General features: G+C 49.2%; 2 protein-coding genes and 1 long non-coding RNA gene across 4 annotated transcripts in view; 2 read left to right on the forward strand and 1 right to left on the reverse strand.

Moving 5' to 3' along the window:
* The window catches only part of PLAC9 (placenta associated 9), an 11317-nt gene extending 6108 nt beyond the window's left edge, over positions 1-5209 (forward strand). Inside the window, exons 2-4 of the mRNA XM_079138004.1 lie at positions 3092-3183; positions 4500-4623; positions 5076-5209. Coding sequence (XP_078994130.1) covers positions 3092-3183; positions 4500-4623; positions 5076-5086 — 227 coding nt within the window. The 3' untranslated portion in view covers positions 5087-5209. The remainder of the gene's footprint in view (positions 1-3091; positions 3184-4499; positions 4624-5075) is intronic.
* Positions 5210-10921: 5712 nt separating this feature from the next.
* On the reverse strand, positions 10922-56855 carry ANXA11 (annexin A11). 2 transcript variants are annotated; one of them, XM_079136083.1, is made up of 16 exons: positions 56745-56855; positions 53000-53144; positions 28639-28704; positions 26762-26874; positions 24891-25283; positions 23288-23375; positions 22986-23080; positions 22159-22272; positions 20277-20367; positions 19838-19917; positions 19653-19709; positions 18025-18118; positions 14805-14900; positions 13496-13554; positions 13171-13293; positions 10922-11725 (listed from the first exon to the last, which is right to left on the reverse strand). In XM_079136083.1, the coding sequence occupies exons 3-16, from the start codon at positions 28694-28696 to the stop codon at positions 11666-11668; spliced, it is 1521 nt and encodes a 506-aa protein (XP_078992209.1). In that variant the 5' UTR covers positions 28697-28704; positions 53000-53144; positions 56745-56855; the 3' UTR covers positions 10922-11665. The 2 variants fall into 2 exon arrangements, with proteins under 2 accessions (XP_078992209.1, XP_078992208.1); XM_079136082.1 differs by lacking the exon at positions 53000-53144.
* A 1138-nt stretch (positions 56856-57993) lies between these two features.
* LOC306658802 overlaps positions 57994-71004 on the forward strand; it is a 13731-nt gene continuing 720 nt past the window's right edge. Inside the window, exons 1-3 of the long non-coding RNA XR_013763151.1 lie at positions 57994-58166; positions 65757-65840; positions 67358-68422. This is a non-coding gene — a long non-coding RNA (uncharacterized lncRNA). The remainder of the gene's footprint in view (positions 58167-65756; positions 65841-67357; positions 68423-71004) is intronic.

Raw genomic sequence — 71004 nt, forward strand, 5'->3', positions numbered from 1 at the left:
TCTCAGCATGCTTCTTAAAGGGTGGGAGGAGAGGAGGAAAGTAGGGTCTGAGGAGGCAGGCGACACCCAGGGAAAGGACTTCACAAAGGCCCCCGGGTGTGCCTGCTCACAGGCTCACACCAGGACAGACCCCCTCTTCCTGGGACAGCCCACCCTGTGGGCAAGAGCATCTTGCTCTGCAAAGTCTTTCCAGGCTGAGCATCCTAGTTTCAGCTAAGACAAATGAGACCAGGGTCACCTCCCGAGCTTCCCCTGCCTCTCAAAAGCTTTCTCATGATGGCAGCCCAGAATGGAGCGCAGCCCTTCAGGTGGGGTCTCCCAAACTATCCTCCCTCTGCATCCAGTGCAGGACAGCTTCTGCTTTTCACTAATAACTCCCTCAGGCAACTGGCTTCTATTATGAAAATTTCAAACCATATACTCAAATGTAGATGGAATGGGGGGGCACCTCCCAATGGCCAATCCTTGGCTGATCTTGTTTGCTAAGTGCCTATTCACGCCTCTCCACCATCCCCACACCAGGCCTAGAGTATTTTGAAGTAAATCCAACATATCATAGCATTTTAGCTGTACATATTTCAGTATGGGTTTCTAAAAGACTCATTTTTATATACCAGCCTCCTCCCTCCCCAAATTCAACAATACCACCATTGTCTTTTGAGGAGGGTTTTCTAAGTTCAGTAGACAGAAACAACAAAAAAAGAATTGAAAAAGCAAATTGTTCTCTGCAAGAGGCACTGTATTAGTCAGTTTGCCATCACCATAATGAACACCTCAGGTGACTGACTCACAAAGAGAAAAACTTTATTTTGGCTCAGCATTTTGGAGGTTCCAGACCATGCCTACCTGGCCCCTCTGGGTCTAAGGGGAGGCAACGCATCATGGTGGGGCCTGTGCCAAAGCAGACCATTCACCTCATCAGTCAGAAAGAAAAGAAAAAGAGGAGCAGAGTGGAATCCCACAAACCCCTTGAGGGCATACCCACAATGACCTGGGTGCTCCCCTGAGCCCCGCCCCCCCATGCCTGAAGGGCCACAGAGCCTCCCAATAGCAGCATCCTGGGGACCAAGCCTTTCGCACATGGGCCTTTGGGGACTCTCAGGACCCAAACTATAGCAATGGGTGCTTCCGGAGCTCCCCTTTGGTGACAACTCCTGCAGGGTCCTCCTGCACAGCCTCATCCTCCACGTCCCCTTGAACCTGCTCTTGATTCAAGTCCCCCAATCAGTGCTGCACTAAGGAACTGGTTCTCAGAGTTTAAAAAAGCAGTTGCTGGCTTCCAGGGTGTAACTGTTCTCGCCATGGCTACCATTTTAATGGCTGCTTCACAGCCCAATCACAGAATTCCTAAAAGGCAACAAGTCAATTAGCCCTTCTCCCACCTGAGATCCAGCAGTCGAGCCCCATCTCACTGTACAGAGTGTTGGAGGGCTTCAGGTGAGGACCGCCCCCCAACCCCCGCACACACTTTTGGGCCCTTTGAACAGTTCACCTTGACCCTTTTTTGCTGCAACCCTTTTGTCCTCCTTTGAGGGTCTCCCCTCTGGATCCCACGGCCTCCCATTTGCAGGAAATACATTCCTTTAGTTCTGTTTCCTTCCTGTCCCTCTGGCTACAAGCATGGCCATGTTTCTCCAGTGCTTAAGGAAACAGAAACGACAACAGGAAACACTTTCCTAGGCTTGGCGATCTGATCTCCCTTCCTTCACGCCCCAGCATCACGAGAAGCTTTCCAGGATCTGAGTTGCTGCCCCTGTCCTTTCATCCCATCCACATGCTGCCTGGGCACGAGTGCTGGGTGGCGCTAGGCGGGACTTCTGTTGCTGTCCTGCTTTGAGCCACGCGGTCCCCCACCACCACCCTCTGTAGAATCTGTAAAGCTCCTCACTCCTCTGACCTCCGGGACAGCATCCTGAGGGGCGGCATTCCTCCAGGTGCTAGACAACTCTGACGCCCCACAGGCAGCTCAGAGCCACCAACTCCAAAAGCTGAGCACAGAACCAGGGCTCTGAAACTTTTGGTGTGAGGGCTGGTGGTGCCAAGAGAACGTGGTGGGGGGTGGGGGGGGACGATGAGTCAAAGTTGAGTAGGTTAAATCTCAGGTCTTCTCTTACTAGCAGGGTGACCTTGGACATGGCACTTCAGCCCTCTTTGCATCAATTTGCCTATTTGTAAATTGGGGATAATAGCAGGCTGTTGGAGGGATGGTTGCTTGGCCCACAGCATGGTGTTTGGTAACACTCATCAAATGCCACCTATGACTGACTGGTACCAGTGTCAACGCTACTATTAAAACAGCAAAACAGCTCCACTCATTCTTCCTTCCTTTTTTTTTTTTTTTTTTTTTTTTTTTTTTTTTGGTACTGGGGATTGATCTCAGGGGTGTTTCATCACTGAGCCACATCCCTAAACTTTTCATTTTTCATTTTGAGACAGGATTTCACTAAATTTCTGAGGGTCTTACCGAATTGCTAAGGCTGGCCTCAAACTCACAACCCTCCCGCCTCAGCCTCCCAAGTGGCTGGGATTAGAGGCATGCACCACCACATCCAACTTTCCCCGTTCATTTTCCTTCCCTCTATTCCTTCTGCTACTCCCTGTTCATCACTCCTTACCCTGATTGCCACAGCAAGCTCCTGCCTCCAAAGACCTCCCCTTCCAAGTGATTCCCTGTATTTCAAATACTCATCTGTTAAAATAACGCTCCAAACATTGTGCTTATTTTTTAAGGCCTTGGGATAAAGATCTACCCTTTGGCTTTGTTTTCCAGATCCCTCTCCCTGTTCTCGGGTCACTCCAAATTCCCAGGAGGGTTTGTCCTTATTCATGCCTCTCCCTGGCTGAAACCTTTCCTTTCCTGACTTTTGCCAGTTCGGACATTGCCTCCTTGATGAAGCCCACTTGGGTCTGTAGGTGACTGCAGCTGCAGAGACAAGTGACGATAGGGTGGTGGCAACATGCACGTCGGGTGGCACCTGAGCATTTCTCTGCTACTCTTGAGGGGCTTTCAGGACCCACCTCACTTAAGTCCAGTTTTACAGGATCTCTGTGTTACAGGGAGACCACAGTGACAAGACTTGTTTTTCCACAGCCACTGAACCCCTCAGCCCCTCCCAAGGAGACCCCTCTTGGAGCACAGGCTGTGACATCGCTGTCCAAGGCCGTTTAGACCTGATGGAAGAGGTAATCAGGGTGCTGGGGCAGGGACATGAAGCATAAGGACCACCTCCCTCCCAGGACAGTGGAGGCAGACACAGCTTACCTTGGAATGTCAGGAAATCCAGTTCAATCTGTCCCTCAGTCACTGCATTAACCATCCTGCTGCCCTAACTGGGCTGTTCAGGTGACCAGCTCCATGCAGAATTAAAGAAGGTAGAAATCTGGTCCCTGTGTTTTGTGATAGAACCATGATTCATGACTTGGGGTTCATACACTTATGTGGGGGAGAATTTACAACCATATTGTTGCAGACCTTTAGTTGAAATTTTGTGTTCGTATTCACAGTAGAACAGTATGGTAACTTTGTCCTCAACAGAAAACACAAATAATTTCATGCCATTATAGTCACTGGGAATATCTCAACAGGGGCCAGGTGCAGTGGCACACATCTGTAATCCTAGTGAGGCTGAGGCAGGAGGATTACCAAGTTTGAGATCAGCCTGAGTAACTTAGCAAGACTCTGTCTCAAACTAAAAAGTAAAAAGGTCTGGGGATGTGTAGTTCAGCTCAATTGTAAAGCACCCCTGGGGTTCAACCCCAGTACAACAACAACAAAATAAGGAATATCTCAGCAAGCCATTTACACTCCTTATTATGTTAGAATGGTATTACTTGTTATACTTGATATTAGATCATTTTATTTAGTGAGTTAAATACATATATTTTATATCAAAATTTTTACTTAACGTTTGAATATTTTAATAAAGTTGATTTTATTGTTACTACTCCAGTATTTACTTTTTGCATTTAAATCATTATTCTGAAAAGTTCTGTAGGTTTCATCAGACTGCCAACAGGGCCCATGACCCAAAAAAGCGAAGAATCCAAAATAAAGAACATTTCAACAGAGAAACAACATGTATCCCATTTGTTTGTTTACAACAATAAAAAAAAAAAAAAAAAAAAAAAAAAAAGAACATTTCAAAATCCCAAACCTGTTATTTGGCATCTGAGCCACCAGGGGGCGCGAAAACAAAAGGAATATGAACTCTAGCTGCCAAGTCCCAACGCGAAAGGGGTCAGGAGCCCCCCTGCCAAGCCTCGGCCGAGACTGACGAGTGCCAGACCGGGAGGGGCCTTAGAGGGCAAGCTGCCTGGGACATTGTCACCTGCGGAAACAGAGGGAGATGGGGGCAGAGCCCGAATGAGGACCAGACCCCCAGCACCCAGTTCTTCCTCCGCTGCACCTCACAGAACCCAGTGGTCCTTGGAGCGAGGCCAACTGAGCAGAAGTGGGCCCCACTCTTTTCCCTAATTTCGTCCCCCTTCTCCCGCTCTAGACGGCGGAGAAGGCGGTGGAGCACCTGGAGGCAGAGGTGAAAGGCCTCCTGGACCTGCTGGAGGAGCTGGCCTGGAACCTGCCGCCCGGGCCCTTCAGCCCCGCCCCAGACCTCCTCGGAGACGGTGAGCGGATCGGGCGGCAGAGAGCTCAGTCCCTGGCCTCGGTGCTCTGGGCCCGGGCGAGCGCGCGAGATGGCTGCTCCGCCGCTTAAGTGCAGCCTGGACCCGCAGGGAGCCCCTCCGCCGCCCCGCACCGCGGCAGCCCGGCGCTGATTCCAGAAGTACTCACAGCCCGCACCGGGAGAGCTGCTCCCTCCGACTGCGGCCTTGGGCACGCCTCGGAGCCCCTCCGTCCTCCTCCTCCTCCTCCTCCTCCTTCGAGCACCCACTCCTGATCCACCCCAAATCCCCCTCAGGAAAGGCCCGCACCTCACCGATGGGGCCATGGTGGGATTGCCGCCTGCTTCCTTCTTGAGCCCTGTGTGTTCCAGGGGACTGGGGAGGGACTGACACCATGGAGATGAAGGGCCCCCTGTGCCCACTGCTTCTCACTCTGGGTCACCCCTTTCTTTCAGATCGCTTCTGAGCAGCAGAGGCTGAGGAGCCGAGCGGCTGGAGGTGGTACCTCGTGGAGGGCAACTCCGAACGCAGCCATGTCTTCCCGCCCTCCTTTTCCTACCTTTGTGTGAAATAAAAGCTACTCCTTTGATCGCCTGTGTGTATGCTGAAGGTGACCCCTATAGCCACAGTCCCTTCTCCCTCTTCTTCCATGCCCTGAGGCTCCCGTCCCCTTCTGGGCTCAGATCTGGGAGCACCCTGCCGTTTGTGCTTCAGCCCTCCTTATTTATAGGGACAGACTGGATAGGGGTGGTACCCAGAGGTGAGACTCTTGACGCCTAGAGTCATCACAGGGACACAGCAGAAAGGCCCTGTAAGCAGCCCTGCTACTCAAACTTAGGCCCTAGCAAAACAGCAACAGCACCACCCTGGAACTTCTCAGAAACACAGATTTTAGTAGAGCTCAGTGGCACACAGATGCTCAGGAAACTGGCAAGAAGATCACAAGTTCAAAGCCATCTTATGCAACTTAATGAGACTCTGTCTTAATAAAAAAATTAAAAAAAAAAAAAAAAAAAAAAAACTTTAAAAGGGCTGGGGGTGGTACAGTGCTTGCCTAGTATGTGGCCAAGCCCTGGGTATCTGTCCCCAGTACACACACAAACACAGAGAGAAAGAAACACAGGGTCTTGGACCCCATGCAGATCTCCTCAATCAGAATTGGCATCTTAATGAGATTCCTGGGGACATTTTCATGTTCATGAAGACCCCCACTCCCACTACCCTGGTGCTGGGGATGAAACCCACCACCACCAAGTTCTGGCTCTGCCACTGAGACTTACCTCTAGCCCCTTTAAAACTCTTTTTCCCATTAAAGTAAAATTTACATAAAATTCACCATTTTAACCAGTTTAAACTACAAATTCAGTGGCTTCCAGTGTATCCACCCTGAGGTACAATCATCACCATCTAATTCAGAACGTTTCCATCACACCCTGCAACTATTAGGCAGTCACTTCCCATTCTCTCTCGCATCCAGGCCCCTGAAAACCACTAACCTTTCTCTCTATGGACTTGCCTCTCTGGATATTTTATATAAAGGAATTATATGATATATGGCCCCTGGTATCTGGCTTCTTTCACTGAACATGTTTTAAGGTCTGTCCTTGTTGTTCATGTAGCAGTACCTTCCTTTTCATGGTTGACTGATGTTCCATTGAATGGATGTACCACATTTTATTCATCCAAGCATCAATTAATGGCCATTTGGGCTGTTTGCACTTACAGGTGAATATGCATAATGCTGTAATTTACTCACTTAATTATTCACAAATTTTTTGTGTAGATAGATGTTCTCATTTCCTTGAGTATGTGCCTAGGAATAAAACTGCTGAACCAAATAGTAACTGTTCAACTTTTTGAAGAACAGCCAAACAGTTTTACACAACAGCTGTGCATAGACTTTGCATAGATGCCTTCTATCAGATTGAGATGTTTCCCTTCTATGCTTAGTTTCTTGAGTGCTCTTTTCAATCACGAACGTGTTGGGTTTTTTCAAATGCTTTTTCTATAATGAATAAGAGGATCAAATAGGATCCTCTCATTTTGTTTTATTAATAACACATTAATTTTGGGTTTTGTATACTGCATGACCCTTACATTCCTGGGATAAATCCCACTTTGGCAAGATGCACAGTCATTTTAATATGTTGCTGGATTTGGCTGAGGATTTTTGTACCTGTAAGAGATATTGGTCTGTGATTTTCTTGTGATGTCTTTGGCTTTGGTATTGGAGTCATGCTAGTCTCATAGATGAATTAAGAAGTGTATTCCTTTTTTTCAGTTTGAAAAGGAGTTAATTTTTCTTTAAACATTTGATGGAATTCACCAGTGAAGTCATCTGAGCTTGGGCTTTTTTTGTTTTTTTTTTTTCTGTAAATTCTTTGATCACTGATTTAATCCCTTTGTTTTAGGTCTATCTACATTTTCTGGATGTTCTTGAATCAGTTTGATAATTTCTGTTTCTAGGAATTTATCCACTTCCTCTAGAATGGAAAGGAAAGGGAAAGATGATGTGGTAGCTCAGTGATTAAGTACCTCTGGGTTTAATCTCTGGCACCAAAATCAATCAATCAATCATATGAGGAAAAAAAGAAAAAAAGAGTTGTTACACACCAAAAAATACATTAATACTGACCTTTGCAATCACCTTTATTGGTTTTATTTCTTCATGTGGCTTTTAGTTACTGTCTAGTAGCCTTTATTTTGGCTTGAAAGACTTAGCAATACATGTATGATGTCTACTAGCAAAAAATTGTTATCTCCAATGTTTTATTATCTTTTTTGAATTGTCTGTTAGTCTTATTGAAGATAACTTGGACATGACAAATTGCTTCTCTTGCTGCTTTCCAGATTCTTCTTTCTTAGGTAGGTCAGTTTGGTCACAGTGTATCTCAGTGTGGATGTCTTTTATCCTGTTTAAAACTCGTTGAACTCCTTGGATGCCTTTCACCAAATGTGTAAGTTTTCAGCCACTTTTTTTCAAGTATTTTTGCTACTTTCTCTCTCCTCTCCTGTGATTTTCCTATGTGTATGTTGGTATATCTGCTGGGGTCTAGCGATTTCCTTAAGGTCTTTTAATTCTTCATTTTTTTTTTTTTTTCCTTTCTGCTCCTCAGACTGGTACCCCTAATTGACCTACCTTGAAATTTGCTGACTCTTCTGACTTCTCAAATCTTCTCTTGAACCCTTCTAGTGAATTCCTCACTTATTGTTATGCTTTTTAATTACAGAATTTCAATTTCATTCTTTTTATAATTTCCCTTTATTGGTATTTTCTATTTGGTTCTACTGGATTCCTTTAGTTCTTTGTTGATGGTTTCTTTGAGTTTTCGGGTTTTGTTTTGTTTTTTCCCAATTGATTTAACATCGTTGGTAAGTATGTCTGTTTTTTTTTTTTTTAAATATATATATATTTTTTTATTGTAAACAAATGGGATACATGTTGTTTCAGTTTGTACATGGAGTAATAGCATACCATTTGCATATTCATACACTTACAGAGTAATGATGTTTGATTCATTCCGTTATTTTTTCCTTCCCCCCACCCCTCCCACCTCTCTTTTCCCTCTATCCAGTCCCTCCTTCCTCCATTCTTGCCCCCCTCTCACCCCCCATTACGTGTCATCATCCACTTATCAGTGAGATCATTCGTCTTTTGGATTTTTTAGATTGGCTTATCTCACTTAGCATGATATTCTCCAATTTCATCCATTTGCCTGCAAATGCCATAATTTTATCATTTTTTATGGCTGAGTAATATTCCATTGTATATATATATATATATACACCACAGTTTCTTTATCCATTCATCAATTGAAGGGCATCTAGGTTGGTTCCATAGTCTGGCTATTGTGAATTGAGCAGCTATGAACATTGATGTGGCTGTATCTCTGTAGTATGCTGATTTTAAGTCCTTTGGGTATAGGCCGAGGAGTGGGATAGCTGGGTCAAATGGTAGGTCCATTCCAAGTTTTCTAAGGAATCTCCACACTGCTTTCCAGAGTGGCTGCACTAATTTGCAGCCCTAGCAGCAATGTAGGAGTCAACCTTTTTCCCCACATCCTCTCCAACACCTATTGTTGCTTGTATTCTTGATAATCGCCATTCTAATTGGGGTGAGATGGAATCTTAGTATAGTTTTGATTTGCATTTCTCTTATTACTAAAGATGGTGAACATTTTTTCATGTTTGTTGAGTGCTTCTTGTTTCTATAACAAGTCCTTCTGTCTTGTGTGGGAGCCATACTTTTTTGTTTTGAACAGTATAGTATGGTAACTTAGAAAATGAAATTCTCCCTTTGCACGGGTTTGTTATTGCTGTTCATTGTAGTTTGTTTATTTAGTGACTTTTATTTCCCCCCAGTCCTGGGACTGATACTTAATGACTTTCTTGATCTAATGCTTTAAAGTTGTACTCTTTGTCAAGTGTGGTCAGTCTGTTTGGCTAGCTTGGTCAGTCAGTGAGTCACAGGTTTCCCTAAACATCTGGAACAAACAGAAACCCCCAGTCTTTTGGATGTTCCATCTGAGCCACACCTGTCATTCAGGCAGTTTATAACTCTGCCTTAGCCTTCACTTCCTGCTCGTGCAGAGCATAAAGGTGAGCCGCAGATGTGAGCTTAGGACTTTCTCAAGTCTTTCTCAACACCCAGGACTGGGCCTGTGCGTGATCCTCTAGACTCGCAGGAGCATGTGTGAGCTCTTCAAACACTTTATTTCCTAAAGCACCTCACTCTCTAGCCTTTCCTCTCTAAAGTTCCTAATTCATCTCCTGTTTGCCCAACTATTATCCGTCTCCCTAGGTATCAGTGGCTAAAACATTGACTTTGAAATGACCCTCCCTTCCCCAGCTGACACCTTCACCCTGAGAAAGTTCCAAATTAGGCCAAACAAAAGTTAGAGTTAATCTTTCAGGGCATAACACGACAGCTTGATAATTATTATTGAGAACAGTATCTATTTAGCTGTTCGCTCCAGTGTTACAAAGATTTAAGGGGATTGAGGAACATCGTTTTTGACGCCGAGGTCAAGCTGGAGAATGGTACTACAGTAAGCCGAAATACAGCGCAGCTCTCATACTGAGTTCACCTTTTTCTTCCCGTAAGCATTCACTTGGTTGCTGTGAACTGTTTCCAGAGTTCCAATAAAGTTGATTCTGAGAGTTTTACCAGCTTCTTTGCTTTTTCAAAGAAACAGACTTTAGGAGTTCCCTATCTCACCATTTTTGTGGACCACATTAAAATTTAGGAAGCTCTGATCTAGTTTACTCCTCATTTTACAAAGGCCCAAAGAGGGGCTGCAACTTCTCCAGGGTCACAAGACAAATCACCAGCTGAGTCGACATCAGAATAGCAATGCCTGACTTGCAGCCCAGAGTTTTTCCTGCTGTAGGACATCAGTTCTTACTATGAGACGAAGAGGGCTCAGTGTGAATGCCAGTGTCAGACCAAGGGGCAGCTTTCCCAGCAGCAGGAGCTGTGGATAATAGTCCCTGGAATAGCTGGGGACTTGAATTTACTGAGAAGAGATTTGCATGGGGCCTGATGGAGGACTGAGTGTTGATGTCCCTTAAAGGAACCCAGGCACAGAGAGCTTTCAGGTTTGATAGGCAAAAATAAGAAAAATACCTCACTTGCCCTACAGATGCTGAAAACTCACTCAGAGCTGAATTTACCTTGTGCTTCATCTTTCTGTTGTTTGGTGATGTTGGGGATTGAACCCAGGGCCTGACACACACAAGGCAAGCACTGAGCTACATCCTCAACCTTTTTAGTTTTACTTTGAAACAGGTCTTCTAAGTTGACCAGGTTGGCTCCAAATTTGCAATCCTCTTGCCTCCATCTCTCAAGTAGCTGGGATTACAGGCTTGTGTCACCATGCCTGGCTGGTACTTCATATTCTAGTAGCCCTTTCAGAAGTGAGAACAGACATGTAGCATGGACTGGCCTTGACTACCATCTCCAAAAAGCAGCCAAGGCCCAGTGTAGCTCTCTTTAAGAAGATGCCTGTACGGCTGCATGTCTTCCCTTATCCTGAGCATAATCCACAGTGTTGACCCAGTAACTCTGCAAGGCAGTTAGTGTCTTTGCCCCTGGAGAGACTGCAATAAGTGCACACAGTCCTCTAGCCTGTAGTTACCTTGCATTGGGTCCATATCCACCTCCTCATATTCTTAGAACCCAATCCCTGTAAATTAGCTTATGCTCCCAAATTTCTACTTCAAGTTGTACAAATTTTCACTGGCTAGTAAGATGGGAACCCCTGAGCCATGAAGCAGAAAAAAACAAGCTGGCACCAGGAAGTCATTTCCAGAACATTCCAGAGCTTGCTGACTTTAATCTTAAAACAGTTTTTGGCTACAGACATTCAGGTTTAAGGCACATTCCAAACTACAAGGAGCCCTGTCATTGGCAGGGAACCGGCTTTGTTCTCATGGTTTTACATGGATGATGGAACAAATGACTTTCTAGCCTTTTTTGTTTTTCTAAAAAGGAGTGAGTCGGGCAAAAACAAAGCCTATGACACATTCTCACCAGATGCAAATATTACCCTTACAGGTCCTCCCTTTTGTCCTTGGTGAGGACAGGGTGCTCTACCCACCCCACTGCTCTCACCAGATATATGTGTGTAGTAAACAGACTTGTAAGCATTTGTCTGGTAATGATGATTGAAAAAAAAGAAAATATGCCTCCAAATAGAAATATAAAATCACATGACTAAAATGAAGCTAAGAGTCTTAGTCACAAGCAGTGAGGAATGACTGCATGAATCGGGAAATAAAATATCTACCTTAACAGCAAGAGGCTGAGGGGTGGAGAGGAGACGCACCTTGAGAGAGCTCTAGCCCCACCCAGGCCCTTCAGCACGACATGATAAGTGGACTGGGAAGGGCAGGAAGGGCAGGGCCAAGGCTCGGGGACAGCAGTGCACCTTGGGGCTATTCTGTGGATTTGTGAGAAGCGGGTGCTCCTTTGGCTTTTTCCGGGCATCACCACTGCCTGCAGTGGGCAGATGTGAGCCACCGGTCACTGCTCAGTGGTCACTACTCAGTCATTGCCACCACAGATCTTTAGCAGAATCTTCCGGTAGTCCCCTGAAGTGTCTCCCTGGTCACAGAAACAAAGACATCAGTTAAGGGAGGCAGGGCACTTCCAGTCTCCTGGTTCCTGATTTTCTTCTGTCCCAAGCACCCTTGAGGAGAAGCAGGTCCCTCCGAGGGAAACTTCCCACCCTGCTGGTCCTACAGCAGGCAGCACAGACCTCGGTGCAGTTCAGCCTTCCCCTTCCCCAGGTCCCCGTTAAAAGACAAAAAGCTGCACTTACCCCAGTTATCAAAGTCAAATGAATAATTGCAAAAAATTTAAATTCAGCCTAAAACCACTATGCAGGGTTAACCAATATTGATCCTTTCCCAGCAAACTGACTGTGCACCAAACTCGGGTTCTGCCATGATGCAACATGTCCTGCCCAGGGAGCATGACCTCCATGACCACGCCATGGAAGATGCTGCTACGACTCAGGCCTCCCAGCTCCCAGGACCTCTCCTCTGTCTGACCCACTGCATTTCCTCTAGGAGTGCCGGCCAGGCCCAGCCAACTTCTAATTGTTTCCTGCCACTGTGCTCTTTGAGAGTAAGGCCTCTGGCTTCTTCCAGATGCCACAATCCGCATGGAGATACTATTAGGAATTGCTAGTTCCCTGCTATTCACAGCTTTATCTTTACCCCACAGAAATGGAGATCAGTTTCTCTCAAAGATGAGCCCAGCAACTGTCAAATGCTAGCAAGTCTGAATTCAGGACCTGGTCCTGGTGACTTCAATTTTAAGGTTCATGTTGAGCGTGGAATTTCACTGTCAGGTCACCCAGACAAGAATAAATTTTGTCAACCTGGCTCTGGCACACAGTAATGCAACAGTAGCCAGTGTAGATCAGACCCTTTGCATGGACTTCTTGGTTCCATGTTCACACTGCTCCTAGGGAGGAACTATCATTGTCCTCATCTTAAAGATGATGGGGACAGGCTCAGGGAGGTTTGAAAGCTGCCCAACATCACAAAGCTAGAAAGTGGAAAACCCAGCTAGACCCCCAGGTATGACTCAGGGCCTTGCTCTGAGCTGCCTTATACATGGTCTCCACTGCAAAGCCAGGGAAAGAAGCAATCGATCAGCGAGCCAGAGATGAGCCCCACGGAGCCTCTGGGGCACAAGTCCTCACTGGTGGATCAGATTCGCAGGGTGGCTAGGACTCTGAAGGTCGCGGCCAAGGTACAGGAGGCCCTGAGGTTTCTCTAACACCAATGGTTGGTCACATCCTTGCACTGACTGAGCAGGTGTACTGGAGCTGAGGTGCAGGCCCAGACATACCTGGCCCTCAGAAACTTACTAGTTGTTCGGGGGCAACTGGATAAACAAGTACAAGTTGAAAGAACAAGTCTGAGATCCAGCCACAAGGTGCCACATGTGGCCCAGAGCCCAAGCACTTGGTCCAGAAAGGGCAAGGTGAAAACAGGGGGACACCAAGAGCCATCCCAGCGAGCCCCAGGGCGTCGTACCGTGATGTCGTGGTACAGCGACTTGCCATACATCCGCTTATACTCTGCTCTGATGTCCAGGAGGTCGATCTCACTGCGAGACACCATGATGCGAATCAGGGTCCTGTCCTTTGTTCCTGCTCCCTAAAGAGAGTTCACCCAAGAGCATGAGTAACAGGTCTTCTACCCACTCACCTGCCCCAAACCTCAGCCCCGCCCCACCCCAAAGTGCTCGGACCTCCTGGCTCAGGTCTCTCCATGACCTCTATGCTTAGCCCACGGTCCCAGGCCCAGGTAGGGCTAATGCAGGGATGACCTGGGCTCTCTGCACATGGGAGTTACATACCCTCATGGCCTTGTTGAGCCTTTCAGCAAAGAAGGCTGGAGTATTCTTGAGACATTTCACTAGAAAACAAACACAGCACAACTAGATCATTAGAAAACTCAGCTGGGAAAGGCAGAGAGTACCCACATGTCCTCTTGGAAGCCCAGAGGTCAAACCCATCACTGCCTCCATCTTCCTCTCATCCTCCTCTGCCTCCCCCAGGCTCAATTATCCCATGATCCTGACTCCAGGACTTTGGAATAGAAGCTCACAGAGCCTGGGCACCAACCCAAACTCTCCTGGCAACTACCCTGGTAAAAGGGGTGAGAACATGGGGCACAGTGGTACACGCCTGTAATCCCAGCTACTCAGGAGGCTGAGGCAGAAGGATCCCAAGTCCAAAGCCAGCCATGGCAATTTAGTAAGACTGTCTCAAAGTAAAAAATAAAAAGGGCCAGGGATGTAGCTCAGTGGAGCCCCCTGGGTTCAACCCCAGTACTACAAAACAAAAGGAGTGAGAACCAGTGGGGTCAGGAGCTCAGTGATGCAGGGGTCTGTGCAGGGAGGGGAGGGGAGCAGTGATGAGCATCACACTGCCTTCCGGCAGGAAGGACCCACCAGAGCACCGTGAGCCTCGCAGAGAAAGGGCAGCGGCGCAGAATTAGTGTCCCTCTAGAATGTTCAAGCAAGAGACACACATGGGGGCATGTAAGGAAATGAGGACTTGCTGTCTGTTCCACTCAGAAAACTCCAAGGTAAACACAGTGAGGGGGGAAAAAAGGCAAACACTTTTCCCAGTGAGTATAAAGAGCAGTTGTGAGAGGCGCAGGGGGAGGATACCCTTCCACGCAGTGGGCGGGGCCTGCTCCAGAGGCCACAGGCACTTCGAGAGGCACCCACCATCCTGGAAGCCCGGCCAGCTTCCCCTGGCATAGGCCTGTTTTGCTGTTGCAAGTTAAAATCTTTCCACGTGTTTCCATCACAAACATCTGACAACTGCCTGCAGGGGTGTATTTTTAGAGGAAACTTGGCAGGATATGAGTCACCTTCCTCCAGGATAGCAGTTGGATGCTCTCCCACTAATGCCCACACTGCAGTTCCCTCTCCAGAGGGCTCTGGAAATATAAACAAGCCACCCCTGACCGCAACAGCGGGGGCTCACTCTGCCATGACCCGGGAAGCAGCAGGACTTCCCACCATTTGGAACTGGATTTAGCAACCCTGGATCCCGTGGTTCTTCCACTCCACCACCCTTCAGCAGGAGGACGGTGAGCACTCCGACCACTGCTGTGCGTGGGGCCCCTGGGGTGGGGGCAAGCCCAACACCTACCCACAGCCAGCATGCCCTGCTCCAGGTCCCCAGACATCTCCCGGCAGATGCTCTTCTCGATGTCACGACCCGTCATCCTCTGATACTCGTTGAAAACTAGCGGGAAACAGAAGGGCATGCCCTAGATCAAATTGATTCCCCCCCCCCCAAATTCAGAAGGAGAACTTTTAACCCCATCAACTCAGAATGTAACTATTTGAAGATATGCTCTTTAAAGAGGTACCTGTATTAAAACAAAGCTGTTAAGTGGTCCTAAGCCAACCTGACCAGTGTCCCTATAAGAGGAGATCATGACAAAGGAAGATCAGGGAGGTCGGCGTACTGGCAGACGGCAACGTATGATGATTCAACTTACAATTTTATGTGCTTACAAAAGTCCACATACAACACTCAGTACAGTATTCACTGAATAACAAGAGATAGTTAACACTTTATTATAAACCAGGCTCCGTACCAGATGACTTCGCCCCACTGTCGATTAATGTGAGCATCCTAAGTGGCTCTAAGACAGGCTAGGCAGAGTGTGATTTTCAGTAAGTTAACTGCTAAATGCATTTTATTTTAATTAAATAAAAAAAAATTTTTGAGACATGATCTTTTAATGTTGTCCAGGCTGGTCTCTAACTCCTGGGCTCAAGTGATCCTCCTTCCTCAGCCTCCTGAGTCCCTGGAGACTGCAGGGGCATACTACTACACCTGGATTTAAATGCATTTTGACTAACATTTTCGACTACAGTGAGCTTACAGGCCATAACCCCACTGTAGGTCACAGAGCCAGTATACAGAGGAGAGACCCTGTGAGGGCACAGTGACAGGAGGCCATTCACAGCCGGGAAGAGAGGCCCCAAAAGGTACCCTGCTGGCAGATTCATCTTTGGACTTTAAGTGTCCAGAACCATAAGAAATTAAATCTCTGTCATGTCAGTCATTCAGTCTGTAGTATTTTTGTCAGAGCAGTCACAGCTGCTAAGGACACGCATGAGGAGGCCTCTGGCCCTCCAGGAGCTACCTCTCCTGCTCGGCTCCAGGTGCCCTGGACAGCCCCACCGACATGCCTGCCAGCTCTCAAGGTGGCCAGACTGTCACAAGTCACGGGTACTGCCCAGTATTCCTCGCTCACCTCGTCCTCCTAAGGACGGTCCTCGCCAACCTGCTGACGCAAATCACATCCTAACCTGCCCTGCCTGACAGCGTCCCCTCCCATCAACCCTTCTGCACCCCCCATCCATGTCCACGCCATTCCTCCTCAGTCATGTCCCCTCAGTTCCACCTGCTCGACCTGACTGTGAGCGGAGGCCTGGCCAGCAGGGCCAGCACTGCTCCATGCTGTCCCCACAGCCCTGCTTCCCTGGGACAGCTGAGGAGGGGTGGACAGAGGTTGGACCCTGGCTCGGCTCTGCACGCCACTCTCTTCTTGCCCAGCCTGCCCCTCAGTGTCATCTCTAAACTGGTGCCATCTGCACAGCAAAGCTGTGACTTCGGCTGCACTCGTGCCCAGTGCCCATCGCAGTTGGTATTTTCTCGAAGGTGCCGCTCTTCTCACCCGGTCATGATGCTTGTGATTTATGGGCTTCTGCGGGGAACTCTGGTAGTCTATCTTCATCAAAAATGATAAGCAGGGTGAAAATACCTTCAACCCCGCCCTCCATGACAGCATACTGAGGAAGCCAACAAGGGTGCCCGGGGCCCAAGGGCCTGGGTTCTAATCCAAGTTGGCCAGATTCACTTGCCCAACAGCCTGCTCCCTCCTCTTGAAATGGGGAGGGCACACGCCCCTCGCACCTGCATTCTAGGCTCGGTGTGTGCTGGGGTTTCACCTCCCGCTCACCCTGCAGCTCTGGCCAGCCCTCTCCCTGCTATCCATGCTCAGGACTCCCGGTCTCTCCTCACTCCTTCCGATACCGCTGGCCTCTAGGACTGCCCTTTCCATGGGTCCTCCCCAGGGCCCTGACCTCAAACCAACGTTCTCTCTCCCTGTCCCCCGCCAAGGGGACATCTTACAGTCCAGAGGCCCAAGCACTTGACCATTCACAGCTCCCAGACTCCCACCTCCAGCCCACAGCTCTCCTGACTACCAGGCTCATTAGCCCAACTGGCTTCTGGCTCCTCTAGCTCTGGGTTCCTGGGGTCCTTTCCTCCTAGTAATGCCCATGCCATCTAGGCTTCCCAATCTCAGTGGAGGGTCACGGCCTTCTTCCACTTGCTTGGCTCCTCTCTCTCTCCCACTCTCCATGTCCAAGTCATCAACAAGGAGGGCCAGAAACGGACCTCTTTCACCCCCCCTCCCCCAGGCCACCTCATTTCTCCCTGGGGTCACTGCAGCAGCTTCCCAACGGGTTCCTCTGCTCTGCCACAAACCTTGCACTCTCTTCTCAACACAAGCTAGGTCTAGGTCGCCTCAGAATGCGGGGCATGTCTTGCCCTGCATGCCCACAGGTAGGGGGTACACTCTCCTCTCCAGTGACCTTGCATGTCGCCTCCTCAGGGCACTCTGGGACCCAGCCAGCTGGGCCTCCTCCTACTTAGTCACCCCATCCACTCCAACCACATGGCCCACTTCACTGAGACAGCCACACCGGGAGTTGCCTGCACAGGGCCTCTGTGCCTGCGTGTCCTTCAGGGTTTTCAGTAAGACAGCCCTGCGCCAGGGCAGACTGCCACCGCTTCCCCCTGGGTCCTGTTTCATTACTCCCTAGCCCCATGTCCAGCTTTCTTATTTTCTCTACAGGATTTACTACCTGATACAGACTTTACTCAGTACTTACTTATCGTCTGTATCCTGAACAAGGCGAAGCCCCCGAACAGAGACTCCGGGGTGCTCTGCTTTTCCAACCCCCACTCCCTCTCCACCTCCCAACAGCAGGTCATGGCCAGAGCTCCAGTTGTACGTGCTGACCAAGTAAACAAAGGTTGCCTAGAGTCACTGCTATGATGGTGTCTTATGCCACCCTGGAACCCCGTTTAGTTGCACCAGAGGGCACTCCCAACCTAAGCCATACTCCAGCATAGCCAACAGGACCCACTTCCTCACCTCCCCTTTGCTTCCTGCAGAATCAGTGCTTTGATTCAGGAAACACTTGAGAGCAACTTCTAAATCACCACTAGGGGGCACTTTTGAGAAAGCAAAGGCCCCAGGCAGAGAGGAGCCGCCCAGTCCTCCTGCAAGCATGTTTTCCACAATATCCTTGAACTGGCCCCAGGGAGGCCCAGGCTGCCTTACCTGCCACCAGGTGGGCCCGGCTCCGGGAGCACAGGATTGCATTGAACTTAGACTCATCTGTCCCCAGGCGGTTCTCCCCAGCTGCATACAGCTCCTGGGGAGAAGACGGCACACGTTCAACAGCAGGCCTCACTCCAGACCCCTGGCCCAAGTCACCTAGCGGGCAGGCAGTGTCTGGCCCTCTGGCCCCTAAGGAGAAGGAAATGAGGCAGCTGGGGCACAGATTTGCTAATCCCTACTGCAGAACCAGATGTCAACAGGTCACATCCCCTCTGAGTGGCACAGAGGATTCTGAGGCTGGGGGACACTCAGATCAGGACAACCAAGGCCATCAGGCAAAGAGCTTCCTTAACCGGCCCAAGGGAGCAGCAATGCAGAGAAGAAAAGGGGTGGAAGGAGAGGCTGGGCTCAAGGCAGGCCCCTGGCCCTCTCTGAGCCCTTTCCTCAGCTCTAAAATGCAAGGGCTGGATCTGATTTGGGGTTGTGAACTCGAAAGCCCCAGAGGGCCAGCTGGGCAACAACTGACGGAAGTAGGTCAGCTTTAATGTCGAGAGTGGGGCCCCACAGCTAGCCCCACAGCTAGCCACTCAGAGGGACAGTGCTTCTCTGCAGCAGCTGAGTTCTGGGACCGAGGGACACAGTCTGCAGCTGCCAGATCCACTCCTCAGAATCCTGAAATCCAGATTTCTACAGACAATTTTCCAACCTTGAGAAGCAGTTTCCCCGTCTACAAGGAGGAACATGGGAGACAATGGCTATCACAAGGGCAGGCAGGCTGCAGTCACGGACGAGGCATCCCCTCATTCGTTTCCTCCTCCGTTTTATGTAGCGTAGACCATTATGTTTGCAAAGAGGCAGAATTTGCATTTGCCTGTTAATAACTTTTGAAGGTCTGAGTCCCAAATGCTCGACAATTTGCAATTCTGCCCCAGATGCCTTCAGGTCCCAGGTAGCAGCACTTAGACCTATGGGCACCAATACCAAGGGGAAGGTACTTGGTGATCCCGCAGGTCAAGGTGAGGCTGAAGGAAGTCAGGCATGGAGGAGGGAGAGCATGAGACCTCTGCCTTCAACAGAGGGCTGGTGGGAGGTACAGCCATCCCCTCCCACAAGGACGGGGCTCTCTGCAGCCAGCACCCCAGGGTCCAAATGCACTAGTAGGAAACACAGACTTCTCCAGAGAAGCACACACACCTGGGCTTCCCCTTTTGCTCTGCAACTCACAATTCTCAGGAAGCAAAACTGAAGTGTCAGCTGGTTTCTAGGTGGCAGCCTCAAAAACTTAATGGGCAAGAGCTAATTCTGCCCCTGTGCAAACATAACAGTGCACATGCCTCAATACCAGAAAGGTCCCAAGCCATGTGAAATCCCACATCCATGACTCATCCATCAATCATTGCAATATTTATTTTCTTGCATGTTCCCCTTTATAGGTGGGGAAACTAAAGCCCAGAAGATTGGGCGGTTTCTGAAGGTCACAAAGTGGATAAATGGCAGGGCGCAGCTGAAACCTGAAGCACCTGCGACCCTCTCTGTATCCACTGGTCTTTTCCAGAGCACCTCTCTGTGGAGGAAGAAAGTGGGGGACACCCCTTATTTAGGAAACCTGGCCTGGTCATCACACTCACCTGCACATCTCTCTGGACAAGGGACATGTCCACGTTTGTGCTTTCATCCCGGTTTCCCTGAAAGGAAGCAGGTGGTAGGGTCAAGACCTCCCCTTGGCGGCACCTAGCTCTTCCCACTCCGTTTCCTGCCCCTTCCCTCCCTGCTCCATTCCCCCTTCTCTGGTTTCCTACTGTGGGGAAGGCACCTGAGAGAGAGAGATGAGGAGCCGCTGGAAGTGCCCTGACGTGTCACTTCGGATGGCCTCCTCCAGGGTCTTTTTGAATTCTGAAAGGGAGACACAAGGACATCAACCCCCAGCTGGAGCTGCCCATTGCAGGGTCAGTCAACCGTGAGACAGGACAGAGGGCCCAGATGGCCCCTCCAGACATGCAACCTGTGACCCCCAGGCTGCCCTGGCCTCTGACAGGCGTGGCCCAAACCACAGCCCCCCCTTACCTTAGTCACCTGCTTGTGTGTGAAGAGCAGGCAGGGCTGGGCCTGGGTCAAAGCCCAATGTGCTGGGAGTGGCAGGAAATGGGGTGATAAGGAGGCCAGAAAGGAGCAGGAGGCCCTGGGAGAGGTGTGGCCCAGGCCGGGCCTGCAGAGCCATCTGCAGGGGGCAGAGGCCCTGGGGCCAGGCGCACCTGCTTTATAGGCTCTGCTCAGTTCCCGGATGTGCTCGTTGCCGCGGGAAGCGAGGATCTCAATCAGGCAGGCTTCGTCGGTGCCAGCCCCCTGCAGAGGCAGAAAACACAGCAAACCACACACTATTACCCTAACCAGCACCCGCGAAAGACAGCAGATGCCACACTGTAATTGCAGACCCAGAGGCAGACCTGTGGCACTGTTCCTGGGCCTGGGAGCCAGTCCCCCCACTCCACCTCCCCAGGCCTGGGTAAGCACTAGATAACAATGTCAATAGTGATGAGTACGGATTACATGAAGGGTCACCACCACTGACAGGAAACAATCAAGAGAGGTACAGTGACTCTCCAGGGCCACATAGTACTTGGTAAGGGCAAGTTGTGGACCAAGGTCTATTTTATTCCAAGGTCAGCCCATGCGTGAAATGACAAATGACCGCAAAAATAGGCTAAAAGAGATCAGAGTGGGTATGTGGGAGTCCCTAGTAGACTATGGAGTGTCTGGGGACATCGAGGAATAGGCTGCAATCAGGATAAAAAGAATGACCATACCAGAGATAGTAGGAAGGCAGAGGACAGGGTCAGCAGCCTGGCTTTTATGTCACTTTGAATCTTGGCTATGGGGCTCACCAACTGTGCAACCTTGACAAGTTACTTAACCTCTCTGTGCCTCAGGTGCCTTGGGTTAATGTACGGAGAGCATTTAGACAGTGCTGGTGAGGCAGGAAGCATAGCTTGTGTGAGGTATTTTTACAATCACTGATAGGCCCCTGCTCCTGTCAGGTCACTTGGAGTTTATGAAAGGCTTCTGCATTAGCCACCTTACCCAGTGCCCACTGCACATCCTACAGCAGCCGTTGTCCCTACCTCCTGCATGCTAAGGGACACAGAGCTGGGCAGCAACAGCTCGACCACGCCTGTGTCGCTCCCAGCACTCCATCACCACTGCATCAAGCTGCTGAAGGCAGTGTCGGGCAGCAGCCTGGGGACCGCCGCCCTCCCCAGCCACTGCCTGCGTCCTCCCTGGACTAAGAGGCAGTGTGTGTTCCTCGCTCCCTTCCAGGCAACACAATGGATCTCTACTTCTCCTGGGGGAGGCATCCGGCCCTCGTGAGCAGTTCCTGCTGGGATGCATGTTCCACCCACAGGGAACCCTCTCCTGAGCGGGCTGCCCCTCCCCCTCCCCAGGATGCACACAGGCGCAGGACTGTACAGATGGACAGGACCTGCCCCTCAGTCACAACCATCTAGACCTGGGGGAGGGGGACAGTAAACCCAAGCCAAGCCCATCAGAATCTGCCCCATTAGGAATCTGGACAAGGGACAGTTGATCTCTTCTGTAGCTGGATCTGGCAGGTAGCAGGGATGGGGGGTCATCATCTGGAAGCAGACAACTCACAAGTGGAGACAATCACATCTGGGTCCTCCCCTTTACATGCCCACGCTTCCCCATGCCAGGCTGTCTTTATCCCCATGACCGAATCTCCACCTCTACTTTGGTTCAGCTCGAGCATGTGGCTGCCATTTGCTAACAGCAGAGTCCTGCTGAATGGCAGCAACCCCAACTACAGCCTCAATCCCCTCTCTCACTCTTTACCAGCTTCCTCCACACCCAGTTCCTGACTCTTGTTAAAATGGAGAGAGACTCAGATGCTCCCTGGTGACAAATGACATGTCCCTGTGCCTCTTGGGGAAATTACTGGAAGACATTCTTTCTACAGCGTGTTGACTCCGACCCAGGAGGGCCCAGGAGCCACACTGAGCAACAGCTAGGAGGGGACAGTAGCACTGCACGCCATCTGGCTTCCTTCTGGGCCATCTCCTCACCCACACACACCCGCCACCTCCACTCCACACCCTCCCACAGCCCACACGTACACACCTTGATGGCTTCCTTTATCTCATACACATCAAACAGGACTGGGGTCTTCATCAGAGCCAAGATTGTCTTCTCAAAGTTTCCTGACAGCTCAGACTTCAAGTCTTTGATCAAATCCTGATTGTATATTCAAAGGAAACAAGGACATTTTGAGAATCCACAGAAGGAGACTCAGAACAGAATCCCAGAGGGGACGGTGGGCATCATGGGCACCACAGGGAAGAGAAGCCTGCCTTCAGGCCCGGCCCCAGGCCTGTGCCTCAGAGATGCCCGCCACCTGCAGCACACAAGGTGAGTGCTGGGCTGGGCACTCACCTGTCCAACACGTACACAGAATTTACCTGTGCAAGATTCAAAGTTCTAGAAGTTCAAAAGTGCACCCCTCCTGCATTTGTTCAGTTCTCACATCTTTTCCTCCAAAACTCTTATGTCAGCTAAACCACCCAGGGTGTCATAAGAGGGAGGGGAGAGGAACCTGACGCTGGGTAGGACTGGGGTAGAAATGAACTACCCGTGGTCTTGCTGTGCAGTGGCAGAGCCAGGGCTACAGCCCAGATGTCCACAGGCCTCTCACCAAGCCTCAGTACACTGTGGACTCCGGGGTGTTCCCGTGGGACATCCTTCACCTCTAAATAATGCCACCATCCAGAGGTGACCAGCTGGGGAGGATCAGGAAATGTCCTAATGCAGCTCACTGTCCACTGGATGTCCAGGTTTCACTCGGCCCCAAAGCAAAGTGGGGCTGTGGGCCATGCAAGAGGCAACCCCTTCGCTTGCCTCTGGAGGGACCAGGCCCCACTGTGCTCCCCTACCCCCAGCCCACAACTCACCTTGCCGTAAGCCGTCTTGAAGGACAGGAGAATCTGCTGCCGCTGCTTGTTGGAGCGACTCCCCAAGCAGTCGATGATGGCCTGCTCATCAGTTCCTGGGGATGAGGCCGTGGGAGCGGGTCACGGGATGCTCTGTGGTCACTGACTCCTGGCCTGGGACCTCCAACTCTCCCAAGCCCACCTTTCCTTCCGACACCCCTGGGGCCAGGTTTGCCCCCGCCGGCCACCCTAGCCCACAGAGCCACTGTAAACTGCCCGGGGATCTGGAGTGCAGGCTGTCAGAGCCACCCCAGGTCTCTCACCAAAGCCCTTCATGGCCTTCCGTAAGACCTCGGCGTCTCGCAAGGGGTCGAAGCCAGAAGCATCTGTGATGGTGCCTCGGTTTCCAAACTTGGACAAAGAATTGCAGGTAAGATGACTCACATGCTGGCTGTCCTGGGAAAAGGCTGTCCCACCCCAGATGCTGGCACCCCTCTCTCTAAATCTGGGGGAGCTCAAGGAGCCCAATGTCAACAGCGCAGAGGGCTCCTCGCTGAGTCGGCCTCAAGTCACTGTTCCCTGTCCTTGTGCTCTGGGCAGTTTCTTCCTGCCTTCAGTGGCTGGGAGCCCTCACAGCTGCGTCCTGCTGCTGAAAACCTGCGCTCCACCCAGGTCCTGCAGGGCTGGGCCCGGGGCCTGCAGGAGGGCTCCTGCCCCTCCTCCACTCCTCATCACATCATGCACAGGAGCACACGTCAGGGCAGTCCTGACGGGCAGCTAGTCCAGGTGGCCTCTTGACTGCTTCTTGGATTAGTGTTGGTTCCCCGACTTGTTCTGGAGGTCACGCGGCCTGATTGCTGTGCTGCCTGCACAGCTAGTAGCTGTATAACCCCAGTGAACTTGAACTTCCCACCTTGCTATCTGGTTCTTAAATGTCCCCCACAGACCCGAGTGTCAAAAGGCCTACAGAAAGCGCGCAGCACTAGTGGGAAGGGGCAGCACCGTGAGGAGCCGGGGGCCTGATGGGAAGAAGTTGGGTCACTGAAGGTGTGCCCCACCCCTTCCTCTCTGCTCCCTGGTTGCTGCAAGGGGACAGTTTTGCTCCATCGCTTGCTCCCTGCCATGGCACTCTGCCTTGATACAGGTCCAAACAATGGGCCAAGTGACCGAGGACAGAAACTGTGGACCAAAATACATCTCCTGTCCTTTAAGCTGTTCATCGCAGGTATTTTGCCAAAGTGACAGAAAGCTACTGCACAGGCTGAACTGTCTCCTGGTGGGCTGTTTTCCGGGTGGGCTAGGACAGATGGTGACAACACAGCGAGGAGAGACGGCAAGGAGGTGGGGAGGCAGGCTGGAGGGCAGCAAGCGGGCGGGCAGGGAGCAGAGGGGACCCTCTGTCTAAAAATAGTTACCCAGCACGTAACACCAGCCCTGTGCTCGGCTGGTTTGCCACGTAACCATGACAATGAATTCTAGGCTCTGCAAACATGGACCGTTCTCCAAAAGGAGCCAAGTTCAACCCTGAGGAACTGCCAATTTTCCTTACCCAAAGGGGATTTTAAGAATCCTCCAAAACCTGCCTGGGAGGGCACATCAAGGGACTACTGGGCATGAGCCTGGAGACTGGTGGCCTGGGCAGTTCTTAAAAACCACACAGCCCAGGCAGTCAATCACAAGAAGAATTAACGGCACCCCTGGGAAGTTCTGACCCAACTTGCACTTGAAGCATCTGAGCCAACTGGGAGAAGCAGGCAGCTCCCCCAGGCCTCAGGAACTACCTGAGGGAGCCTGTGAGAAAGCGATGCTCTTAAAACAGGAAGCAGCAGCAGAGGCCTGGGCCTTCCCGAGCCCCTCCCTGCTTTGCTGCCAGAAGCCACAAGGCAAATGTCCAGTCTTTGGGTTCAGGTCCAAACCAGCACTCACCTGAGCTGGGGGGACAGCAGGGGTGACAGTCCCAGAGCTTGAGTATCCTGGGTAGCTTGGCACTGGCTGTGGTTGCTGCCCTGGCGGTGGCATTGGTGACTGCCCAGGGTAGGTCATTGGTGGCTGCCCAGGGTAGGCCCCTGGGGGCTGCTGCCCAGGGGGTGGCATGGGCTGGCCTGGCACAGGGGCCCCTGGGTACGATGGATATGACGGCATCCCAGAGGGCGGGTTTCCTCCAGGAGGTGGGTACATTCCATACGGAGGAACAGGCTGCTGGGCCGGAGGGGGCTGCCCGAAGCCCCCAGGAGGGACTGGAGGGTAACCACCCCCGGGGGCCCCAGGGTACATGTTTGGCACGCTGGCTCCTCCAAATGTCCCAGACATGTTGGCTGCCTGAAAGTGCACAAAGCAGAGCCTGAGGCCCACGCCCAACAAGGCCTAGTAAGGCTCCGATGGCCTACCCTTCCTGGCCTGAGCCCTGCGGCTCCCAGGAGCCTCATTCCAGGGCCTGCCCACCAGCACCGTGGGCACCAGGCCCTGCTGGCTACGCTCTTCTCACCCTGAGCCCACTCAGAACTCACAGCATCTCCACTAGAGCTATAGGAAGGATAATTACACCCACAGACGTGAAGTGGGTTCAGACCCGGGAACTACAGAGCTACAGAGTCGCCAGGCGGTGCAGCTGGGTCTCTGACCTGAATCTCTAGCTCCAAAGCAGAAATCTGCCACCCGCAGCATGGAGGGGGCCATCTTCCTTCCCCCATGCTGCTACTCCAGCCAGACCCGCTGGGTGAAGGTAAGAGCTCATGGCCCAGAAAGCACAGGGCCCCTTCCTGCAGCTGCACAGCCGCCTGCACCAGCGAGGCAGATGTGTACTCATAGAAGAGAAGCCCAAATCCCTGCGAGGGCTATGCCCCGAGACCCGACCCCGATTGCGTCCGTCCGCACCCGCCTTGCCTTTCCTCTCCAGCTCAAGCCTCCTCCCTCGCCCTGAGCACACCAGGCCACAGCAGCTCAGCATCTGGCAGTCCCTAATGTCCGCAGGGCATGGCCCTCCTCTGTTGAGATCTTGGCTCCATACCACCTCTACGCCCTCCTGGAGTCAATACCCCACCCACGTCACCCGCCCACTCCCGACCCCTCTGCTCAGCTCTTCTTGCTTCCGTAACCCACACTTCAAGATCGTCACACAGTTATGTTATTGTCTGTCTCTTCCCAACAGACGCTGAGTGCACCAGGGCTAAGATTTTTGTTCATTATATTCACATATCCCCAGTGCCTAGAATCGGGCCGCAGCAAATCTAGGTGTGAGCTGGTCGCCATTTCCACATTTGCTGTCAGATTTTAAAATATATTTTAGAAGCAAAACAACAAATAAAATTAATGTGCCTCCCCAAGTTCCTGTCATACACCCACCCTGGACAAACCAGAATAGATCTCCATGTGTACGCACAAGCACGCACACGTGGACACCTGTACACAGCACTTACACACACGTGTGCACAAACACGCAGGCACACAGCTCCTTCCCCCTTGGCCCTGTGCTGAGCTCAGAAGAAGGCGCTCAACAAATTTCCATGAAGGCCCCACACCTACCCAACCCCTAAGGGCTGAAAGGACCCTGAGAGACTATCATCCAATGTATTCCCCTTCCCCTCATTTGACGAATGGGGAAACTGAGGCCCAGAGCGGTGGTGGGGCCCAGAGGCAGTGAGGAGGTGGCAGAACACCGAGGAAAACCCTCATGTTCTAAGATGCAGCTCAACACACTCCATGCTCACGAGCCACCCCTGAAGCCACAGGGGGCCAGGGACCTGATCCCTCTAGCCATGTAGTCCTTGCCCTAGGGGCAGCCTTGGGGCTGGACTCACCATTCCTGAGAGGTAGTCCTGGTTGAACTGCCCTGCATAGTTGGCCACGTTATCCAGCCCAATGGGCGGCATGCTGGGTGGGGGGTAGCCAGCACCACCCCAGGCACCACCACCTGAAAGCAACACAGGCCCTTTAGCCCCAGGCCAATGGGGAAAGCAAGATGCAGGCTCCCAAGTGATCAAGAAAGGTCCCCAGCAGAGCCCGGGGCCAGCATCACAGACCACAGGAACACCAGGGAGAGGGTCGGAGGAAGGGGAGGCCTCTGTCCAGGGAGGAAGCAGGCTTGGCCTTCTGTGGGGTAGCTGGGAGGCAGGGAGGGTGCAGGGCAGGCTCTGCCATCCTGAGTGCACCGTCACAGAGTGGGAGCCCAGAGACAAGGGCGAGCCACTCCGGGACACTGTGCTGAGCTCGTGAGCTCAGGGTCCTCTAAGAGTCCACAGTGATGGGCCGGCATGGAGGTGAGGGGTCCGGCAGCTTTGGCTGTTTGCTCTAAGTCTATAAAAGGCAGAGACAAGAGGACGAAAGGATGGAGGGAGAGAGCTGCATCATGGGGGGACAGTAGAGCCAACTGGGTCCTCAGGCAAAGTTCTCAACCACCCTGGGCCTATCTCCTCTGCAGAAAAATGGGCACAATGACCAGTGTGTGTCCAACTGCTGCAATGAGGAGTAAGTTAATGCCTGTGCAGGTGCGGCCACACGTGAGCCGGCGGAGGCTGCTGCCTGGCAGGTGCATCCCTGCCCACACTGGCCTCGTGTCTGGTTCTTCAGTTCCAGGGCCCTAGGACCAGGGACTATCCTTCCCTAAGACACCTGCCTACCCTCCCTCCTGCTGCTCAGGGGCTGAACAGCCACACTGACAGAGGTGGTGACAGCTGGACTTGGCTGGAGAGGGGATCGAGGCCAGTGGGGTTACTGGGGGGCAAGCAGCTTTTCAGCAAGAAGTGGCCCAGCTGAACCCTGATGTGAAAGGGACAGTAGCCGAGCCACCTCCTGGTTGGACAGGTCTTCACCTGTTGAACGCGAGGGAGAGAGAGAAAGAGGGAGGAGGGAGGAAGGACACAAATGGCCTGTAGGTTCCACTGATGCTTAGACCTCAGCTCCAAACGTGTGCAATGAACGCTGTGTCCCCTGGGGCGAAGGGCAGTGTAGCTCGGACTCCCTGGAAATGGCCCTGTCTCCCCTTCCTCCCCGGAGCTCTCATATTCCCTGTTGTAGTGTGGGGACCAAATATCATTTCAGGACAATGAGGGCCCAGGGCCGGGCAGATGAGCCCTAAATGCAAACACAAGATGTGCTTCTGGGGCAGGGTTCTGATCACCAAGCGGGTGGGGTGCTCATTCCATAACACATGGCTCCAGGCAACTGCAGGGACTGCCATCTGACCCCCACCATCTGCCTCCAGGAGGCAGCCTCCACTTCCTCCCTTGGGGCAGCGGGCCGGTGCCCTGCTTCTTCCAAAACCATTCTCCTCCAGCCAGGGTGGAAGCTCTGGAGGGCACCCAGCCAGAGGCTTTGCCTGCCAGGCTTGTGAGTGTCTGGGTATATCATGGGTATGTCACTAGCAGCCGGTGAGGGAGAGATCATTGAAGCCATTTTGCAAAGGAGAAAATGGAGTCTCAGAGAAGTAAAGGCATTTATCCACTTTAACAGCAAATAAGGTTGGGGACCCAGTCCTGGTCTGGTCCAGGGCCTTCCAGAACTAGGTTCAAACCCAGGCTTCCCCATACCCCAGGTGGCTCCTCTCCAGGCCCTGCCCCCACTGGGTAGGTCTCCTCTGCTGTCCTCTCCTCCATGCAGGTCGTGTCTCGGGGAGGACAGGAAGTGAGGCAACTCCCATTCCTCCTTCCCCACTCCTGGCCCACCCAGCCCCTCTTACCTGGTGCAACTGGTGGGTAGCCGCCGCCAGGAGGTGGGGGATAGCCTGGGTAGCTCATGGCTAGATCTGCAAGGGAAGAGAAAGCACTCAGGTGTGGCCTGGGCACCCTTATCAAGCAGGCCTGCTGGTGCGGCCCTCAAGGGACAGCAACCATGGCCACAGCTGCAGGAGTTTCCACAGGCCAGTGGTGCAACCCACTTTACTAGCTTCCTGCGGGGCCTCAGCAGAACTGGGCCTCCAGCTAGGACCGTGGGCCAGGCCCTGACCCCAGGCCACAGGAAGACTCACCACCCGGAGCCTTCCCGATTGCTTGACAGCCCCTCTCACCCACGTTTCCCTCTGGCCTCAGGGAACAAGGGTGCAGCAGGTGTCTGGACCTGCACTCTGACCTCAGGCGCCAGAGAATACACTGCCTCCTTTTCCGGGTCTGCTTGTCTTTATTTTCCCATGCCCTTATCACATCCTCTAGCAACAGGGGAAAGCAGAGGACACCATCTCCTGTGCCCAGTCTGCGAACCCCCAGCTATCCACTGTCACTCCCAGCTTGGGTTTGACCAAAGCTACACCTTCCAGGCTCCAACCACCAATTCATCAGGCGGGGAACCTTGTCAGGTGTGGAACTGTTCTTCCTAGAAACAGAAGGGCCCTGCACAGGGATTTTATCTGTTTCAGGGCTCAGAATCAGGGCAGATGGGTCAACGCCACTGTTCGTGATGACAAGGTCACGGAAGCTCACGGTGAGTAAGTGACTTACTTGCAGATCTGACAGTAAGGGGAGGAGAGAGCCTGAACCCAGGGCAGCTGTGGGACACCTGCTCTCACAGTCTCTCCGTACACTGATCCTTGGCAATGTCCATGCCAATTAAGCTGCCTAAGAGGGGCACAGATGAGCCACCACACCAGCCACTCAAAGAGACTCATGCAATCTGACTGTTCTTGCGAAGTGCCAGCAGCTGTGATTGTCTGCAGAGGCTGCCAGCAGCAGGCCAGGGTGAGGAAACCTTCGGCTCCCCCAACAATCCCACCTGCTGCTTCCCCCACACATGGGTGCATCAGAATCCTGGAGGGATGGTTAACACACACTGCTGAGCCCAGATTCTGGGTCAGAGAAACAACTGACACTGTGAACAAGTACCCAGGCAACGGCACCAATTCGGGGACCCTACTTTGAGAACTACTGTCTGGACACTCTCCACCTACAAGGTACCAGTTGGCCTTCATCCACCCTGAAGAACCAGATGTGTCATTTTTAAGGAAGCTGAAGGACTTTCTTAAGGTGCCATGGGTCCCCAGAAGGTAGGCTTGGTTCTCAGCCATAAAGGTGTGGTCACCTGATTTGCTCAGTGGGTCCAGACATGACCACAGGCAAAGCAATGGGAAACCACCTTAGAGGTCTTGGAGAGGGCTGGAACTCTGACCTGCACCTTGGACTGAGGATCCTTCACCATCTTTCTGAATGCGTAACACACGTGGCTGGAGTGCCCAGTGGCAGTGCCTTGGGCATGGTACGAGCCATGAGCCATCTCCCGGCAGCCAGTGAGCTATCGGCACAAAGCCCCACTGGTCCTGCCCTCAGGCAGGACCCTCCTTCAACCCAGATTCTGCTGGGACCCTCAGGCCTCACAGTGGGAGGGAGTCTGGGCGGGGACAGGTGAACCAGGAACCTTCTGACTCCAAGGAGCTGCCTGAGGGGACAGGATGAGTTGCAGTGGTCACTGGCACCTGCCCCTCCAGAGACAGTACTGGGCAGGACTTCAGGGCACCAAAGCCCTTCTCTATGCCACTCCTCTTCTTTATACCAAATAAGTGTCCACCAGGCTGAAGATTTAAATGTAAGAAGCAGCTCCAAATCCCAAAGCCATAAAATAGAGTTTCTGCATTATTAGTAACAACCAAAACAACACAAAGACAAAACAAATGACTCACTTAGAGGGAATGTTATACAATTAAAGAAAGACCAACTACTCAGGAGGCCATGAGTTAAGGTCCAGCCTGGGCAACACAGGAGACTCCCCCATCTCAAAAACAAGAGACCAAAAACCATTAGAAAAAATGTGTGTGGAGAGTGGTTACAGAAGAGGCATGGAAGAAGTTCACCTTCAAAATGTGTGAAGAGAATCCCCAGTTAAAAATGGAGAGATGTCAAAATTAAAAATAGCACCTGCTTTATTTAACCCAGCAACTCCACGAGACATTTATCTCCCACTTACACTTGGCCCTGTAGGAAATGATGTACGGCCATGGACTTTACTGTGGTATTTACCTGTAACAACAGAAAACCCCTCACCACCCAATATCTAGTCAAATACATCACAACAGATTCCTACGATGGATACTCAAAGCTATTTTCAGAATTAGCCAGCTCTATGGGGACATGAAATGATCCCCGCTCTTCACCAAGGTACAGGGCTACATGTATACAAGCGGATAAGAAAGAAACCAGCAACACAGAAGCTAAGCTGTGCGCATAAATACACAAGCACCACCCACCCTGGAGGGATGGACAGGGCTCTGGGGACACTGGTTGCCTCAGGAGGGAAGAGCTGGGGCTAGGAGTGGGGCTTGCGCTTCACTTCACGCGCGCACCCTTAGCATTTCCGCCGCTCATGGACTGCCTACCAAAACTGCAGCTTTAAAAAAGGCCTAATGCAGGTGGGCCTACCTGATCACGCTTCAGGCCACCCCTTTCTGCCTCACAGATTCGGGACTGCTCTCCCAAGATTACAATAACTCTCCCAGGGCCCACTCAGCTCGTCAGCCCCAGTCAGTCCTGGCAAGAGTCACATCTGCCTCCTGGGAAGGGCTCTGCCCTGCCAGCCCTGCAGGCCCCACAGGGTGGGTCCAAGCCTCCTGCAGAGCCGAGCCCTGCAGTCTTTCATCGGGGTCCCTCCTCTACCCAGGACACCACCTCCCATCTTCCCCTCTCCTGAGAGAAGGGTCTCCTTATTCCCCCTATTTCTACCTAGAATAGTTTCAAGCCTGCTGCTCACTCTCCTATCTGTCCTTGAGCCTTTCCAGGACCAAAGGGCTGCAGGGCAGGGCAGGACATCCCCCGCTGCCTCCCCAAGGACACAGCCGCCCACCTCCCTGGATGGCTGCACGCGGGGTTTTCTGGATGGTGGAGCCTGAACACGGATTCCTGTTAAATTTCCCTCGTAGGTCCGGTCATTGCTCCAGCACCCTGAGAAACTGCGTCACGCACGTCACGCTCTCAGCTCCTGCGCCCTTCACTTCCCAGCTGCAGATGTGGTGGGCATGGCATTGTGCTCTTCTTCCCAGAAACTGACACAAAGGCTGACAACTTCCTGACCTGTCATGCTGACAAGTCCCCACCTTGATACCACGGGGACACAGGCATTCAGTCAGCTGTCCCCCAACTGCCACAACCCAGCCACATCCCCACCACATTGGGATGAGGGCGGCTGCAGCTTATCTCTCTGACAACCCGCGGGGGAAAAGGTAAATGGCTGGATGGCCTTGGGTGGCCTGGAGGCCTCACCCTGGACCTCACCTTCTCCCACCCACCCAGCCCTCGGTCTCTGTGACAGCAGGCAGCACGGGTGAGCCTGATCAGCAGACCTGCCATACGTGAGGATCCCCCTGCCCCGGGGGAACTAGGCTTTTCTCCTGGCCTTTTAACAAAGAAAAAAGGTGCGTGGGGGCTGGGGTGTGGCCTAGTTCTAGTGTTCCTGTCTGGCATGCGTGAGGCCTGGGTTCAATCCCCAGTATCTCAAATACAAAAAAACAAAGAAAGAAAGAAAAACAGTTGCATGGACCTGGGGACATGCTTCACACTACTGAGTGACGCTGCTGGCCAGGACATACCCCTCCTTCCACATGTGACCACAGCACCCAGACATGGGACTCACTGCACAGGTCCCCCACACTGCAGGCAGATGGCCTCCTGAGGGACTGACTGCTTCAGTTCCTTTTGTTTGTTTGTTTCTGAAGATGCAGGAGTACCTTACCACTGAGCTGCAGGCCCAATCCTTTTCATTTATTTTGAGACTAAGTTGCTGAAGCAGCCTTGAACTTGCGATCCTTCTGAGTTGCTGAGATCACAGGTGTGTGCCACCATGCCTGGCAGGACTGCTCCAATTCTTAGAACCTGCCTCTGGGGAATCTCCAGCCTCTGGTCCTGACTCTCTTGAGGACAATGCAGCACAAACGCCACCTTTCTTCCTGCAGCTGGGCACTGATTTCATTAAGCTGTGGCAGCTGCAGGTAAAAGGCTGCCTCAGGAAAACAGTCACCTGCGTTAGGGCCTGTTAATCTAGCCTGCTGGGTCCCACTGCCACAATCGCAGCACCAGCAACTCAGCAGGACCCAAGAAGCTGCGGGTTTGACATACTTCCATGAGATGCTGAGCTGCTGGACTGTGGGCCACACCTGAAGCAACACTGCTTCCCCATGCGTGAGCATCACCTGGAGAACTCAGGAAACAGAGACACCTCGGCCCCAGGCATCCTGGGCCCTTGAACCTGAGGTGGATCCAAGAATATAAATGAAAATATGCCCACACCAACCTGAGGGCCCAGGAATTCTGATTAATTGATTCTGTGGTCTACATGCTGGAAGCCACTCCTTCAAGGTCCTTGGCACTTTCTGGCTTGTACCATCTCCCTTTCCTTCTCAGCAGTAGACTGCAGGCACGCATCCCAGTCTCCCAGCATCCCAGCAGAACCAAACTCTAGGGCACTAGGTGAATGCCAAAGGAACAGAGCTGGGAGCTTCTCAGGGGCTACAAAAGGGCCTGTTCCCTACAGTTGTGGATATGCACAGGAGTATACCATTAAATTTCAAGGGCCCCACATGGGCATGAGCCAGAGTCCTCACACAGGGGAAATCAGAAATGCTATGTGGGGACAGGAGGCTGAACCACCCACAAGGGAGCTTTGCTTCCCACTCTCGGCCGTCCCCTACCCCAGTGAGGAGATGGACACCAGGCCTCCAGCCAGCAGCAAGGCTGGCCTACGCACATCATGAGGTAGCAGCACCCTGTCTGGCCTAAGCGTATATTAGCGTTCCACCTGGAGGGACAGGAAGGGCTCACACAGGGGCAGAGCCTGCACTGGGTTAATGCTGAGAGGCACAGGCCTGGGAGCACCATCCCTGGGCCTGAAGCTCCTCTGCACCCAGCAGCAAACCAAGCAGGCCGCAACAGGACGAGAAGGGATGCCTCCCTGGGTGACCCTGCACTGGCCTTCCTGAGCCTGTGGCTGGAATATTCATTTGTCCAGTTGTTTTTAATATTCAATCTTTAACCTGCTTTTACACAAAATTTAAATATATATATATAGTTCAAACCATGGTGTTCTGATAATCCTCACTGACACATTTTGTAAAATAAAAGGAATAGCATGCACTCATGATCCGAGTTATTCAAGAGGCTTAGGCAGGAGGATCCCTCGAACCCAGGATTATGAGGCCAACCTGAACAACACAGTGAGACCCTGCCTCAAAAAAATAAAAGGAAAAGAAGCCACGGAACAGCAGGGAATATCGCAAAAGACACGTCTGACATACTGTTAACAAAATATACAAAGAACTATTAAACCTTGCCAGGAGCAATGGCGCATGCCTATAATCCCAGTGGCTCCTGAGGCTGAGGCAGGAAGACCATGCGTTCAAAGACAGCTTCAGCAAAAGTGAGGCCCTAAGCAACTCAGTGAGACCCTGTCTCTAAATAAAATACAAAATGGAGCTGGGGATGTTGCTCAGTGGTCAAGTGCCCCTGAGTTCAATCCCCAGTACCTTTAAAAAAAAGAAAACCAACCACATAATTTTTTTTTAAATAGGCAAAAGACCAGAACAGACACCTCACCAATGAAGGATGTACACACGACAAAGGAGGACATGAAAAGACAACATGTCATTAAGGAATTGCCAATTAAAACAATGTAATACCACCACAGCCCATTAGATGGCCACAGGCCAAAACACAGCACCACGTGATGGAGAGGAGGTGTAGTAATAGGAACTCTGGTTCATTGCTGAGAAGCATACAAAATGCTATAGTCACTCTGGAAGAGACTTTGGCAGTTTCTTACAAAACTAAGCATAATTTTATAAACAATCCAGTCATTAAGATGCTTTTGATATTTACCCAAATAAGCTGAAGACTTACCCACACAAAAACCTACATGGAGATGCTTATGTCAGCTTTCCATCACTGTGACAAAATACCTGAGATAAACAACTTATAAGACAGAAAGGTCTGTTTTGGCTCATGATTTCAGAGGTTCCAGTCCTTGGTCAGTTGGCCTATTGCTCTGGTCTGTGTGAGGCAGGACGTGATGATGGGGAGTATGTGATGAAGCCAAGCTGTTCACCCCATGGGGGCTAGGAAGCAGAAAGTGAGAGAGGTGGGTCCAGGTTCCAATGCTTCCTTCGAGGGCACATCCTCTTAAAGAATCCACCACCTCCCGACAGTTTCACAGGTTCCACAGTTCAATATAGGGGCCTTTGCCGGTAATTTCAGACCCAACTACAGCAATGTTTATGGCATCTTACTCGAAACTGCTGGACTGAGACGTCCTTCAGTAGATGAATGGATCAATACACAGAGGCACCACAGTGGACAGTGCAGTAATAGTCTACGTTAAAAAGAAAGACGCTATTGTGGACGAATGCACACTAACTGCATATTAGTAAGTGAAAGAAGCCCATCTGCAAACGCTTCATATCATGTGATTCAAAATATAAGACATTCTGGAAAAGGCAAAACCAAGGTGTAAGATGACGGGAGGCGGCCAGGAGCCAGGAGAGGGAGGTAGAGCAGAGGCGGTTAGGCAGTGAATCAACCCCGTGTGACACTGCAAGGTGAAGACGCCACTATACCTCAGAACCGAGAGTGCACACCACCCGAGTGACCCCGAACGTTGTCTAAGGACTGTGGCAACAGCGTGTTCCTGTTCTCTCTCAGCATAACCAGTATGCCACCTGGGTCGACAGTGGGGGAAGGCTGGGCATGAGTGGGGGTGGACAGTATGTGAGGTCTGTGCCATTCCCACTCACTTTTGCTATGGATCCAAAACTGCCCTAAAAACACATTTCATTGTTTAAAAGTTAAAAATAAGTTAAAAATAATAATAATAAGTTAAAAGGAAATTCAAAAAGTCCAGAAAGACAAAGTGCCTCTGTCCCCTCCCCTAACAACACACACATGCCGGGAGCAGTGGCACAGGCCTGTCATTCTAGCAACTCAGGAGGCTGAGGCAGGAGGACTACAAGTTTGAGCCCAGCCTCAGCAACTGAGTGAGGCCCTAAGATCCCGTCTCAAAATAAAAAATACAAAGGGCTAGGGATGTGGCTCACTGGTAAAGCACCACTGAATCAAAAGACACACAGACAAAACACAAACACATACACGTGAATTTATATAAAAAGGTACACACATAATAGGTCATGTATGTTCTTAATGTATGTGTGATCTGGAAACAGGAAAGATGTGTTTGCATATCTGCAAACTCTCTTCACTCCAGAACAAAGTCAGGCTCTGCTGTAACGGTCCACGTGACACTGCGACACAGTAAGATACACATTTCTGGCAGTGTGTGAGACTGAACCTGTGGGGTCTGCCCTCACTCCAGGTTGGGTCAGAGCTGAGCTGAACCGCAGACCACGTGGCTGGTGCTGGAGGAAAGATGGACGTGCAAAAAGCCCAGACTCTGGTCACAGGAGTGAAGAGAGCCGTGTGAGCCCAGAGGGAAACCAGTCTGCTCTCTGCCTCTCTTCAGGCCACGTTCCCACCTGGAGACCTCCTAGTTAGGTGTGAGTTAGGCAGCCTTGAGCCACCTGAGAAGCTCATGGCCTCCATGTGCCACCCCGGGAGCAGCAGGTGTGACTGGCCCCAGATGGCTGGACAGGGGAGGAGAGCCTGGGCAGGTGGGGCTGAGCCCAAGATGCAACACAGAAACCCAAAGCAAGCAGAAGTGTCTACTCAGCCCAGTTCCAAGAACCCAGAGGCAAGGCCCTCACCCAGTGACCTGCAGCCAGGTCTCCCGGCTTGTCCCACGGGAGTGTGGAGGGGGTCACCTCTTATGGCTCTTCCTTCCTCTTGGGTCTTAGGACTTCTGAAGAGCTTCCACCAAAGCCTCCCAAGGCAATTTCCACACTGGAAGGGATCTTGGAGACTCTGTAGGGTCCCCCCCCCACTTGGTCCAGCCTCCTAAAATCACAGGCACTCCGGAGGGCGGTCCAAGCAGAATGTGGCTGGCTGGCGACACAGCCTGCCTCCTGCCTACGGTCTGCTCCTGCCTCATCCCAAGTGGCTCCGGCTGGTCCTGCCCTGGGTAGTCCGAAGGCCCCTCCTTCGAGGGCAGGAGACAGCACAGCTGCGTTCAGAAGCGGGCTCTGCAGAGGCCATTCCTCCTGCGGGGTTGCAGAGCCCCAGGGCCTCAGCTCACGCCACCCACCCAGTCAACATTTACACCCAGGCCCCAGTCCAGGCAGGAGGCCAGACAGAGCCCGTACCTGCCACACGCACTCAAGTCAGCTGCAGGGGCACCAGCACACCCTGTAAGCAAAAGTGCTCCACAGTGAACCAGAGCAGGCAAACGCTGATCAACAAGGACTGACGTTTCTACAACTTTTCTTATGGAGACTGCACACAACAGAACACAGGGCAAAAATGGTCATCGCTGGGCTTCAACGGAGAGCCTTCAGAGGCCAGTCCTGACTCATCCAGACCTGCCTGCTCCCCTGTACTATTCAGAAGAAAACCCCAGACACCGGATATTGCTTCACCTGTAATTTTTCATCTCTCTAAACATCGTGAACTTGAAGCAGACACACACACGCCTGCATCAGCTGGAACTCTCCAGTAATAACTGGGCTTCTGTGCCAACGGCGCTCAGGCACGGACTCGTCTTACAGGAAGTGGAGCATGTGATGCTGAGGGCACCTGTCAATACAAGGGGCCAATGTACAGCCCCCCAGGACTCTTCCAGTCCCTGGACCAGAGAGCTCTTCCCTGGTGGCGAGGCTGCCAACCTTCATGATTGTCACCTTCCAGGGCACTGGGAAACATGGGGCAGCAACCTGTTCACCCCATCACCCCGCACCTGGCTTAACGTGTACCCTGTTAAGTGCAGCGTGGGTGGAAGGCTGAATGGAGGTCTGGGGCCCGGCACGTGCTCTGCAGAGGGGTGGCTGAGGGAGCCGGGCCCGGCCTCCAGTACCCTCCACTGCGACGCTCTAACCCCAACCTCTTCCCTCACTGGCTCCCAAGACCATGTGAGCAACGAATAGGAGGCACGTGCTCTGCACAGGCAGGACAAGCATAGCGCCATCAATGCTTAAGTCCGGGGCTCCCGGCAAGGATGACACCCTGACAGGCATTTTTGCATCCGGGCACTCTGCAGGGCAGGACCCACACCTGGCGTGTGACAGGGCTGACGGATGGATGGCAGCCACACAGCCACAGGGACCGAGAGCCCACCTGATCCCAATCTGCCCTCCAGGCATCCAGTCTCTTGTTTTCACTGTAAACCTGCTCACTTCTGAGCTCCCACCAACAACGGCCCCCAAAAGTCTTGCTCGGGTCCAACCTGGGCCACCGTCATCCCCGGCCGGGGACGCCAAGAGCAGAGGCGGGCAGCGTGACCTAGAACTGGAGTTCCTGGACACCAACTTAGCAGAAGGGAGCCGGATCGCCGCGTAAGAAGACGGACTTACTGTCCGAACCCTTAGGAAATGCCACTGACGACACACAGTGGGGACGGCCAGTTCCCAGGGCACAGTGAAAGCTCTGAGGGTCCTGTAACAAAGAAGGCGGCCCGCCTCCACCCTGCAGCTCCCAGACGCAGCAGGCCATAACCACAGCCAGCTACGCACACTGACCACGCGCCAGGCAGGGAGTTATGTGGAATTCAACGTCACGACGACCCTATGAGACAAGTACTAACACAGCCTCCTCCTCGCTCAGGGGAGATGGAGGCCCAGGGAGCAACGGCAGAGGCAGAGTTCACACCCCAGGCAGGCTGGCACCAAAGCCCAGTACTCCACCACCCTGCCACACTCCCTCTAGAGCCCAGTGACCCCAGAACAGTGGCTCGTGGGCTGAGCTTTGGAAACACTGGTGTGACCAAACAGCGTGGGATCAGCAATCAGGATGTGCAAGCTGGGTGCTACGTCATGCTGTCACAGCGTGACCCTGTACTTCCGTGAAGGCCATGAAGAATGGTGGGAAGAATACAGCTTCTAAACCAGACTACACAGGTTCAAATCCCAGCTCTGCTCCCTACCAGCTGTCTGATCTTGGGCAGGTTAACTTTTCTCAGCCTCAGTTTCCCAGATCTGTAAAATGGGAATAGTAATATCAAGTTCGTTCTCATTATATCACCTAACCTTTCCTTGCTGGGATTAGGAGGGGGAGCTGTGGAAGTTGTGTGGACTCTCAGAAATAGGATTTATGACCTATAATAGAAAGCCCAGAGAGGCCACCATGGGAGGGGACAGTTAGAAGGTGCTGTCTGTGAACCTCAAAGAGACCCTTACCAGACACCAAATCTGCTGGCACCGTGAGCTCAGACTTCCAGCTCTAGAACGGGGAGCAGCAGACTTCTGCTGTCTACACCTCCCAGTCCGTGGCATGTTGCCATAGCAGCCCACGCTGGTCAGACCACCTCAGGAAACAGCCACCCACCCCGACGGGGAGCTGCGCGGCCTGGCTGGGGCAGAAACAGGTCTGTTTCTGAGCATGAGCAGAGCTGGACCAGTTGCAGAAGCTCAATAAACAGGACCACAGAGCAAGGATGGCCGCTGACAGCGACGTCCCCGCATGTCTGGGCCACAGCACTGCCACGGCTCTCCACTACTGCAAAGCCCAGCCAGCTTCTCCAGGTCACCTGGCCACAGGACACTCCATGCTCCTAACCCTGCAGTAGCCACTCGGCCCACCCAAAGCAACCCTTCCTGAGGCCCAGGGGGAAGGGACCCAGGGGAACCCCTCCTCTAGACCTGCCCTCATCAGCGTGGGGACGAGGTGGGTGAGTGCTCAAGCCAGGCCACGCAGCCTGAGCATCAGCAACACTGGCTCCTACGCCCAACAGGTTCTTTCTACCACCCAGCTACTCCCTCCTCCCACACTCTCAACCGGTTACCCCATCTTTGCACTGCCCATGATCCCCCCAAAAAGCCACAAATGTCACAGACTATCACAAGAGACTTCTCAATTCTGCTAAATGGATTTTACCCACAGCCCACACAACTCTGTTATCATCCAACACTGCTGCTGGGCCATGACAGGGACACACAGGGTTTGGAGTCCGAAGACAATGACTCCAATTCTAGCTCCACCCCTCACTTGCGGTGTGATCTGGGGCATACTGGACCTCTCTGAGTCTTTCTTTTCACCTACAAAATAGGAGGAAATACATCCCTCTTACTCTGGCTGTGAGGATTCAGGCACTAATATCCATATATAAAGCTACCCACCATGATAACTGATCAGCATTTGGTAGACACTATATGTTAATAATCAACTCATTCCTTAAAAAGCATTAGCTTGGGAACTAAGATCTAGGTTCTAACTCTGCCCCTTGCTGTGTGACCCCCTTGGGCAACTTAACTTCTCTGAACCTCCGTGCCTTCTGCATAGATATGACTTCATCCACTTACCTTGGACTACTGTGAGGATTGAATGTAGTAGTAAGAATGAGCTTTGTAAAATATGAGACAGCTATCGTCCCTGTGACCAACTTGCCTTTTGTCATTCTCTCACAAGTATCCAAAGAGGACAGGCTGTGACATTTGGAGAAGGAATAAAATGATCACAGACCCTAAGTGTCTACCCTCCTGGTGACCAGCCCATGCAGCGAGGGCAGTGCCTAACCAACTGCTAAGGCCTCAGGGGCCTCAGGACGGTGCTGGTCAGGAAGGGTAGAAGGGAGCGTGTCCCAAAACCTGAGATGAAGCCACCATCAGGCTCCATGCCTGGGCCCTTCAGAACACCCCACAGTCCAGGCCCTGACCCCCAGAACCCAAGGTCATGTGACCTTCCTAAGTGGCAAAAGGACCATCCAGATGAGATTAAGGTCACCAGCCACGAGGGGGAAGGATCCTAGATTACCCAGGTGAACCCACCTGTTCCAAGGGTCCTTCAGGTGGGGGGCAAGAACGTGACAAACAGGCAGGAGGAGGCTCCTGCGGAGGGAGGGGACCTCGGCCACAGATCGCAGACACCACTGCGGCGGGAAAAGGCACAGACAGAGCCCAGGACCCTCAGGAAAGACACAACCTGCCAACATCCCCACCGTAGCTCTGAGACCAGACCACAAGACGCGACTGTAGAATGAGAAAGTCACATGGTAAGATGGTCAGTTACCCTGGGAAACCCTGGGGGCTCCTCGCGCAGCTTGCTGCAGATCTACGGAGGCCCTGCGACCCTTCTGGGTCACACCCAAAGGAAATGGAAGCAGGGCCTCAAACAGATATCTGTGCACCCACAGTCAGAGCAGCATCTCACAGTTGTCAAAAGATGGCAACTCAAGTTTCCCTGGATATACGGAAATGTAGCACAGACCGTGCTGTGGAATACTACTCAGCCTTCAAAAGGGAGGAAGTTTGGACCTTCCTACAACCTGGATGAACCTATGCACATCATGCCAAGTGAAATAAGCCAGCCACAGAGAATGATTATCATAAATTCCCCCTATGAGGTTATCTAGCATGGTCGAAGTCATAGACAGGAAGGCATGTGCTGCTGCCACAGGTCAGGAGAGGGAACTTGGAGCTCATGCTCAATGGGCATGGGTGGTCCAGGAAGAAGAAAAAGTTCTGGAGGTGGATGACTGTGTTGGCTGCCCAACCATGTGCACGTATTTAATGCCACTGAACAACACACCTGAAAACAGTTAAGAGGGTCAACTATGTTGTGTATGATTTACCCCCAAAAGCTGCATGGCTTTAAGCCACAAGTTTGTAATAATCTGCTACCGTAGGAAAAGAAAACTAATCTATACAGTGACCATCTCCTCTCCTTCCCTCCAGAGCCTTCCATGGTGTCCTGGAAGAGACCTCCGCCTCTGTGCATGAAACAGCCGTCAACAAGTCCGCCCAGCCCAGCAAACCCTCCCTGACCAGGAAGCATCAAACCACCAGGCCACAGTGCTGCACTGGAGGAGAACCTGGTGCTCGCTCGCTCGCCCATGCATCTGGGAAAGGAGCTCAACAAAGGTTTGCTCACTTGTGTTATAGGTCAAACCAGTCACCATGGTCACCATGAGTCACCATGGTGAGACTCGGGCCCTAGGATGGTTTCCGTGTGGCTAAGCAAGACACACCCAGGCAGCCATACAAATGCTCTGGAGGAGGGCAAGGAGTGCCCTGCTGGGCACAGGCAGGCAGTCACGCCCGGAGGGGCCAATTGTGCCCCCGGGAGGCGGGCAAGTTCACACCCACCCAGCTCAGCTCCTCCTCCTGTTCAGGTAGGGACACTGACAGCCAGGAGTGGAACCGCAGGCCAAGGTGATACAGTGAGATCCTAGGAGGGCTGGTCCAGAGCCCCCTCCCCCAAGACAAGCGCTCAGCATCCCAGAGGCACAGCACAGCGTGTCTGGCAGACGGAGATCCACAGAAGTTCAGGGCTGAGCAGAGATGAGTTCTGCAGTACTGGGGATGACAGCCTTTTAGGAGAAACACGAGCAGAGAGAGGCGCTGTAGGATCCCAGCCTCCTCCGGTCCACCCAACTATGGGCTCTGAGCTTCTCAGCAGCCTCCTCCTCTCCCTTTCCATATTAACAGACCAAGGAGGCCAGAAGATCTGAGGAAGGGCTCCAGCAAGAAAGGGCAAGGTGAACACGGAGGAAAAGGAGCCAGGGAAACAGAAACATTGATAAGAAGCAGCGAGGAAAAATACAATTAATAACCCCAAAGGCCTGAGAAAACACTGCCTCTATAAAACAAAAAGATGCTAAAAACGGAACAACTAGTGAGCAGTAAGGTGCCTTCAGACACTGAAGGCAAAGGACTGAAATCAAAAATGCTACAGAAAGATGAAAGACCAAGTCAGGAAAAATTCAGGAAAAAAAAAAAAAAAAAAAAAGGACAGAAATACAAACAAAACATCACACAGGTATAACAAAGATCAGAAAATGGCCAGGTGTGGTAGTACCTGCCTGTAATCCCAGACACTCAGGTGACTGAGGCAGGAGGATTGCAAAGCCAGAGGCCAGTCTGGGCAACTTAGTGAGACCCTGCCTGAAAAATAAAACTTTTAAAAGGGCCGTGATGTAGCTCAGTGGAACAGTCCTTGCCTAGCACGTGTGAGACCCTGCATTCGATTACCCAGCACTGCAAAAAATAAAAAACAGAATGATCAAAATGAGAGAGTAAAAACAGAGGCAAAAAGTTATCAGTTAAAATACAAGTACAATAGATAATAAAGTTACCTCATGTACATATATGACTACATGACTGATATGACCCTACAATATGTAAAATCAGAAAAATGAGATTACACTCCTTTTATGTATGAGCTATCAAAATGCATAAATGCATCACTGTCACGTAAAATTAGAATAAAAAAATAAAAAAGCAAGTACACTGACACTGAAATAATTTTCCATATTGATTATTATATTTATTGCTACATCACAAAATATTTCATAATTAAGTACTATGGAACCTAGTGGCAGTCCAATGGCTGGAAAAAGACAATCAGCAAAGCTTATCATTGTGAAAGTTGAGAACACCAGAGGCAAAGAAAAGACACTGAAACTTTACAGGAAGGAAAAAAGGAACAAAGGTCTTTTTTTTGGAAGCAGAATGACACTGAAACTCTTAATAGTCACATGGAAAGTAGAAGACAATGGAACAACGCTGTCAAAATTCTGAATGAAAAGTTACATTCAGCTTCTAATTCTATACCCAGCTAAATTAACTGCTGAAGGAGAAAATGGAACAAACTTTTCCAAACCAAAAACCCCTATCTTTCATGCACTCTTCTTAGGAATTTCTAAAGGACTCCAGCAAAATGAAAAATTAAAAAAAAAAAAAAAAAAGAAAGAAATGAAATACATGGATTCCAGAAACATGGGGAATCTAGCATAGAAAACCAACAGAAATTGTAAAAGGAAGTTCTCAAATGACAGCTGATCAGCAGGCCTGGGGACAACCTGCCTAGTATGGAGCAAGAGATATGCAAACATGGAGTAAAAGAAGAGGAAAACTATCCACTTCAGGAACATGAATATCTAACCACAGTGGATTTTTTGGCACAGCACTGAACAATATAATTTATGGTCAATATTATGTATTGATTCTTATGTATCCCCAAACAGGAAGTCCAGACACAATGTCTAAGTTGCTAAATTAAGAAACAGTAATAGAAATCTATACTTAAAGAGCTTCTTAAAGACAGGAAACTGTAGAGAGTTAGAAAAGGGAGGGACGGCTGGTTTCATTATGGCCTTTCAGATCAATATATTTCACTTTTCTCATTTTTTAATTACAAAATATTTCGTGATTTTATATTTATGATATTTTAAATATAGCATGCATGAGTTAAAAGGCACAATACTAAAATCAGCACCCTTTATCATCTAACCAAAAAACAGATTATTATCAATACAACTACAGCATTCAACTACCTTATGGGAAAAAAAACAAAAAACTTTGTTGTTGTTGTTGTTTTCTCGGTAAAAATTGAAAACACCTTTTGCTTCCAGTGTTGCTTTCTCCCAACAAGTCTCTGGGTTTTTGGTGGTGTTTGTTTTTAATCATTATCTACAGGGATAGCTCCAAGACTTATGAGTCATTTAATACACTCACTAAGAAAAAGAGTACAAAACACTTTGCTTTCTGCAAATTTCATAAAGCCGTATGACCTTGTGGACTCACTGCCAGGGCCCTTCCCAGAGCCTGCGTAGGGCCTGAGGCTTCACAGTGATGTGCCTAGGCTCAGAGAGGCCCTGGGGGTAAACTGAACTCCCCAGGACAGAGAAGAACACAATAGGGTCCAAACCCACAGAGGTTCTCCCTCCGGTGGGAGGTATAGCCTGTGCACTTCCAGGAAACACACAATGTTCCCAGGGTTCCCAGGAGGTGCAGAACTAAGAAGTCAGAGAGGTGGTCTTTGGGAGCTGAGCCGGGGGGTTGGGGAAACTGGTTTTTCTCTAAGCCTTTCCCAGGTTTCTCTACCTCACCTGTGCTGGTACCTGGGGCTCCATGAAGGTTTTGTGGTCGCAGGCAGGAAGGCTCTGTAGCCCACACCTGGTCATTTCCTTGGAGGGGGGTGCTGGGGAGGGGTTACAAAAGACTGACTTAAATTTTTTGAAAAATGGAACAGCAGGGATGAGGCCCTCCAGGTAAGAGGTGGCGAGCCACCTCATCTTCACAGGAAAGTATCACAGAAGTCTCAAAAGAGCTGGAGGCAGAGGAGTGGAGGATGAGACTGGAGTGTACAGGCAGCAGGGAGACCCCGAACTGCCACCCAGTCCCCAGACTGGTTGGAAGCTCAGCCCTTCAAACCTGAAGACTTGAAAGTGTCCAGTCTAGCGCCACATGGTGGATGCCTTCCTGCCCTACCTAGAAACCTGGGAACCTCTCCCTCAAATGCCCCTTATCAAGGGCCCCTCTTCCAACAGTGACAGAGCCCCCAGCCAGTCATGCATGCTGGAAGCTGAGAGGAAACCCCTGGAGAACTCACAGGTCACCATGGAAGGGAAGATTCTCTTTTAGGGCTCTGCAGTTGAAATCCTGGGCTATGCCAAAGCACCCTGTACCAAGAGTTATGCTGGGTCACTGAGGAATAGGAAGACAGGAGGACCCGCAAGCAATGTGTGTGACAGAAAGAAGAGCAGGAAATGGCATGCCCGTCAGTCGGCCACGCTCAGCAACTTCCATCTTTAAAGTTCTGTGGGGAAGACCCTGTGGCTCACTCATCCCTCCTCCTCTCTCCTGGCCTTGCCTGAGGCTCAATGGAGTCCCACCTCTTTCAGGAAAGCCACCTTGGTCTCCCCACCCACAATGGTGGTCCTCAGGAATTCCCCCAGCCCTTGCCCTAAAATGTCCCCAGTGTCCTCCAGCGTCCTAATCATGCTCCCTTTTTCTCATTCCCAGGATGGGTATGTCACATCATACATCACCTCCTTAACCTACACAGCGATCCTGCCGGATATGCATCATCACCTCATTTGATAAGTAAGAGACCCAGAGCTCAAAGGTCGCTCTCCAGCCAGGCCAGGGCCAGGACTCCTTTCCCTATGCCTTCTAGTGAGACAGGCGGTGGGTGCTGCAGGCTGTGGGACAGGCCTTTCCTCTCCACCTCACTACCACCAGGCACAGGGCTGGCACCAAGAGGTGCTCCACTACAGAACCAGAACCTGGCCAGGAACACCTGGGGCCTGAGCAGCGTATCCTGACTCATCTCTTCCACACCCAGGAAGCACCTGTTCCAGTGCCTCTGCCTCCCATGTAGGCTCCAGGAATTCTGGGGGCAGGGAAGACACAACTAGGACATTGCCCTCTCCCTCCTCCCTGCAAGCAGGATGTGATGCGAGAGGGTGTATGAATTGCCCTGACTCTGTGGGGCAGGGGCTGCAGAGCCCCACGCCCTGCCGTGTGGGTCACAGGTAATATTAAGTCACCAAGGCAGGCCAGAGAGCTCCAGGGCAGCATTGCGCCAACGTGACCCTATTCTCCCAGGCACTACAAAAAAAGCCTACAGAAGGTGCTGTCAAGCATTCAGCTCCCACCCACACACCAGGAATTAAAAATAGTGGTGTGTCTGTCAATCATTAGCCAGGCTGTGCTTCAGACTCTGCCCCACCAAGGCTGGCACCTGAGGCAGCCCCGCCTGGAGAAATTCAAGGCAAAGCAGGCAGTCTCCAAGGTGGCCAACGGCCCAAACCTGAGCCAGCAGGTTCTGAGAGGCACTTTTTAGAAATAAAAACTGAATGCTCAGTGCTCTGGCACTTGGAGTACACAGGAATCCTTAGGGAGAGGTGCCCTGCACACACTGCTGGTTGGCTTGCCGCTGCCACCAGACATGAGTCCCACTTCCTAACCTGAGGAATACGGGCTCAGTTAATGGCAAGGCTGATAAACACAGGAACAGCTTCAAATGAAGGAGAGCAGTGGGTGGTGTTCCAGAGACTTCTGGCTGCCTCCCCTTAACCATCTGCCCTGCTTGCTTTAGTAACAGAACACTTGCTGGAGCCTGGCACACAGCAGCCCCAAGGAAGGACCACATTCCCAGCCTCCCTAGCAGCTCGGCAGGGCCCTGTCAGTGGATGTGAGTGGAAGCTGTCCTGGGCCACAAAGGGAAGCACCTACCCAGTGCTGCCCTAAGTGTGGCCCAGACCAGCAGCATCAGCACATGCTGGGTCTGCTAGAAACGAAGATTCTCAGGCCCCACCACAGACCTCCCAGATCAGAGCCTTTAGGGAGGGGGCTCAGGAAACTTGGGGTGGGAGTTTGTTTTGTTCTGTAGTACTGGGGACGGAGCCCAGGGCTTTGAGCACACTGTGCTAGTCAAGCAAGCTACCACTGAGCTGCACCCCAGCACTTTTTATTTTGAGACAGGGTCTCACTGAAAGGAAGCTGTTAAGTTTCTCACTAAAAAGGAAACATGTTAGTCTTACACAGACTGGAGGGTGCCAGAAGCAACATGACACAGGGGCCTGTGCCTGGAAACCTCAAAGAACAGACTCACAGAACCTGGCTCTGGTTTCTGAGGAGGAACAGAGACGCTCCCTCATGTCACAGCCAAACCCAAATCCTAATCCAGCTGGGGTGGGGAGGAGGAACACTGAGAAACTAGGGAAGGACAGAAACAGGGTAGTAAGTAATGAAGACGCATGGGATAAAGTCAAGCACATCCACCATGAGAGCAATCCGATTCCTCCATCAACGAGGGAAACCACCACATGAGGTTTGCTGTTGCCATTTGCCATCCTCTCTCCCCCCACGCCCTGCCATGTGCTGATTTTAAGAGAGGATGAGAAGAATTCAAAATCAAAGACTGAGCAAAGGAAGATAAAAAGAAAAACCTAAGATGGAAATATTAATATTAAGTTGAGGCCAGGGGCAGTGGCGCACACCTGTAATCCCAGCAGCTCAGGAGGCTGAGGCAGGAGGATCAAGAGTTCAAAGCTGGCCTCAGCAAATTACCAAGGCAACTCAGCAAGACTCTGTTTCTAAATAAAAAAAAAAAAAAAAAAAAAAAAAAAAAAAAAGGCTGGGGATGTGGCTTAGTGGTTGAGTGTCCCTCGATTCAATCCTCAGTACCAAAAAAATAAAAAAATAAGTTGAGGACATTTTGATAACCCTGACTCAACAGGCGGAGGACTTTTTTTCAGTCATTTGCCTTTACATGGAAACAGAGGACTTGGAAAACTACTAAGCTCTCAAGGTCCAACAAGGCTTAGATTTCTCCAATCAGTTGAGGCTGTTTATGAAACTTAAAGCACACTAGGGTCTGAGTCTCCATACCTGAGGTTTGTCCCTCACAAATTTTTGTGTATTCACTGATTCAAGTACAAAAACAGCCTATTTTGCTGCCTCAAAGAAATATGGAAGTGCAGGTTAGAGTTACGCAAATCCTTCAACCTAAGGAAGGGGCCTGAGAAGTGGTTCTGCCATGGTTTTGAAAGACCCTCGGTGAGGATCTCCGAAGACCCCCGTTCCCGAAGGACGACTCGAGACCACTGGCTGCAACAGCAAGAGGTTATTTATTGGTCACACAGGCGCCTGCGGGCACATCAGCTTTCGGGTAGCTGAGCGTGCCGGGCTAAGTTTAAGGCAGTTTATATAGGGTTGGGGAAGCGAGAAGCGGCTTACAGAAGCAGACACATGGTTACAGGGTTCTTATTGGCTGGTTTAAATGAAGCGAGGGGTGAGATCAGGAATAGGACTGGTGGAAAGCTGATAAACCAGATAATAGCTGACTTGGCTGTCTAGGGTACACAGGGTGCCTCCCAGAACTTTCCGTCCCTCCCTTGTACCAGATGTTCAACCACAGATATCCCGTATGGCAACCTAGGGGTACTGACCTTTCTTTGAACTCTACTTGTTTGTTTCAAAGCCTTGTGAAATGGTGTTACACTTTGTAAGATGGCGTTACAGTAGCCAAGCTGGGGTCTTTCATTCCCCCATTTTCTTTTATCAATGAGTAGAATCATCTACTTGAGGAAGTCATGGAATCTCGGTCTCCAGTTGTTCTAACCTCTGATATTGATGGGTTAAGACTAGGGTTTGGATGATAGATAGCTTGTCTTTCATAAACTGCACCAAGCGGTTCAGAACGCAGGGCCCGAACATGAGTATTAAGAGGGAGTAATTATAGGTCCAATCAACGAGGACATCTGGGTAGTGAACCATGGGGATTTACTGAACCAACCTTTGAACCATCCTTGTTGTGATTCGAATAGCTTTTGTCTCTGGTTTAGTCTTTCCCTGAGTTTAGCCATATTATCCCTAACTAGCCCGGTGTGGTCCGCATAGAAGCAACATTCTTCCTTTAATGCAGCGCAGAGTCCCCCTTCTTTTAGGAATAGTAGGTCTAGTCCTCTTCTGTTCTGTAGAACCACCTCCAAGAGTGATGTGAGTGATTTTTCTAGAGCACTGACTGATTCTTCTAGAGCTTTGATGTCAATATGCATGGCCGCCTGTAACTGTTGAAAGTGTCTACTTTCTATAAGGGTCGTGGCGCCTGTGCCTATTCCAGCGGTAATTCCTCCCATGGTAATGCCTCCCAGGAGTAAAGCCAAAGTAAGGGAAACAGGCTCCCTCTGAAACCGTGTTCGTTCCTCATATTGACTATAGACATAGTCGGGCTCATGGTAGGTGACCTTGGGCCAGAGTTCTATGAGGACACAGAAATCAGAGGTTTGATTAAGCACTGCTGCTGAGACACAGGGTGTTAACCCAGTATTACAGGCCCATAGGGTTCCATTAGGGGCTGCCAGATAGTAGGAGCCAGTGTATACTTCCTCTGTCTGATTACATAAAGTCTGGTGGGATGGTGGCACCTTCCCTAAACATGATCCTGCTCCTGAGACCTCGGCTAGAGTTAATTTGTGTTGGGGAGTGATGCAGCTGCTAGGTGGGGATGTGTTGTTAGAATAATTACCTATGACGGCTACTCCTTCATAGTAAGGTGGTTCTTATGGGGGTCTGTATAGTTGAGAGCAGAATAAGCCCCTTGAACTAGGTTTAACAACCTGTCTCCTGTTCCCAGGAGTTGGGGAACAGTGATCTGGGCACTAGAGCCAGTTGAGGGAAGAGGGGTTGTTGGCGGGGGTTGTGAGGGTTCAGGAAGAGCCTTGGGAGCAGCTGGTTTAGAGGGTAACTTTTGGTCGGATAACACTGGGTTGGGCCCTATAGGGAGGGTGAGCTTTTGTACACTAAGTTTAATCTTAAAAGTGACACCTTTATCCTTTCCTGAAAGATACCATCTGAGGCCCCAAGTATATCCCCTTTGCCACTCAGTGGCCTGGCGTCCCTTCGTTGTAAATGTAATTTTGAGGGGCAACGACAAAGGTTTTTCCCATTTGGCATATCCCTGATTAGTCCCTTTCTTATAATAACAAGTGTGCCCATCAGAGTCAGGTTGGGTATAATTTCTTTTAACTGTAATTAGGTCCCAGGAAGAGGAGGGTTGCCAGTAGGCATCTCCTGTAGTTTCGCAGCCCCACTCATAACAAAAACATACCTCATATCCCCCACACTTGTGGGCGGTGGCCTGGTTTCTACCATCTTTGGGGCAGACATAAAAATCCGCTTGAGCTAATCTGCACCTGGCGGTAGGGCTGCTACACCCGGGGGCTGTCATCTGTTGGTGTCTTTCTCCTGCATATGACTTAAGGTCACGGGGATCAGAGGCCGGGATGTCCCAAGTGTCTAGTCCAGCTGCTAGTTGGCAAAAATCGGGGTAGAGTGTAGGCCACCAGGTATTAAGCACATGGTTGCCTTTAGTTTCCCAAACAATTTCCCCGCTCTGGGATAGGATTTGCCATTCCAGAGAGTGCACCTGATGTGGGCTTTTGGAAGACCCCCTGGTTGTTGTTCCTAGCCCCAGCAAGATCCATATAATAGTTAAGGGGCCCCGCGGGTAAGTCTTATCTTTAAAGGATTTTGAGTTCACTGTATTCTCCATTCCGGTGTTGTTGGTTCTGTTTCCTCAGTGATGTGGGCGGCTTTGACGTGAGAGGCGTGGATCCAGGCTGCGATGCCGTCAACTTTTAGTGCTGTTGGGGTGGTTAGGAGGACGGTATAAGGGCCCTTCCACCGAGGTTCTAGATTCTTGGTCTGATGTCTACGAACCCAAACAGTGTCCCCTACTTGAAAGGGATGTGGCACCACCTGCTGGTCCTGCCGGTCTTGGTAGGCTGCAGCGAGTGGCTTCCAGACCTCTCTCTGCACGATCTGCAACGCCTGCAAGTGAGCTTTCAGAGAGGGGCTGTTAGCAGAGTCAGTAATGTTAGGGTCAAAAAAATGGATGGCTGGAGGTGGGGCTCCATATAAGATTTCGAATGGAGTTAATCCATGGGGGCCTGGAGTATTGCGGGCCCTGTATAAGGCCATTGGTAAGAGGAGCACCCAATCTCTAGAGCCAGTTGCAAGCGTTAATTTAGATAAAGTCTCCTTAATTGTTCTGTTCATACGCTCTACCTGTCCTGAACTTTGGGGTCTATATGCACAATGTAACAACAAAAAAGACTAGGCCACATCCTTGAAGGTTGCAGGCAATTCTCATCTTTACCAAGCCTCCTAAAAGCCTGCAGACCATTGGGACAGCCATGAAAGGGGAGTTCATAACCATAAGCAAGACCTGATCACCAACAACCCCACATAAAGAGGAGACATGGCTTGAAGGCCTTCCTACTGATGTCTGCCTCTCAATTTCTGGGTCTTAATGTCTTATAAAATGTACTTACTAATTTTAAGACTGCAAACGTAAGGGATTCTCCCAGATCTTTGCCCATATATTCTCCCCAAACAGATAATGGAATTTAAAGCCAAAGACCAAAATCATTAAATAAGCAACAAATGACACAAGGCATGATCCACAAGGTAATCTTGATAAACCTGTAAACACCAAACATGAAACCAAAGTTCACAGAGCCAGAATTCACGCCAACATAAATAGAGCTTGGCTTAGAAAAAATTATAGTGAGAATTTTTTATATACCACTCAGAATTTGACAGATGGACAAGCACATTTATGGCTATAAAGAGCAAGTTCAAGTTAAAAGAGATATCTAAAAGTCTGTGTCCCACAGAGAATACATATTTTCTTCTTTCAAGTTCCTCACTTTATTTACTATTGATTGTGTAGTTGGTCACAAAGAAAATTTAATAAAGTCCGGTAAGAAGAGAATTTTTGCACATCACATTCACTAACCCATAAAACTAGCACTCAACAATGAGATATAATTATACTCCCCATAATACTATCTACTTGGAAATTCAGAATCCTACCCTCTGTATAATCCTTGGATCAAAACTGATTTAGAAACTATGGAAAAATGAGCACTTCATTCTAAAACCCACCAGCTACAACTATATTCAAGGAAGATGTTGAACATTACATGCTTTTTTAATTAAAAGACTAAAAATAAATGAAACAATTTAGATATTGAAAGGAGAGTAACAAAACAAATCAAAAGTTAAAAAGAAATGAACAAAGGCTGGAATTAATAATCAACTAATAGGAAAAAAGGTAAAAAGAATAAAATATATATATTTAAAAAATATATATATATATAACATTTAAAATTCCAGCACATCCTGTTAGAATCCCATTCATAACATCTAATAAAGACATACCACAAGGCTTGCGGTCTGTGCTTGATTTGGAAAACTTAATAGCACAAAAATGCCAACTCTTCCTAAGTAAATATATATCGGGAATATTCTAAGCAGGGAGGGTCCTTCTGGGTTATACTCCAAAGCTGATTCAAGTCAATAAAAACAGTAAATGATCTCAATACCCATCAGTGAGGGCAAAGTTGAATAAATCATGGTAATTCCGTGTTATAGAACATTCCACAGCTGCTGACCTGGCATCAGAGGAATCAAGAGCTCCTGTCAGTGATAAACTAGCCACACACACAAGATGCAGAATAAAGTGCAGAGCAGGAATTCAATTTGTGAAAGAAGCAAACCTTTGCCGGTGCCCGTGACTACATGGGGCACGGAGGGAGCGGGGAGGGTCCAGGCTGCTGACATCTACACGCCTACTCCTCAGTGGAAAGGGAGCAGGAGGATGAGTTGAGGAAGCAGGATCCACAGCCTGTCTACACCCATGCCCAGGATGCTCACCTCCTCTTCCCCTCACCCATTCATTCCAATCTGGCTTCTGCTCCCCTGGTCCCCCAAAACAGTTGCTGCTAAGACAGCTGCATTCTCCTACCTGTCACTGATGGTGGCAGCAATGCCAGGCTGTCCACAGGCTCCTACTGATGCAGGCTCACTTGACTCCTGTGATACAGGTCTACCTGGCTTTCAGTTCCCCCCTCAGGCTGCTCTCCTGCATGGGCTCACCTTCCTTTACTTGGCTGTTAGGGGAGAGTTCAACATCACTGAGTCCTTGACTAAAAATATAAATATAACCTAGACAAAAACATCTGTCTGGCCCAGACACCTCCTGAGCCCCAGACCCACCGCCTACTTGGTGTCTCAAAGGCACCGTGAAGACAGCACGGCTCAAACTGATTCATAACCTTCCCTCGCTGCAAGCTGGGTTCTTACCCACCACCCAGGCTCATGGGACATCCAGAAGGACGAGCACACAGGTGGGTGGCAGGGGTCTCTCCTTCTGTGGATGTAGCACAAACCTAGGCAGAGTGGGGACTCACTACTGACGAGTTCAACAGAAACGTGCCTTGTCACCTACTCTCTAAAAATAGCCGTGACCTTTGTGGTAGACACTACAAGCTCACATGTGCTATCACCAGCCAGCCCCAATCTGCCCCAGAGATGCCACGCCCCGGGCTTAAGGCGCCATGTACTCCCTGGCATCCCTGTGAGCAGCCTCCAGCTTCTCTAGTCTCACCCAGACTGCTATCTCCTCACTGTCCTCCAAGCCAGCTGCCCTTGCCCCAGGGGTGAGGGGCAACGCCCCTGATTTCCTCCCTAATCATCCACTTATTTTCTGCTTAGCAGTGGGATCCTCAGGAGCATAAGCCCCCAAAAAACTAGACACTAAGAAATAAGAATCAGGCTTCAACACCACATGCTCTGGCCCCAGCTTCATGATTCTTGCTCTAACACACCCACGATATCAGTAAGGTCATTACCACTCCCCAACTGATCTCAAAACCCTTCTACAAACCTCTTGTCATCTGATTCTCCATTTGAGGCAGCCATCTATCATCCAGAACACTGGGGCCATGTGGCTAAATGGCTTGTCCCAGGTTACCCAGCCCAGAAGAGAACTCTGTTCCCTAACTCCTTGGTTGCCCCCCACCCACTACGGCCTCACATCAGCACAGGCAGGGCCAGCTGTGGCTCTGATCACTGCTCAGGCTGTTTCATTAGGATCATCCCTGTAACAACCAACCATGTATTATGGAGATTAGGGCCAGCAAGCCTAATGTGGAATGGTTTCAGTGGTTATTAGAAAGTTCCATAAGGAGTTCAACAATTCCTTTTACAAACACAAACTCCCACCAAGAAAATCTGTCTCTTCATTTACCCTAAGAACCTTCCTACCTGAGTATCATTAAATTCCTGATGTTCTAGGAACAATGGGATCAGAGGGCCTTGTAAAGAAAGACCCAGAGAAACCAGTCTGCCCTTGGATATGACTGTAAAGAGCTCACACCCAGATTCCCCCAGGATTCCCTGTGGGACCAACTGCCAGGAACTGCTCCAGGCTTAAGAGGGAAGAAAGCAGCTAGGAAGAGAGGAAGGGAAGCTCCAGGGCCTCTGAAGATTCCAGTGTGGATTCCTGCACGCACTGGTTTCTCTTCTCTATTCTGCAGAGTTCCTACTGTCATGCCAAACTCTCCATTACCTTCCTGAGTCACATGACCAAGGCATCACTGATCAATCATGGCCTTCTGGATAGAGTAACCAGGATGGACCCTTCCTGTTAACCTTGTCCTGGCTAACTAAAGGGGTCAAATGGTCAAACTTAGTTCTCAGCTTCTGTCCCACCTTTCAGTCTGGATTCACTTCCAGCTGACCCTCACTGCTTTTCTCTACTTATCCACTATATATTCTCTATATATCCACTACTTTAACCTCAGAGAAACTACCTCCTTTGCCTGCGTTAGAAACATAGTCCCCACCCTGCAGAGACAGAGGACAGAGCAGGAGTAAGACACGCGGTCATACAAATATTATCTACCAGCCGGGTACACTGGTGCACACCTGTAATCCCACCATCTTGGGAGGCTCAGGCAGGAGGATGGAAAGTTCAAGGCCAGTCTCAGCAATTTAGTGAGGTCCTGTCTCAAAACAAAAAATAAAAAGGGATGGGGATGTGGCTCAGTGGCAAAATGCCTCTGGGTTCAGTACCTAGGACCAAAGAAATACTATGTACCAGAACAAATGAGACCAGAACTCAGCATGGATTCACTCAGTGCCAAAGGAGCAGAGGAGGAAGACTGCAAGCTCGTTCTGTCCTTCCTGCTAGGGAGCAGGCATCTGATGAGTGGTGAATAATGGGCAAAATCAGGGAAGGAGGGCATTCAAGAGGACAAAAAAACATGGGGAGATGGATCAGAAGGGCAGTTTAACTTAGCTGAACCTTCCACTGCATGAAGACAGTAATGGCTATTATTATATTATTCACCAGCACCTGCATCTGATTACTTCTGTACTGGGCCCTGTTTTGCACACTTTATGCCTGAGTGACACCTACCCGGAACACACAGGTATGGTGACCTGTTCTGACTGGTCAGGACCTGAACACTGTACAGTTGTTAAAAATATTAATTCACTGAATCCTCACAATAAGCCAAAGAGGTAGGAATCAAAATGATTCCCATTTTACAGATGAGGAAACCAAAGCACCAAGATTAGTGAGATTTGGGAGGGAGTCAGGAAGACAAGTAGTGAGCACCCAATGCCAGGACAACACCTCTTCTGGTCTCCCTTGCCAAGGAACACTGCAGCACAGACAGTGCCTTGAGGGAAGGGGATCTGTTAATACCCCTGGAATCCCCAACAACTGACTACAGTAAGAAAGGAATGAAGGAACATAATGAGCACCAGTTACAGGTGAGTAAGATAATCCTCCCTGCCTTGAAAGCTTGTAGTCCCTATTATGTGGGCAGGGCGGCAGGGAGCAGCACTAGAAGGCCACTGGAAGGAGCAGACGGGCAGGCTACCAGGATATTCAGGGTCTGTCCGCAGATGCTTCGTCTCCATAGAGAGGACACAGGTTTGAAGGGGCAGGGACAGAAATGTCCTGAGAACGTTCTCAGCTTCAGTTAGCCCTGGCTAGCCTAGCTTTGCCCCTTCGGTCTCTAAATGAGGAACTTCACTTCTCTCCTTTAAACTAACAGAACCGCTTCTAGAACATTTTAAGCCTTCAGAAGGCTGGCTTGAGCCCCAGGGAAGAGACGAGTGCAAGAATACCTCCTGAAACTGGGATAAGGGCTGGGGGGTTTGGGGACAGCACGTGGGCTCGATCCCGCATTCTCTCAATCACTTGGGAGAGTGCCTTACAAATAAACTGCAACGGTGGCAGCTCCCAGGAACTGCGTCCTCCCAGTTCCGGAGGAAAGTTCCTGAAGGCAGCTTTCTCTCCTTGCTCCCTAGCGCACAAGCCCTGTCCGAAGGGCACCCACACTCTGGAGAACTCAGTTGGACCGCAAGGGCCGGGCCACCGGCCATCCCTCGCACCAGCCAGTCGTCTTCTTGGCACAGGTTCACGACCCTAAACCCTAGCAAGCCGACACTGCGCTCCTGACCCGACTGCGCCGCATAATCACGTGCGCCGACCCGGTGTGGGGGGGCGTCCTGTGCACCCTGGACCCCCAAGAACGGCGGCACCCTCCCTCCGCCGCGGCTACTGGGACCCAGGCCCACAACTCTGCCCCAGGCAGTGCAACCAGGAAGAGTCGGGCCGACCCGGGACTCACGCGAGGCAGTTCTGGGCCTCTGGCGGGGGACGCGACGCACTGCCGCCACCCGGTCCTACACACCTGGCCCGCGGACGCGAGCTGCGGCGCCTCTCTCCGCCCGCACCTGGGCTCTGCCTGGAGCCCCGTCTCACTCCGGCTTTCCGGCACTCGGGATCCGCGGGAGCCGGCCGTCTGGGTGGGGCAGGAGGAGGAGCCCGCTGGGCGGAAAACTCCGCGGGTGCGGCCGTCCCCACGAGCCCCGGGGAGGGGACTCTTGGGTAGGGGCGGAGCCCCGCCTCCTCGGGCCCCGCCCCCAGGTGAGGCCCAGGACGCGCGGCAGACGGGGATTGGCCCTTACCCGCAGAAGGAGAAAGCCCGGGACTCCCGAGGCCAGGACAGGTCCTGGAGCCCCGCGGCTGCGCCCCTGGCCCCCTCCCGCTCCGCCCCGCACTGGGCTCCAAGAAGGAAGGCATTTCCCAAGCCCTCTTTAATCCAGTGCTTGTCGTTAGTGACTCTAAGAGGAAGAAAACTTTCTACGTCAAAAAGGTCACACTCAAAATGGAAAGGGGGAAGCAGGTAGGTTCATAGTGGAGAAAACTGACAACCTCAGCTAAAGATCAAGGTCAACATCAACAGTGATAAATCATATTGATAGTATGTACCGTGCTGTTCTTCTGTGCAAGAACACAGAACCCCAATGTAATCACGCAAAAACATCAGAGGAACCCCAATAGAGGAGTATCCCACAGAATATACAAGAGCACTCCTCAAAACTGTCAAGGTCATTTAAAAAAACAAGGGAAAGTCTGAGAAGCTGTCACAGCCAGAAGAACTTGAGGAAACATGAAAACTAAACGTTTTCTGGATGGGATCCTGGAAAAAGAACATTAGGGAAAAGCTAAAGACGTCTGAATAAAGTGTGGATTTTAAGTAATAATAATGCATCAATATTAGTTCATACATTGTAGCAAAAGCACCACACTAATATATAAAATATTAATAATGGGAGAGATCCTGGCTTATGAGAACTCCCTATAGTCCCAATTTTTCTATAAATTTAAAGTTGTTCTAAAAATAAAGTTATTTATTAAAAGGTCACTCACGTGATATGTGAATATATGGTGATTATAAAATATTAAAAAAAAAAAAACATTTTTTGTCTCCCCCAGCATATTTTTTCTTGCGTCCTTCCAGATCTCTCTCCCTAACACTGAGTGTACGTCTGCAAACGTACATAACTCTATTGTTTACAAAACGGTGTTGCAATAATTGCAATAGTAGTCTATTGTTACTTTATCTTAGAGGGTCTTTCCAGGCAGGCGCACCTGGATCTACCGGGTTCTTTCTAAGGATAGCATAGTGTGCGTCATCATTCTTTATTATCTAGCTCCTTACTGAAGCACATTTATGTTTTGCATATTTTTGACTGATGCAAACAAGCTGCTGATCCTCTTTGCATTTCAAGAGCGCATAGAACAGGAGCAAGAAGGACCAAGGAGAGCGGTAGGCGAGGACAGGGCAGGAGCTAGGCGCTGGCCTCTGCCTTGCAGGGCGCGGGGGCGGGAGTGCCTTGAGCAGGCAGGGGCGCGGGTGCTAGTGCGCTGTGCGGGAGCTTACCTTCCAGGAGCCTGGCCGCAGCCCCACAACGGGCCCTGGGGGCCCAGTCAGTCTCTGCGGTCTGTCCAACACACACACACACACACACACGCACACACACACACCCCTCGCTGGACAACATTTTTTTGGACCTGAATAGGCGGGTGAGAGGTGAAATTCAGGCTAAAGATTCCGGAGCAGCCCAGAGAAAACGCCTCCAGGAACAGAGAGGGTCAAAGGGAACAGGAAAAACTCCCCCAGGGTCGCTTATTATCCTTGTCCAGGCACCCGATATGTCGCTGGAAACTGCAAACTCGGGGCATCAGTGCGAAACCCGCAAAGAAGCCAGCACGCCTTTCCAGTTCTCGGGAACCCCTGTCACCTGGCGATCTCAAAGGGCCAGGGAGATTTGTACCGGCAGGGGGCCGGGTGACCAATGCTCGAACGTCCGCGGGCGGCAGCAGAGGCGCGCTTATTTTCTCCCTAGACAAACTCTTTCATCCATGACTGAGCAAGTGTTTCTTTGTTTAAAAATAAACAATCCTTAAGGGTGGATTCCTTCTATCCCTACTACACACTTTTCTGTCTCTCAGAACTCTTCAAGGCCGGGAGGGTGAATAGCAATCCTTTTCATAATTTTCAACCATATAGTCTCAACAAACATGTGTTTAAGCCCTGACGGGCCAGCAAGATGCCAGGGGCTGAGGAGGTGCTGCAGAGGGCCCTGGCCTAGGACCTGGTTCTGCAGGTGGGTGGGCAGGCTCAGTGCTAGGGCACCTGCACAGGGAACATCTGTGAGCAATGCAAAACTTAGTTTCCCAAAGCCTGAGTTCCAGTTTTGATTCTGACATTACAAGCATTACATCCTCCAAGCCTCTGGCTTTCTCATCTATAAAATCTTCGAAATGATCTATAAAAATCTACAAAATTAACCCTGACTTCATTGCTGCTTAGGGCTGATATAAACATCAAATGAGGAAAGGGAAAGTAAATGTCTTGTAAAAGAAATAAAATAAAAATAAACAAAAAGGTGCCGGAGGCATGGCACACACCTGTGATCCCAGGGACTTGGCAGACTGAGGCAGGAGAATCACAAGTTCAAGGTCAACCTTAGCAAGGTAGCCAGACCCTATCTCAAAATAAGAAATAAAAAGGACTGGTTGTGTTACTCAGTGGTAAAGCTCCTCCACCCCCTCACATCCCCACCCCTTTCAATCACCAGTACCAAAATAAAGAAGCAAATAAGATAAACGTCACATGCTGTTGAACTCTGAGTGGTACAGTATTATCATAATCATTCTTACATTGATTCATTCAACAGACAACATTTAAGTACAGCCTACATAACCGTCCCTGTGGTTGATGCCGTATATATAAGGATAAAAGAAATTCCTATATTTTTAACATAGTTCCTAATCTAATGGGGAAACAAATCATTAATGCCACACATAATAGAAGTTTGCTAGGAGAATTCCTGGATGTTGGTGAGAGGATGGGATCCCAAAAGCTTCTGATTGCTATCACCAGGCTTAGCAAAGAAACAGCTTTTAATTTTCATGTTAAGTCTTTTTAAAGTTGTACATTGCTTTAATTTCTACTTTTATCCTTGTAGTTGTCTTCCTTCTCTGGGTTTACTCTGGTGTCCTGGCTTCTAGAGTTGAATGTTAGGATCATGCATTTTCTTTCTTTCATTATTATTATTATTTTTTTTTAGTTGTCAATGAACATTTATTTATTTATTTATTTATTCATTTATTTCTATTGGGTGCTGTGAATCAAACCCAGGTGCCTCACAAATGTTAGGCAAGTGCTGTACCACTGCACTATGACCCCATTCCCAGGATCATGCATTTTCAAATTCCTGTTTTCTAGTAAATTTCTATCACTGTAAATCTTCCTGTAAATCCTACTTTAGCTGCACATCACAAATTTTAATATGCCATGCTTTTATTACCTCTCAGTTATAAATGCTTGGGGTTTTCATTAGGACTTTATCCTTAATTCATGGATTATTTAGAAGTATGTTTTTAACTTTCTGTTTTCAAACTTACAGCTTTGTTTAAAAAAGTAATCATGTTGTCATTGACTTCTCACTTCAATGCTGAAAGATGAGAAAATGTGCTTTTTTATATATAATTGTTGGAATTTCCTTTGTGGCCTAATATGCAGAACTTTTTTGGGTGAGGAGCTGACCCAGTTTTTATGAATGTGGCTTAATCCTTTTTATGTGCAATGTTCTTTATTTCTCATCTGACTTACTAACCAGGTTATTTAGATCTCCCCTCAACACTTCCTTTTCCCCCTTATTCAAACTATCAATTATTTATTTCTGGAAGAATAGTTTAACATTTCCCACTTTTACTGTAGTTTGTCGATTTCTGCTTATAATTTGGTCTGATTTTGCTTTAATTTTGAGAGCAAATTATTAGGCTCATGCAAGGGTGTGTTTTATTCTTTCAAGACTTACCCCATTTTATTATTTTTTCTATTAATATTGACATCCTAAGTTAGTATTTGTCTAGTATATATTTCCCATTTCTCTTTCTTTTTGTTTTTTACTTCTGTTTTTACTGTTTAGGTTTGTCTTTTGGAAATGACATTTCTTATAAGATTTTGAAGTGTCATCTGAGTATCTACTTTTAACCGGTGCATTTAACCTGTTTCTACTGATAATGATCACCAAGATATTTGGACTTCTTTCTGCCCTCTTTGTGATATATAGATATAGATATAGATATAGATATAGATGTAGGTATCTCCATATCCCCCGGACTTATATTCCTCTAGAACACAGTAGTATAACTCTATAAATTGTTACAAATTGAAGTTGGGTTCGATACATAGCTATAGCTCTGATCCCCACAATGCCTGCCCCCATGACCTTCCCCTGATCTGGCAATAAAAAGGACAATTCTCAATCAAAGGAAGGTCTTTTAGGACCTTTTCCAAGGCCCTAATGGATCAGCAAATGGGTCATACTGATAGTTTAGTGTCTTAAATAACATGTGAAATGTACTTTCCCATTCTCTTTCTTTTTTTTAATCTTTTCCTATATTCTGTTTGGACTGTTTGGATTTTCTTTGTTTTAACAGGAAGGTGAGACTAGAATTACAAATGTAGGCATCTACTAGGTACCATTATTCAAAATACTCAAATTTATCATGTCAAAAAAAATGAACTAACCATCTTTCACCCCAGACCCACTTTTCCTCCTGGGTTCTGGATCTTGGTGGGGTACCACTTCAGCCAACCCATTCAGGCCAAGCGTCTGATAGCAATTGGATTCCCCTCTGCTGGAATCACTTTTCAAGACCTGTCAATAAAGATTCATCGGGAAGCTGCAAATCCCCTCCCTTGCACAGATTCCTTACAAGGTGGCTCAATAATGTTTTACCGTGCCATATGTTTTTGTAGAATTTACAAAAGTAAGTTATCATATACTCGAAGAGTCAAGATGACTGAGTCTTTCCTCTTTGATTCCTCTTCATCTCATTTCTCCTTATGCCCCAGGTGTTGGAGTAGCCACAGTCATTTTGGGGATCTGGCTAGGAGTGGGACATGGTGATGTAGTTTGCAGTCACTTCATTGTGTGACTCTGTTCTAATTTAGTCAGCAGAGCCACAGTCAGCATCTCAGTAATGATGTGTTCTAAAGCACCTGTCTTCAGAAATAAGTCAACAGTGGAGGAAATACAAGACTTGACATGTATGGAGCAGAAATTGGTCTATGGAAAACTCATTCAACCATATATGTACAATTTTAAGCATGTAACTCTATTCTCATCCATGCCTATTTAAAATAGAAGTTCTCTCCTATAGGAAATATATTCAATAAAGCAACATGCAAATTTAACACAAAGTATATAAATGAATCTTTTTTGTGTATGTTTTAGGGAATATACTTTATGAGAACTCTTACATAGCAGGTCATAAAATGTACAAATGCTGCAAATAGAAGTATGCTTGCATGAAAGTGGAATGTTCTATGCATCTTTTTAAATATTTTTTTTTTTTTAGTTCTCAATGGACCTTTATTTTATTTATTTATTTTTTTTTATTTTTTTATTTATATGTGGTGCTGAGGATTGAACCCAGGGCCTCACACATACCAGGCAAGTGCTCTACCACTGAGCTACAACCCCAGCCCTGTTCTATGCATCTTGCCATATCTGGTTGCATCTTACCTTATCTGACATCTTTTATTCTGATGAGGTCTGCAAGTGCTAGATACACACATTAAGAAAAGATTAAATTTTATGATAACTTGATTTGAGGTACATCTACAGGGATAACATAAAATTTAATCCACCTTTACAATAAGAACATCCATGACAAATTGGATAATACTTGTGTCTATTCAAGAAAGATTAAGATGAGACACTGCACAGGAAAACTTAAAATATCCTCTAATCTTGCAGCTTATACATGAGGCTGAATAGGAATATTTCTGATTTTGTCAGTAGTCACAAAAATTCAGATTGTTACCAATTATATTCGTCATTTGCGGTTAACGTAGATAACTTTTTATAAAAACTTGTTATATAAAAACATATGACCATCCTGGAAGAAGACTGCAGACTCTTTCTATTCTATCTACAGAAAACAACATTAGAACGTCCTCCTAGTCTACAGATTTACTTCCTATGTATTTGTTGAATCTAACCCCTCTTCTCCATCCCTAACGCATTACTGTCCTAGTCCTTTGGCCCTTGTGGTATGTAACTGGGACCTCTGTAGGAACTTTCTAATTGATCTTCCAGGCTCCAAGCTCACTCCCCTCAAGTCTATCACCCAGGATAGACAAGATGCATATCTAACATGGTCACTTTCTTAAAACCACTGTGGACTCTACAGGATAAAGTTCAGCCCCTGAGCATGACACATGACTGTTCTTGTCCTATCTCCCTCTCTGCAGCATACACCTATGCCTCTCACCAAATGTCAAATTGCTCGTATTCCCTTCCTTCTGGACCTATTTCCTCCCTTCTGGACCATGTCCTGTCTCCACACTTTGCTCTTGTATCTCCCCCTCTGCGGTGGGTTTTCTCTCCTCTTTTCATTTTGGCTGCACTGACTCATGGCCCAAGATTCTGCCTAATTTTCATCTCTTCTAGAAACTTTCTAACTTCCTTTTTCATGATAATGGACTGAACATATGCTATCATATCTCTTCCCTGCCTCAAACTCCAAAAATGATGGGGAAGGAAAAAATAGTGTTTTCAAATGGATTACAGGGTATGTTCAGAGAATCAGAAACCCTGAGGAAGTTATAAGAGACTGAAAGCATACAGGAACAGATTTTTTTTTTCTTTTTCTTTTTCTTTTGGGGTGCTGCGGATTGAACCCAGGGCCTTGTGCTTGCAAGGCAAGCACTCTACCAACTGAGCTATCTCCCCAGCCCAGATTTAACACTGCAGCCAGCACTGGCCAAGAAGACTGTGTGTGTGTGTATATGTACATACATATATATAATATTATACATGTAATATGTCACATGTATTATATATAATATGTTATATAATTATGTGTGTGATTATATAATGTATAGATATATACTAATTAAAGATATTCTATATATTCTTGTATTTATATTCTACAATATGTACTATAAAAGTGGGAACACATCAGGGCACTCCACATTCAGAGGGGAACTACAAATGTGCTTTCCCACTCCATTAGGCATTGCACAGACCACCTGTCAATCAGTTCCAAGGGTTGGGGTCTGTACTGTGAAGAACCCTAGAAATGGTATAGCCCGGCACCTTGCCATACAGAGGAGAACAGAAGGCTACGCCTCTTCTTGGATGAAAATCACCTGGTTTCTATATCATGAACCAGGAGTGGTCCTAATGGACAACAAACACTGCTGTCTAACAGCCTCTGGAAATAGGGGCTATCAATTCTAGATCTAAAATATATGTGTGTGTGTGCTGGAGGTTGAACCCTGGGCCTCACACATACTAAGCATGCACTCTACCACTGAGCTTCCCCCAACTTAAGGGGAATTTAGAGCAAACAGTTATAAACTGTAAATACATCACTTTGTGAGTTACTTTGCATGGACATTTCACAACTAGTTTAACTAGCAGGCTTGTTGCTCAAAATTAGACATGTTGCAGATTTCTTGGGCAGGGGATATAAAAAGGCTAGATGGTTACACAGCAGCTCTTTTCCCAGGCTAATTTCTATTGCCATTGCACCTTCTAGTGTGGAACTGTGGGTCTTTGATCACCCATTCATTGCATTGCTAAAAAAGTCTCAAAGTTCCTCCTGAAAAGAATCTGGGCTCTGCCTGCAGGGGCACCCTTGACACGTTCAGAGGGCATGTGACTCAGCCTTCTCTTCAGGAAAATGTTCTTGCTGGGACTTGAGTTTCCATAAGAGGATCTAATAGAAGCCTCCGCTCAGTTTATTAAAAAGGCAGATGGCTCATATCTCTTCATTGGCAATGGAAAGCACCAGCATTCCAAGTAAAATCTCAGCCTCAGAGCCTCACTTTGCTTTTTAAAAGCTCTGTAACAGAGAAATGCTATTTATAGATAAGTACTCATAAACTATGTATTCTATGCAATCCCTCGACATGTATTCTTCAACCAGAGCCAGAGCCACACTGTTTGGAATTTCCACCTCCCAAACTGTAAGCTAAATAAACCTCTTCTCTTTATAAAGCACCCAGCCTCTGCATTTCATTATAGTAACAGAAAATGGACTAACACAGAAGTGTAGGGTAATGACATGGCCCATCTTGTCTTATGCCCTTCTCCCTCACCAGCTTTCTATCTTTATTAATTATACATGGATGGTATCAGTGGAAACAGCAGGAACTATTGGTAAGTCAAATGTCATATGCTTTCCATTGTTTCCCTATGGTCCCCAGGTCTCTATACTTCCCACTCCAGAGTTCTCTTATGTTATGTGAACCAGGGAAGCAGGACACTGGAGACATTAAAAGTATAGACTCTGGAGTCAGAGGGCCAATTTTCAAATCCTGGCTTCACCACTCATTAGCTGAGTAGCCTTGGGTAAAGCATTCAGTCTCTTCTCTGTAAAATAGGAACAAAAAAACACTGCTTGCCAAACATGGTTGTTATGGGAAACACATTATGTAACTACTATGAGTCATTTAACACAGAGCTTGACGCAGCAAGAGATGTTTGTTATGAACAAACATCACAGTGGTTCAGAGTTTGGTCTTTGAGGACTGGGGATGTAGCTCAGGGGTGGAGTACCTGCCAAGCAGTGTGAAGCCCGGGTTCCATCCCCAGAATCTCCAAAGAGAGAAAGACAGAGAGAGGATCTGGTCCTCAAAATTGAATTACTTGGCTTCTCGCCCTTCGGGGGGGTCAGCTGTGAAAATGGGAAAATTTCTAACTTCCTTAGTCCTCAACTTTTGTTTTCATGTGCAAAATGGGGTTCATAGAACGCTTCGTACTCATGCCACACTGCTTGATCTGAAGAGCGTGTCCCACAAATGACGGCTCTATTTGTTATTTTGCAGCTACAGCAAGAGATAAGAGAACTTAAGTTACACAAGCCAGAGGAAAGGCTGAGGGCTGATCTCCAAGTCGACCAACACTTTGTGGTAGAAAAAACTGATCTCCATCTACAACTTGTGGTAGTAACATAGCTACTTAGAGTTCTCATTTTCTAGGCACGAGGCAATGAACTGAGAGTTTTTATATTTTTGTTTGGGTCTGATATTTGTTTTGGAACTAGATATGCAGAAATCTTAATATTTGAGGGCAATGAGTGCTTTATCAGTTCAGGTCCAAACAAGAGACAGAAACCACATGGTAATTAGTTATACAATGGAAGTTTAATAAAGACATCATTACACTATGATTAAATAGTAAATGTGCTATAAAGAGAACCCAGTAGGGCTACTCTCCCTACAACTTAGGAGGGGTACCCCAGGAAGGACAATCTTGCAAGGGGCCCCCCCTCCCAAGGGGATCAGATGTTTTTGGAGCCTCCTTGGTGGCTGAGAAATTTGGTGAAATGCTTAGACCAGAGCTGGTCTGAAATAATGGGGCAAGCAGAAAACAAACTTTGAGGGCACATATGAGCCATAAGCAGAGGGTGGGTGTCTGAGTACGTGGAAAGAGTTGGGCCTTCAGCAAGGACAGGAAGTATGAAGCATGCAGGGGCTGTGCTGGGAGGATCCTAAGGAGGTGATGACCAGGCCAGGCTGGGAAGGCCCAGGAGAATCACTGAATATTCTCCTACCACCCACCAAAACCAGCAAGAGAAGCCCCTCATCTCAAGCTGTTCTCACAGCACCTTCTATTTGAGAGTTCCATACTGGGTTCACTTGCAAGGAGAGAAGCACATGGGAATTCTGCTCATGATTGCAGAGCAGGTATTGATGGTGCTACAGGATAAGCATCCTCCAAAGGCCCATGTGTTAAAGGCTTGGTCTCCAGGATGGGCTACTGGAAAGTGGTGGCACCTCAAGGAGGTAGGGCCTTATAGGAAGTCTTTAAGTCTTGGAGGGCATGCCCTTAAAGGGGGTTGTGGGACCCCAGTCTCTTCTTCTTCCCCTCTTTTGAGTCCTGGATCATAGGTGAGCGTTTGTTCCATCATAACCCTCCTGCCATGATGTGCTGCCTCACCAGAGGCCCAAAGAAGGCAGTGGGGCCACTTGATCATGGACTGGAACTTCCAAAAACTGTTAGCTAAATAAACATTTTCTTTTATAAGCTGATTGCCACAGATATCTCCCTATAGCAATGGAAAACTAATACAGTGAATGAATTTGGAGCGGAGAAGGAAGAATTTAATTACTAGCATAGACACCTTGGGGGCACTTGAAGACAGCTGTGTGGATCCACATAATCAGGCATGTGCACTTACCTATAATTATCCACCCTACTCTGGTAGATCCTACTCCTAGGGCCTTTGGAGACTCTAGGTGAAGAATGCCTGGAGAACAGTTATCTAAGGAAGGCCTCTCCGGTACTGGGCAGCCTCTAGAAGGCTCCAGAAAGCTCTGGAACTCTAGGGGGAGGTGTGTTGTAACACAAAATAGCTATGAGAATTCTGAACTCTGTTCCAGTTATACAGGGTGACATTTCTTCCTCCTCTTCCATTCCCTTCCAGATTACTCTTGCGCCCCGGGGGAGCCCCTGAAGACTCTCCAGCAGGGTTAGGCCTTTTTTCTTTCTTTCTTTCTTTTTTTTTTTTTTTTTTTTTTTTTTTATTTCTCCTAACATAGGCATTACACTATGAACAGGGTTCCTGGGTCATTACACAGACTCACAGGCCATCATTTTGCCCTCCCAACTAGGCAAAGCTTGAGCTCCTTGTTGATGGAGGTAAATACCAGCCTCCATGTTTCCACTGTGTTTTGCACCATAAGCACCTGCTGGTGGCCCTGCAGGAAGTCAGTTCTCAGATGCTGAAAACCAACTCGTCCCTCCCCGGTCCTCTCTATGGGGCTGGATGCTGGCAGTAGTCAGAGATCCCTGCAAAATGCCGCTGATTCCATGAGGTGCAAGACACGTGTGCGATGCACGAGTGAGACTCTACCTCCACCCCACAGCTGCCAGCGAGGAAGGGGGCCCAGGAGCTGGGTGTGTTTTGACTGATCCTGCCCTCCCCTGGTACATCATCTTTGGAAGAGTGAGGCCGGTCCCGGGAGCTCCGCATATCCTGGCAAGGAGGCTGCTTTCCTCCGCTCCACTCACACCTCTCCATCACTGTCTGTCTTGAGGACATCAGGACCCATGTCATCAGACCCTTTATCCCTGTTCGCATCAGTCACTCCAGGAAGCTCAGAGCCCTTGGTTATCGCTTATCTCCCAGGCTTGAGTTCCCACGTAGCCCTGTGTGACTCTCTCAGCTCCTCCCCGTCTCCATTTCCCCCTTACCCCATAACATCATCCCACACTTAATATGGTTGTCCTGCATGTTTGTTAATCTCCCACGACTGGGGGTGGATCTTGTCTCTCTGGTTAACCACTATGCTCCTGGCATCTCTGACACTCACTAAAGGAATAACTGAGCAAACAAAAGCAATTTTAATGTCCTCTGTTCTCTAGGTTTGGTCTGCACTACAGCATGGTTAGCCTCATTACTACCTTCAGGTCTAAAGCTGGACATTGTGAAACACACCTGTAAGTCCAGTGACTCAGGAGGCTGAGGCAAGAGGATCTCAAGTTTAGGGTCAGTATCAGTAACTTAGCAAGATCCTGTCTCAAAATAAAAAATAAAAAGGGCTGGAGATATAACTTAACAGTAGGGGCCCCCATGTTCAATCTCTAGTACCAAAGAAAAAGAGAAAGAACAGACCTCCAAAAAACTACCTTCAGGCCTAAACAAGGCCTACACCCCACGCATTCTCCTCTACTGGGCTTATCCCAACCATCCAGAAGATCTAAGCCTTGGCTTTGGAGTCATGGACTTGAGTTCAAATCCTGGCTCGGCCACTGTGAAGTTTTTAACTCCTCTGAGCCTCAGTTGTTTTTTTGTTTTGTTTTGTTTTTTTGTTTTTGTTTTTGTAAAATTAGAAGTGTGCCTAACTCCTGAATTTATCGCCTGGTAGTTCAAGGGAAGTCGTGTGTAAAGGACTCCACATAGCTATACAGATGGCTATACAGATACAACGGAGTAGGGGGAGAAGAGCAGATAGGCTTTCCCCATACACCACTTCCTATTGGTTGGTAAGGGATGCCCAAATCATTGTGATGCAATGGATTCTGGGAAGGTCCTGAGCTCAAGGGGAAAGAATTCTACTTGATTATAATGTCTGTCGTGGACACAGTTGAAGCAAGGGGGAGATAAAAGAAAATGGAAGACCCAGACCATGTATTTGCACATCCGATCTGGAATTTCCACCACTGTGCCTTTTCATTTACACATCTTGACTGTTTTTAAGGGTGAGGGCTCTAATCTTTCCAGGAACTCTTCTCTGACCTCATAGTTCTTCCCACACCTACTCCTTTAAAATGATACCATCTGCTCCTCAGAGCTTCAACACTGTTCTAGGCTATCCTTTATCATCCTCAAGACGACATTTTGGATTAAAAAAAAAAAAATTCAGGTCTCTTTGCTGCACATACAGGCTAAGAGTGCCTTCAGGCTAGATTTTACTTTTGAGAACTAACTAACATGGTAATGCAGAAAGTTCATTGGAATAAAATCAGAAAATCTGATCTTGCTCTGCAAACTTGAGCACATCTCCCTCTCCCTGAGCCTGAGTCATTCTAACTGAAAGGGAGACAGTCCATGTCCACTATGTTACAGGCTTTTGAGAACTGGCATTTCATAAGGTTCTTTAGAGGTAAAAAGTGTCACTTACTGAATTTCCATGTACCTCCTCCCCACCTTGTCCAAAACTGGAGCGTCTGCAGATATTCAGTTAGGATGTTTCTCAGCAAAGAAAGAGGATGAGGATTCCAATGGGGGCAGTGGGCGCAGGAGGCTCAGCCTGCAAGCAGAACTGGAAGGACAAAAAAGCGAACTCGACTTGCTTCCTCTAAGATTGCCGTGGTTGAGAGCTGGGCACGAGGAAAGCTAAATGCTGTCCTCTGCTGGTCACCTGCTGCGTTGTGGCGTTAATGAGGTCATCCTTTGGAAAGTTCTTGTTTAAACTCCAGGAAAGGGACTGGAGGGAGGAAGTGGCTTTGACTGAGCATCTGCTGTTTACAAGGGACTGTCTTCAAGGGTGCTGTGAATACAGAGTGAAGTAGCCCTGGAAGGTGCTGATAAGGAGAGCACAGATTCCAAGAGCCAGGTCTGCCTCTTTATAACTGCATGCCTTAAGCACATTCTTTGATCTCTCTGAATGTCAGCTTCTTACTTCTCTGAACATCAGTTTTCTAAATCCGGTGGGTGGAGGGGACCTCCAGGCATCCTAAGGGAAGGACCTAGAAGATGAAGAGGATGCTGGCAAGAGGACCCTGAGAGAGAAGGAAGAGGAAGTCCTAAGCAAAGAGGAGTGCTTCAACAGAAGGCCCTGGAAACCCTGACAGGGATCTCCTTCTCTTGCCCCCTTATGAGTGAAACTGAGGATTGGGTTCCAGATCTGTAAGCAACTATCCTCCTTTGATCACTGCTCAGGGGAAGGAATAGGAAAACTTCTTTAAGGAAGAATGAAATAAAACCTGTGTGGTCTCCACCAACTTTCGGAAACACCACCATATCATTACCTTGAAGTACTCCATGACTATAATTTGTTTACCCATGCTACTATTGATAGACATTTGGATTTTCCCAAATGTGTTTCCAGCTTTTTCTCCTGCCTTGGACATTCCTGTGCATGCATTTTTGTCTACTGTATCCCTGGGGGTGGAGCTGTTGTTTGTAGAGCATGTGCATGTTCAACCTTAGGGACCACCGCAATTGTGCTGGGGAAGTGGCTCAGTGGTAGAGTGTTTGCTTCACAGGCATGAGGCCCTGGGATCCATCCTCAACACTGCAAAAACCAAATGAAACAAAATAAAACAGAATAAAATAAAATATCACAATCTGTTGATCAGCTAAGTTACAACAATTTAGATTCACATAAAAATGTGTACATTTCTATTATTCAGTACAAACACTTGATACCGTTCTAAAAGTTTTGCTCATTTAGTGGGGTGAATGGTGTTGTACTGAGTTTACATTTACTCTTCCCCAATTAACAATGAACAGCTCAGCTCTTCATTATTCACAATGTGGAAACAGTGTCCAGACCCTTGTTGATATTTTGTTTCTTCTTTGAAAATGTTTGTTTCTTTTGTCTGTTTTTCCACTAATATGTAAGA

The sequence above is a fragment of the Sciurus vulgaris genome, assembly GCF_902686455.1.
Source record: "Sciurus vulgaris genome assembly, chromosome: 4".
Taxonomy (NCBI): domain Eukaryota; kingdom Metazoa; phylum Chordata; class Mammalia; order Rodentia; family Sciuridae; genus Sciurus; species Sciurus vulgaris.

Coding starts and splice junctions, on each gene's coding strand:
- ANXA11 (XM_079136082.1), bottom strand. CDS start 28,696: ATGAGCTACCCAGGCTATCCCCCACCTCCTGGCGGCGGCTACCCACCA. Junction 25,284..26,761: donor AGGACTACCTCTCAGGAATG/GTGAGTCCAGCC, acceptor GTGCACTTTCAG/GCAGCCAACATGTCTGGGAC. Junction 20,368..22,158: donor AGATAAAGGAAGCCATCAAG/GTGTGTACGTGT, acceptor CTGCCTCTGCAG/GGGGCTGGCACCGACGAAGC.